This window comes from Vigna unguiculata, chromosome 4 (genome assembly GCF_004118075.2).
Source record: "Vigna unguiculata cultivar IT97K-499-35 chromosome 4, ASM411807v1, whole genome shotgun sequence".
NCBI classification, from domain to species: domain Eukaryota; kingdom Viridiplantae; phylum Streptophyta; class Magnoliopsida; order Fabales; family Fabaceae; genus Vigna; species Vigna unguiculata.
Window position 1 is genome coordinate 7,630,486 of NC_040282.1, and position 72,089 is coordinate 7,702,574.

Here is a 72,089-nt window from a genome sequence, read left to right on the forward strand (position 1 = left end):
TTTTTTATGTTCATAGGTAACGAACAAAATTAAAAAAATAAAAAAACTTATGAAGGTAATGCTATATTGTTGTACTTAACAAAATACTTTTATTCAATATCCCAATGCTCATTAACGAGACAAAGTTAGATTCTAACAAATTTTAAGCATTAATGTATAGTTTAAGATAACTCATCATAGTTTAAGATTTTATAAAAAATAATTAATACAGGCAAACTTTCAATTCGATTTAAATAAAGGACCGAATATAACTTTTAATTCAGTTATTATAAAATGAAGAAAAGAATAATAATTTAGAGTTTATTTATAGTTTTTTAAATTACTAAAATATAAGTAAATGCATAACATATGCTAGAAATTTAAGTAAGAGTTGGAAGCTCTACATTAACATTAAGTAAAATTTAACAATTTACATTCACATCGGGGGGAATTAGACAAGATGAATGAGAAATAACACACACTCATTGTTTTATTGAAGGTTGGGTTTTGGTCTCATAGATGGATTTACTCATTGATCTCAAATCTCCAAAAAGCAACCAAGAAGTAATAATAGAATAGTTGGTTCACTTTTGTGTTTTATTATGACAAATACGATATGGAGTTAATGATGAATCTCAATTTTGTGTGTTCTTTATTGAAAGTATTTGATTTGAAAGTCCTCACATTGTTGGAAGTCCCACATTGAATATAGATAAAGCAATCTCATATATACATGAGTGCAAATCTCATCTTACTAGTTGATTTTGTGAGATTGAGTTAAGTTTGAAGTCTAATTCTTAACATAATATTAGAGTCATAAGGGTTTAAAGTAATTTTGTGGAGTTAACTTAAATTTAAAGTTCACTTCTTAACATTTTAGAGTGACGAATGAGACTATGTGAAATACTAATTCATAGAACATGACAAATCAACAAGTTCTTTTGATTAAAAAAGGCTTCCATGTGTAATATTTATCAATGTTTTCTAAGATTTTATAAAGAAAGTGTCTATTGAAAACAAAAAAATAATTATACAAAGGAGATAGGTATTACCTTGGGAGGGTGTGGTAGAATTCAATAAGAGTTATTTTGAAATCTTTAATTTCGTCATGATCCCATTTAGTTGAGAATTAGGGCAATATGAGGAGCATGTGGGTTGTGGAGAATAACCATGAGAGAATAAGCAAGAAAAGACGAAAACATGAAACATAGGTAACTTTTTAGAAGCCAAAACAAACACAGCACATGATTCATTTAGCATATTTATGGCATACTTTTGGTGTGGATAGTAGTATTAGAAGAATAAGGTTGTGTTGTTTTCTTTTGTGATTACTATTGAAGTTGTTGTCATTACCACAACCAAATAAATAGAGGTTGATTTGTACCAAGTACCTAACCCTACTAACCAAAAGTGAGTGAATATATTGCTGATCAAACATTTGGCTTCTATTTAATCCATACACTTACAATTGTTTTTGGAGGCCCCATAATAAGTGCTTCTTGAGTCATCAAAATATTGTTAATTCCTTTATTCTTTGTTCATCCTTGTTTACCAATTTGGCAAGTCCTCAATTTAAAAATGGGGTTTTCTTTATGGAAGTTAATTTAAATTTGGGTGGCCATTTGAATTAAAGAAATCTCTAGAAGTAGTCACAAAAGTAAAATATGACGATTGGTTTAGTATTTAATGACATAAAGATCTTTATTTTAAAGAAAAATCATGTTTTTAAAATAAATGTGTATGCCTATAATCCTCTTAAATAAAATAATTTCCTTAATTTTTTTATGTTTAAAACTTATGATATGAAAGTCTATAAAATTTGTTGAATTTATTATATGTATACTTATAAATCTATACTTAATTACAATTATATGTATCTATGTTTTCTTTATAGTGATGATCAAACAGTGGATTGATGAAAGACCTTTTTCCCTTATCATGTCAAGTTTTAGGTTTAACCATGGCTAAAACAAGCATGCTTTTAGGTTGAGGTGTTTGATTTGTTTGTTAATTAGTCCATGGAAGTCACCTTCAACAATTGTCTTTCCCAGCCTCGTTTTTCCACACCCTTTCTTACGTCATTTAATCAATTAGAGAATTATACGATTCATCATGGAACCAGTTTGGAATTAAATAATTAAGTTACTTTTTTAATTAAAAAAAAAAAAACTCCTGTTCTTGCTTTCTCCAAACAGTCCTCCAATAGAGTTATTTAATTATACTTCCCATGATATGAAATACCTCTGTCTCTCTTATGTAAGCATATTTTTTTCTACAAAATGATTATATCCACACACCCAAGTTGCATCACCCCTTTGGGCCACTCATGTGCATCATACCATTCATCCATCCATACCATGTCACAATCTCACATGTCATGTACATATACATGCATACATGAGTTCAATGTTTTATTGATAAAAGAAAAGAGAGCATGTACATATATGATTGCAACAAACATCATCTGCAGGGTTGAAGTTTAATGGTTTCTGGTATGAATTAAGGTTTTATTTTGTCAGAAGTTTATACTAAAAGCCAGCACAGGTTATCAAAATACAACATTTAAGTACTTATGCCTAATTGTTGCATTCAAATTCTTCTTTCCTAGCTTAATAGAACTTCATTGCTTAAAAGTCGAAATTTAAGAATATTTAAATATTCTGATTTTCTTTCATCTTTTGTGACGTATTTTAGGAATTGCTCTGATTCAAGTCTGTTTGATAGCATTGTTAGGAATAATTATCGTGTTCTCAAAGTATTGTCCATTTTAAAGTGTAGAGTTCTGTTACAATTTTGTTCTTAAAATACATCTCAAGAAGTGTAAAGAGCATTTAAACTGTACTTGACTTTGACTTCTGAACAATGTGAAACTTATTAGATATACCGAAACAAGAATAAATGCTCAACAATATAATACTATATATATATATATATTATATATATAGATTAATAGTAATTCTATCACCGGACTTATGTTATTATGTTATGATGATCTTGTTAAGATTGAACTAAAGACAATGCATGTTAATGTGAGAGGCATTGAAGGTTGAAGACTGTTACTGTACTGTGATGAAGTGGGGTCATTTCATCTTTTTGTGACCCTATATAATACCTACTCTTCCCACTCTTTCTTCCTCCTTCTCAAAACCAATTCAACTCTCTCTCCATCACTCACCACTCTACCTTCCTCCACCCTTTTGCAAAACCAAAACCATGCAAACCAGGGAAGTCTCAGCCCTCAATTATTTACTCCCTTCAAACCCTTCTCCCTACCCTCCCAACAACAACTTCACAACCCTCCAAAACAACATTCCCACATTTCAGTTCCAAAGATTCTCCACCCAATTATATGGCCACAACCACAACACCACCCCCTATGATTTCAGCCCTCAATCATCATGCATCAGCAGCAACTCCACCTCTGATGAGGCTGATGAACACCAACTCACTCTCATCAACGAGAGGAAGCACAGGAGAATGATATCAAACCGAGAATCCGCACGTAGGTCTCGGATGAGGAAGCAGAAACACCTTGATGAGCTTTGGTCTCAGGTCATGTGGCTCAGGAATGAGAACCACCAACTCATAGACAAACTCAACCATGTCTCAGAAAACCATGACCAAGTTCTCCAAGAAAATGCTCAGCTCAAAGAACAAGCCTCAGAACTTCGCCAAATGATCAGGGACATGCAGATACACAGTCCTTCCCCTTCCTTCACCCCTTTTCAAGATCATGATGTTCCTTGCAGCACCTCACCGTTTCTCAGATCAGATTCTTCAAACCAATCCAACTCATGTAACAACAACATGGATCTCCTCGGATGAATTTCCACACAAGAGGCTCCAAATTTTTATCATCTCTTTATCTAATCTTCTTTTGCTTTTTTCCCTCTTTCTTTCTATGTCTATGTGCAAGTCAAAAAAAAAAAAAAAACAAGTCTTTTCCTCCCTTTTTCGCTGTGTGAGAAGAAAAGATAAATGCCAATAACATATCTTGATGAGTATTTTCATTTCACTCTTTTTAGTCCATTAACTTTCCACTGTGTGCCTATTCTCTTTCTACAAAAAGGTGTGTTTAGTGTCTAGTTTTTATGAAGTTTTAAACTGGGTCATGCTCATAATTTCGTTGCGTTTGTGAATGATGCAGTACAAACAGTTAAAAAGGTTGTCGAAAAAAATCAGAGTCATAATAAACATTGGAGTTTGTCATGTTGTGGCATGAACATTGAAGAGGTTGAAGAGTTATCTATAAATGTGGTGGATTAAGTGATAGTTAAAACTTGTTGGACACTTAGTTACGAGAGTCAGAAACATGATGATGATGAATTCCATCCCAGAAAACAGTATAGAAGGAAAGGGTTAGTGACCTCACCATGTTCTAGTAATGTCCACAGAAGTGTGGACTAACGAAGGAGTGTGTGATGAAGAAAAATATGAAGGAAAAAAAAAAAAACATGATCCTTATATGATTTGAGTAAAATAATAATGGAGGTAATTATGTCAGGTGGAATTGGGATGAGGAGAGTATGACATGACACAGAAATAAAAGGGTGTCTGTAGTGGTCATTGGCTAATGATAGAAAAGTTGCCATAAAAAGGAGAACATTTGGACAGGGCACCCACTCAAATTGTTATCACTATTTTATCTCTTTTTTCAGACCTACCTTGACTGCATACTATTGGAAAATAACTTAAACTTTGCTTATTTACTTTCCCAAGTTTTGATAGAGATCCAACACAACTTGTGCACTACCCATTCATGCACCTTTTCCCAACAATAATATGCCTCTTCACCAAAACATAATCCTTTCAATCAATACAAGTATAGTATTTGATGTGCAAAAAATAATGTTTCACCTCTTTCTTGTATATTTTTTTCTTGTGGGCATCTCTATGACATTCCTATTTTTAGAAGATGAATTATTCAAAGTCTAATTTGTCCTCACAAAAATACTTTGAAGATGAGGATCGCTTTAGTTATGTAACGTAGATTGGTTTTATTTTTAATCAGTGTCAAATTCTTAATAAACCTTTTGTGTTGAGATATAGATATCTCGTACACGAAACTAAATATTTATGGATAATCCAATAAGGTCTAATAAGAAGTGACGTGATAAATCAAATAAATCTGATTATAATAGACTTTATAATCATATTAAATAAAGGAAAATAGATCTTTTAACGCTATAATTGACTTTTGACGTCCATTTGACATCGATGATTTGAAAGGAAAAAATAATATTTTATGTTGTTGTAGACTATGAGGAATAAAAAGGAGACATTAAAAACAAAAAATGTCAAATGGGAGTATTCAAATTTACTGTGTAAACATGTCTTAAATAGAATAAGTTTAAGTCTAATTAATTCTCGTAAAATTGACCAGACTTGTAAAGTAAGAATTGTTCTACTATAAATTAATATTATTTCTAATTAAGGTGAGATCTTCTAGGTTCATGTTATTGTCTTTCTATTATGTTTCTTTAATGTTGCATAGTTATGTAGCAACACAAGAATGAGATAAAATTACGTGTGGAAAATTTAGGGAGAAATTGTTGGTGGGTGTGGTTAGTTGTTCTTCTCAAAGCAAAGGCAAATGGGATGAGTTGGTTTAGTCGTAATTTGTTTTGGTGAATAAGTTTGGACACATCAGAGGCCAAATAATTCAAAAGTCAGAAAACAGAGTAGTGGAAGCTTAATTAGCACATGAATAGAACAAAACTAAAATATCAGTGTTAGATAAATAATCACCGACAAAAAAAAATGTTCTAGTCATCGTTCCCGCGTTTACACATATCTTTCTTTTGTCTTGTTAATGCACTTCAAAAGTCACAGAGGGTAATCTCTTATAAAATCTTAGCATGTTAAGTAAATTAGATAAATTGCTTATTGTATTTCTAATTATTTAATTTAATTTAATTTAATTAAAGTGTAAGATGAATTACTTATTGTTAAAGACTTAAGAGGGTTTTTTTTTTTTTTTTCTTATTAGAGAAGTGCAACAATGTATATTTGCTGAAATTGAAATTGAAATTGGAGAAGGTCATGTGTTGTTTGCAATTAGTTTAATCAAAGTGGAGATCAAGAGTTTCTATGAAAATAAAATTAGAAACTGTTTTGGGCTCCAAATGTGATGTTTAAAAGTCTAATGTTATGACTTGAACTACCATTTGAATTTTGGACTCATTTTATTTCATAATTTTGAATGGAGATAATTTTTTTTTTAATGAGGTGGGAGGTAAGAATTAATATTTTTATTAATGAAAACTATTTAAGAGATTCACATAATTTAAATAGAGGTAAATATAAGTCAGATTTGTTATTGTTCTAATTCGATCCAAAATTTTGATTGAATTATTTAATTTAAACCGTAATATGAAATAAATGAGATAAAACTTTATAAATCTGATTTTGTCATTGTAACATATCAGTTTAATATTCAATCATACAAAAAAGAAATAAATATAAAATTTTGAAGTAAGTTATATTTAATAAATAGACAGTACAAGAAAATGCTTCATTAGTAACTAATTTTAGTGACCAAAAGTTATTAGTTACTATAATTACTAATTTAGATACAAGTTTATAAAGTAAAAAAAATCATTGGTTACTAAAATAGTTACTATTATGAATAAAAAATTATAATTGGTCACTAAATTAGTTTTTAAAATTAGCTACCATAGTTTTGGCCACACAAAAAAACTGGTCACTAAAAATTAGCTACTTAAGTTTTGGCTACCAAAATAACTTAGTTACTAGATTGCTCTCTAATTAATCAGTGACAAATTTAGTGGCCAATTATATTTTTTTGTAAATTGGTATATAAATTGGCCACTATAGTGACTTAACAACTTTTAGTTACTAAAATTGGTTACTAATAAGACATTTTCTTGTAGTGAAATATTTCAAAGTTATCAAATTTATTTTAAATACAATGCCATATTATACATTAAATAACCAAGTTTAATGATTAACATAAAACGTTTTGAAATATATATATATATATATATATATATATATATATATATATATATATATATGTTAAGAAAACTATTAAGATAACCCCAAACATGTTTTGAACCTGCCCTAACATAATAAGGTCTATTTAAAAAAAATTAATTTTAAACAGAACTACAAATTATGTTGGACAATAAATAATTAGCACTATACACAAATAAAAACCAAATCCTAATCATATACTTAAAGGACAAATAGTTGGCCTTTTGAGTATTTTATTTGATAAAAAAGAAAGTGCATTTTATTCTTTTCCTATTTATTTTTTCAGTTTAAAAAGCATTTATGTTTACTATTGGAACTATACCTAACCAATACACAACTAATCCTTAATTAAGAAATTGGTGATATTATGGAGGGTTTTAAGTAAATTTGTTGATGAATAAACGATGTAAAAAAAACTTATTGGTAAAGTAAAACGTTATTACTTTTTAATTAATTGAACTAATTTTATTATATCTTAATTTAGTATTTTATCGCTTGAAGTACATCATTAGGATATGTGTAAAGTTGTGTTTTTTTAGTTAGACTTTTAATCAAAAGTTAATTGTATGAACTAAGCCATTTGGTTGGATTTTTTAGTCAAAACAAACATCATTGCTAATTTGAAAAAAAGAAAATCCATATATTGGAGTCAACCAAATTAAAGATATTAATTATACGAGAGAAATAAATTTATATTAATTAAATGAATAATAAATAGTTTAATTTTTCATAAAATTAAGTAAATAGCGAAAATTAAAAAAAATATATCTAAAAATAGGAAAAAAATAATTAAAAAGGAGAAAAAAATTGATGGTCAGTTTGAAGAGAAACCAAATTACTTTTCATAAAAAAAATTACACTTTTAGTTAAGTATATCTTTTAAATTAGTCATCATAAATTAATAAATATATTATATGATTATTTGTAATAATAATAATAATAATTATAATAATAATAATAATAGTATAAAATGAAAGACGTATTCATTTTTTTTTTATGATCGTTCTTAATCAATACTCAATGCATTACTATAGTAGATGAATAGTTATTTAAAGATATAAAAAAATATATATTAACAGATTACATAGTATTTTTTGTGAAATTCAAAAAATTAAATTTATTTATTAATACTTGTGACAGAATTCTTAAATATTATATAAAGGAAAGAAAGGGTTGTGACAATAATTAGCTTATTTTAGTCCAAAATTATTAGGGACATTTTAGTGTTAGAAACCTTATACATTAAGTCATACAAATAAAAACTAACACTGTTTCTAATTTAAGTCATATTATAATAATGCAAAATATATATATATATATATATATATATATATATATATATATATATATGATGTGCATATAATTTTTTGTATTTTTATTTAATCATTAATTGTTATATATAATAAATTGGATAAATATAATCAATTCTCATATTAAAATACATTTTTATTGATTCATCATATAAAACTTTGAGGGAACAATTATACATATCAATAATTTCATGTAATAAAAAACTATATAATAAATTTGACTTTTTTAAATCTACATTAAAAATCATATGAAAATTACTTAATGGGCCATTAAATTCTAAAACATTGTATAATGATTGAAATGAAGGTAGTAAACATAAGATTATAACAGTTGAAAACAATCCATGATTTGCACAGGAAGAGAAAAGAAGGTCAAAAAAAGAGGAAAATTTTCCATGAAAATGAAGAGAGGAAAAAGGAAAAATTGAGAGATGGAGCCCAGATTTCAGGCTGAGAACCATTACTAACTCACCTTTACTCATTCACACACAATCTCACAACTACACACTCTCTGCATTCATTGCATTATCTCTATCTCTCACTTTAACATCATCACAACAACACAACCTTCTTGTCCCATTCCTTCATCCTCCTATTAATTTTGTGCCCAAAACAACCATGCCAATTCCATTTTCCAATTTCCACCCTTAAATTCAAAATTAACAACAATCAAAGCACACACATAATCGACTTTTCACTCACGGATTCTTCCTATTCTTGGATCTGACTTCCTCGGTTCAAGATCCAATGGCGGTTGCTACCAGAGGAACCAGGGGTGGATCTACTTTTCGTGGTCTCTTCTCCTTCCGGATCTTCATCTCTGCCATGTTCTCTCTTCTCTTCATCGCCACCCTTTCGGTCTTATTCACCAACAACCCCTCCACATCCCACGATGTATCTGTAAGTTGCTCCTTTTTTCTTTCAGTACTTTTCCTTGCCCTTTAGTGTTTTCGTGCAAATTTTCGATTTTTATTGAAACCCGTGTTTAATTTGCGAAATTGGAGACGACCCATTGTAGTAGATTCAATTTAAAGCTTAACCCACATGAAAAGGTTTTAAATTGTTGTTACAGTCGAGATTGTGATTGATCTTTGATAATTAGGGAAATTGTAATGAGACTGGAAAGCTTGGTGTTCTGGCCAAAATCATGGTCATGGACCGTTTTTTAAAACCTTGCCACATGATGATTTGAAAAAATTGAACGGCCCCATGTAATGGTTTAGGTGTTTTTTTTGGTCACAGGATCTTCCCACCACTGGTAATGCATACGTGCATCGAACTTTTTTGGCATTGAAATCTGACCCTCTTAGGACCCGAGTGGATTTGATACATCAGCAAGCTAAAGATCACATAGCTCTAGTGAATGCTTATGGTGCTTATGCAAGGAAGCTCAAGCTTGACATTTCTAAGCAATTGAAGACTTTTGATGAGTTGGCGCGCAATTTTTCGGATATTGCAATGAAGCCGGTTTACCAAAAGTCATTGTTTGAGACAGATGGTCCGATTGATGAGGACGTGCTGAAGCAGTTTGAGAAGGAGGTTAAGGAGAGAGTGAAGATTGCACGTATGATCATTGTTGAGGCGAAAGAGAATTATGATAACCAGTTGAAGATCCAGAAGTTGAAGGATACAATATTTGCTGTTCATGAGTCACTTGCGAAGGCGAAGAAGAATGGTGCAATGGCGAGCTTGATTTCAGCCAGATCGATTCCCAAGAGCTTACACTGTTTGGCGATGAGACTAATGGGTGAGAAGATTTCAAATCCTGAGAAATATAGAGATGAAGGGCCGAGGCCAGAGTTTGAAGATCCCACTCTGTATCATTATGTGATATTCTCGGACAATGTAATAGCTGTGTCTGTGGTGGTGAGATCTGTTGTGAAGAATGCAGTGGAACCATGGAAGCATGTTTTTCATGTTGTTGCAAACAGGATGAATGTGGGGGCAATGAAGGTTTGGTTTAAGATGAGGCCTATAGAAGGGGGTGCGTTTTTGGAGGTGAAAGCAGTTGAAGAATTTACATTCTTAAATTCATCATATGTCCCTATCTTGAGGCAACTTGAGTCGGCGAAAATGAATCAGCCTGAAAATGGCACAAATGATTCAAACATGAAAAATGCCAAGTCCCTGTCCATGATGGATCACCTTCGATTTTACTTGCCAGAAATGTACCCTAAATTGTATAAGATCTTGCTTTTGGATGAAGATGTTGTAGTTCAGAAAGACTTGACAAGTTTGTGGAAAATTGATATGGAGGGAAAGGTGAACGGTGCTGTTGAGATCTGTTTTGGTTCTTTCCATCGATATGCCCATTACATGAATTTCTCTCATCCTTTGATCAAGGAGAAATTCAATCCAAAAGCTTGTGCTTGGGCCTATGGCATGAATATATTCAACCTTGATGCTTGGAGGCGGGAAAAGTGTACAGACACTTACCAGTATTGGCAGAACTTGGTAAATTTCTTCTTATAGTTACCTTTTCTGTGCTAATGATTAGGTTCTGATTTACTGTGATCATGTGTACAGATTCTTATTTAACTTCTCCTAAAGCTTATTTAACTTATACATAATTTACCTTAACTTTAGGAGAAACTTTGTTCATTTTGTCTTCTTAATTTCTTCTCATTAAGTATTTAATGTGAATCTTATCCAAATAGGATCTATGCAACTCTAATTTTGCCAGAAAAAAGTTTCTTGAATAATGCTGAATCTATTATTCTGTACTGTTGCTGAATGCGTTTTTCTGTTATCAGAATGAAGATCAAACATTGTGGAAAGCAGGGACTTTGCCACCAGGTTTGATCACCTTCTACTCCTCAACCAAATCATTGGACAAATCCTGGCACGTGCTTGGCCTGGGTTACAATCCCAGCATTAGCATGGATGAGATCAACAAAGCTGCAGTCATTCATTACAATGGAAACATGAAACCCTGGCTTGATATTGCATTGAATCAATACAAAAATCTGTGGACCAAATACGTGGACAATGATATGGAGTTTGTGCAGATGTGCAATTTTGGCCTATAGTTGAGATCAACTCACATCTGTGATCATGATTAAAGTTTGAGATAACATGTCAAATGTTGTTTTACCATATTCTTTAGAATCTAAGTCCATGTTAAATGTAGCCTGTCAGAGAAGTTCTGTGTTGTCACCAAGTAAAATATGCTAGGCAATAATTTTGATAGACTGTATTTGGAAATTTACACGAAGTAGTTTTTGCTTTTTCTTCTTCTGTATTCTGGAGCATATTTATCATGTATTGCTGATGATGGTAGTGTCATAATTCAAATTAACGAGAGGTCACTACTTTTCATCTTTAAACATACCTGCTACATGTTATTTTTTGTAGGTTTCGTGACATGCCTCCTTGTATGTTCAATATTTATATATATTATAGGCAAAAGCCATGTGGTAAATAGATTTTTCAAGAATTTGGTTCACTTAGTGCATTTTGAACCAGCGATGCTTAAATTTTACAGAATTTTTTAGTTTTTTAGGCATATTTTTCTGCTAAGTACTTTATTTGTGAAATAACTCATCTGTGGATATCTTTACAGAGATTGGATAGTTCATTTTATAGGAATTTCTTAGACTGATGTGTGGAGGGATTGAGGGGGGTCTTCAAATTTGATGCTTATTCTGTTTTCTTCAGTTAAGCTACTTGATTTGCTGTATTAGTTGGAACTTCATTAAATTCATAATATATTCTTCTTTTTTCATATGAGAGGATTTATCCCCTTTTTTGACCAAAATTTGTTAAAATCGTAATTTTGTTATGGTTTCACTTATTATCTAACTAGATTCTCTCCTGATTTAAAAGTGACACCTACCAAAGTTATAACTTCCTATAATTTCAGTTAATAGTAGAGAGGGTACCAAAACGAACACATTAAAGAAAATATTGTTATACTATATTTAAAAAAAAAAAAAAACAAGTACTTATCTTCTTACCCTACCAAATAATTAATAGTTTATTTGGGTGAGAATTGGTAAACTTAATTTTGGGTGAGAATTGGTAATTTTGGGTTATAAATACTTTGTAAAATAGAGATTGATTAGTATTATTGGACACATTGCTTCCGGTTTGGATTTCTAGGATTAACTAGGTTATCCATATGCATTTATTCCCTCCTCTATCACAAATCTCTTAAAAAAGATAACTTCTTATGGTAAGAGGAAGCCTCCATATCCCTTCAAGCATTGAAAAGTACTCTTATAAATGTATCCGTCTTAGCAATTCCTTAATTTGACCATGTTTTTATGATCCAAACTATGATATATCCAATGCTAGCATGGGAGTAGATCAATCTGATAGTTGATGACTCAAACTATTCTAACACTAGATTAACAAATCCATTTATCCAAGCTCTTGAGTTTTTATTTTGAAATATAGTATAAGCTTAGGAAGCCCAATAATGTAAAAATGTCTTGTCTCGCTTAACATCAAAGGACACTTTTCTCATCCTCGTAGTAACTTTTCTTGATGGTCTCAACTACGGTCCTAATTTCACCTTAATGATAAGGTGCTTCTCAAACAAGGGGGAGATGATTATAAAACTTCAATAGTGTGCAAAAACAAGGCAAAACAACAAAGATAACAAGTTCATGTTATTAAGCACCAAAAGCAGATTGAGGAACAACTATATGGTACTTCATATCACTCTACAAGTAGCACTAGAGAAGCTTAGGTCACAAAAAACGAGTGTACCAATCATTTGACTCATGATGCAATTTTTTCAAGGAAATTGATCAGTCTTACTTCTCCAAGTCACTATTAGCAATAAAGAAAATGTTTATGTTAAAGGAAAGGGAGCGGTTGTTGTTGAAACTTCTTTAGGTACTAAATATATTTCAAATGTTTTATTTATGCTTGATTTAAGTAAAAGTTTTTTAGTGTGTGGCAAATGATTGAAAAAAATTATGGTTTACATTTTGAAAACATGAGATGTACCATATTTGATCCCTATTGATGTGGGATATTGTCTATTAAAATGATAGAGAAAATTGTTCTGCAAGCTTTTCCAAACAAAGTAGATGATTCTTTCTTGCGACATAAAAGGCTTCGACATTTTAGTTTCTCAACTTTAAGGCAAATGAAGTTTAATAATTTGGTGCAAAATATGTCTTCTATTAAGAAACATGACAATGTATAAAACATGACAATGTATGTGATGTATGTCAATATGGAAAGAAAAGAAAATTTTCATTTTTTGTTGAAGCAAGTTGAGGAGCTACTGAAAAATTACAACTTATACACACGGGTTTATCTGGCCCAATGAACACAACATCCTTATATTACATTAGATACTTTTTATTGTTTGTAGATGATTTTACATATATGAGTTTGGTGTTTTTCCTCCAACAAAAGTTATAGGTGTTTGATGTTTTCCAAAAGTTCAAGCTTGTGGTTGAAAATGAAGCTGAATGCAAAATTAAAGAGCTCAAATTTGATAATAGAAATGCGTAGACATAAAATTTTGTGAATAGGTTGGAATTCATTCTTAATTAATTATTCCTTACACTCTTCAACAAAATAGGGTGAATGAAAGGAAAAACATGACAATTATGGAGATTGCAAAGTATTTGCTCTTTTGAAAAATATCTTCTAAAATCCTTTTGAGTAAAAGTTGTTAATACCTATGCATACTTAATGAATATGTTGCCCACTAAAGTCTTGAAAGAAAAACACCTTTTGAAGCATGACATGGAAGGAAGCCTTCGGTAGAGCATCTAAAAATATTTGGTTGTGTGTTATACTCTTGTTCCAGATCTAAAACTTGACAAGCTGGACCACAAGTCTGACATTGACATTTTTCTTTTGGATATTATAATAACTCCAAATGTTATAGGACATACAATCCTTTCACTAATAAGATTCTAATTAGTAGAAATAAGAAGTTTGATGAGTTTTCTAGATGGAATTTAGAAAGTTGCAAAGTAGAAGCCTCAAGAAAAAATCAATTTAGAGTAGAAAATCTCCAAGAATAATATTTTAAAATTCAAGAAGATTTAGATAATGGTGATAATTTTCCTGTTAGAGGTACTAAAAATCTTGCTGAAATTTTTAAAAGGTGCTACATTGTTGTAGTTGAACCTAAACAATGTGATGAAGTTGCTTAAATAAATGATTGGAGATGTGCTATGTAGGAGAGATGAATACGATTGAGAAAAATAGAACATGGCAACTTGTAGACAAGCCAACTAATCAAAAGGTTATCGGTCTTAAGCAGGTTTATAGAACCAAATTTAGTCTTGATGGTTTTGTAAACAAACTAAAGGTAGATTGGTTGTTAAAGCTATCATCAACAACATGGAATTGATTTTTCCAGATACTTTTTTTCTTGTGGCAAGACATGATACAATCAGGTTGCCAGTTGCATTGGCAACAAAAAAGGGTTGAAAAATTTATCATTTTAATGTGAAATTAGCTTCTTTAAATGCTTTGTTCGAAGAAGACATCTATGTTGAACAACCTAAAGGCTTTGTTATTCCAGACAGTGAAAACAAACTCTGCAAACTTCAAAATCTCTTTATAGATTAAATCAGGGTCTAAGGGCTTGATATAGTAGAATTCACAATTATCTACTACATAAAGGGTTTCAACAAAGTGAAAGTGAAGCTACTTTGTATGTAAAAATATTAAGAAATGGAGTGCAACTCATTGTATTCTTGTATTTTCATGATTTGTTGGTCATTGGCAATAATTCAAATTCCTTGAGAAAATTTAAGCATGACATGGAAACTCAGCTTGAAACGACTGATTTGGGAGAAATGAATTATTTTCTTGGAATAGATATACACCAATGTGATGCAATCTTCATTACACAAAAAAAGTGTTCACGTAAATCATGAAACTGTAAACTAGTGAACACACCTCTTGTGGTAAATGAGAAGTGTTCACTTAATGATGCTACTGGCAAAGTATAAGCTTATGCTTATAGAAGCTTAATTGGAAGTTTGTTGTATACTATCATTAGACCAAATATAATATTTGTTGCAAGTTTGTTGTCCATATTTATGCATTGTCCTAGTGATGAATGTTGTGTTTCCCACACTTCTATCACCTAGTCAAGCTCATTATTATGCAGAAAAATGAGTTTTAATATACATAAGCACAATTGACTATGATCTATGTTTTTAAAGGATGAAAGTGAAGATCTTCAAGGATATGCAAATAGCGATTGGGCAAGAAGTTTAAATAATGTTAATAGTATCTCAAGTTATGTTTTCTCATTCGGTAGTGGTGTTTTTTTCTTGGAATACAAAGAAACAAGATACAATGGCTCAATCCACAATTGAAGCTTAGTATATATCAGCTACAACATCTATAAATAAATCCATTTGGTTGAGAGATTTTGTATGATGTGGGGCAACAAATAGAAAAACCTACTGTCATATGGGATGATAATAAGTCAGTCGTTGTAATTGTAAAGAATCTTGTCCAATATGGTAGAACAAAGCACATCAAGGTCATGTATCTTGTAATTACAGAAATAGATAAATCAAAATAAATTTGTTTATAGCATTGTAATTTAAAAAATCAGATTGGAGACATTATGACCAAAGCACTCTTCAATATCAAGTTTGAATTGTTGTGATCAAAGCTTGGAGTACCCAAAGAAAACCTCGAGTAATGTTAGAAAATGAGACTTTTCTGGATACTCTAAGATCTTAATTTTTTCTCGTTTGTTTGTTGACATTAATTTGGGGAAAAGTTAGTTGTATCATTAGCGATTAGGTGATAAGTGGTAACATTTAATTTTATGTAGATTTGCATCTTTTTTATTAATTTGAGAAAAACCTTTTTTAATATATAAGCTATACTACATCCAAAATATTGATGTAAACTCTTTGTCTTTGTTAATCCATAGTGTATCATCAAAAGAAAAAACCCTTCTTTAATTTTACAACCTGTGCAGTTTTTCTGATTTTATAACAACTAAATGTTATACACTATCACACACACATAAAAAACGTCCAATAGTGACTTCATCCATGTCAGCCTGACAATGACTAGGTTTATGTGTTTTTAGTAACTCTTGGGTTAAATTATAAATTGAAGGGAAAGTAAAATCAAGATGAATAATTTCTATTCGGTACAAAAATATTTAGATTACAATGCATGAAAATTAAACTCCATAACATTTGAATACCTAGAACGTAAATTTCGCTCTGTTAAGTGCTTCGATTTCAATAAAGCATAGCTGAACAAGAACAAAAAAAGGGGTCAAAGGAAAAATAATTTTTAGCTTATAGCGTTACGTTTCAACAAAAAAGTACACTAAAGCCAACCTGAACTTGTGTTTATAAGAAAAGAAAATAAAGCCAAAAGTAAGCCAGGGATGATTGAACCTAGAGACTATGAATTTAAGGTTTTGGAGACATTTTAGGAGTGTTATTATATATTAGTTCACTTCTTTAATATACCTTTTCTGTTTGATTGATATTTAAAAAATAGTTAAATATGTTATTTTTTTTTTCTCACACAATTATAAAACGTTTTGATATATTTATTTCTAAATAAAATTGTAAATTATTTTTGTTTTTAAATTTTGAAAGTCATATAAAGCATTTTTCTCTAGCATATAAAGATTATATTATAATTCATTGTAGAACTCTATTTATTATATGAAAAATACATCACATCGTTTGTTGCAAATGGATTTTACATAATTTTCATAGAGTTGAGAGATGGAATAATTTATAACTTAATTTAAAAACAAAACACATTTTTATATAATAGTTTGGAGAGAAAAAATTAATCTTTTAAAAAATATAGAATAAAAATGAGATTAACTTACAAAATTTTGTAAGTTTTAAATTCATTTTAACCAATTTAATTAATTTCACAAAATCCGAAATTTGAAGACCTTAAGCACGGATTAATTTCAGCATGGATCACTTTGTTCGCAGAAGAATCTGTTTTATATCCCCCATCTGATTATTATTTAACCCTAAATAGAAACCTAAATCATATAAAAATAATAAATAAATAAAATATATTTTTTGTCCCTAAAAATTTCACAAAAACTTGATTTTGAATTTGTATCTTAGCCCTTTTTTTATGGTGACCCCTCAACCTTGTACACTTCCATATAATATTTCTTTCCAAGTGTTCTCACTTTTCAGGTCATGATTTTTTGTTTTAAAGTTGAACTACTTTTTGGCCTCAACATTCTAGTAACACATTCTTATTATGTAGTACAAAGTGTAATGCAAAATCACATATATATGAGTTGTATTTTCTTGTCTTGATAACAAAGTAGAATGTTGCTTGGGACACCCTCATAAAAGAAGCATTATAAGATGATTTTGGATCATTGTTTTTTTCTCCCTCTTATTCCCTACACAGCTGTAGATAGATATGATGATTTTGAAACATTTGAGTATACATGAGGAGAGGTTTCAGCTACACTTTTTCCTCAGAAGATTGTGGAAGTTCAATGAGAAGACATAAATAATATTAACCATATTGCCCCTGCAATATGCAGGAATTGATAAAGACTCCCCCATGACAGATATAATATTTTAGGTTTTCATGAAATATTTTCTGCAAACTAATTGGCTTGTCTCAAAGGTAATTAGGTAATGGAAAGGGAATCTGTGTAGGGGAAATGTACTTTGAAAGCCAGGGAGAAAAGGATGGATCATGGAATGTAACCATATTTTATCCACATAGTTCAAAAAAATCTTGTCACATGGATCTTCCTAATTATTATGGTTTTTAGCTTAAGCTTTAGGTTTGAATTTCCATTTGCCAAAAACAGTGTCATTTTTATGAAACCTGTACCAGATTTACTTTCTTAGAAGAGAGGTTCTACCATGTTGTACATGCACAACGGCTTCAAGTTTTGTACTCTTCTATTGTGTATATAATGGTTAGATTACTATAAAGATTTTTAGACTATTAACGTTATTTTATTTTTAATAAGTAGATTTAAAGTCTAACTCAACTTCATAAAACTAACTTGTAAAGTAAAATTTGCATCCACTTAATAATATAAATTAATTTTATCTATAGTTTATGTGTGATCTCCAACACACTTCCTCGTATCGAGACATGCATACATTGAACATGAGACTAAATATTAATGAATAGTCCATAACAATCTAATAACGGATGATATAATAGGTTTAACAATTAATAAACCTCGTTATAATAGGTTTCAGATAATCTGATATCATCTTAAAAAGTGAATTTGGAAGTCTAATTTAAACTTATAAACCAGTTTTGAAAGTTGAATTAAACGAGCTTGCTTCATAAGATTTGGTAAAAAAAATTCAACAAAAGATGAAGTGAGGTAGTTACTATGGATAAGAAATACACGTATAGAGTTCTTGAAGGGCAAGTAGAAGTCCTTGTCAAAGATGGAGCAACATGATGTAAAACAACCTAAATTTATCCATACAGTTAAGTAATCTTAACAAGATGAAATAAAACAACCTAAATTTATCCACAAGTGTTCTTCAAATTTCATCGGTTATTAATCTTCACTATCTTTAAAGAAGCAACCAACTTTTAACAAATAGCACTCATTAATAACAGTCTTCAAAGTACTGCAAATTCATTGCAACCATCATCATTGAGCAGTAACTTCTGCAGGTTAAAAGTTAACAACACTAAAGAAGATTAGAAGGTAATAAAAGCTTTTGTACTTAACAGCTCAAAGTCATAAAACCATATCTATAAGTGTTGTTTTTATTAATTATCACATCTTTATAAATTTAAAATTTGATGATTGTGAACCACTAATTTGTGTAAAATAAAATAAAGTAATATATTATTCCTTTGCTTAATTGAGGTTAGTTTGTAGTTGTAGGAAGATAATTGGTGGTAAGGAAAATGATAAATTTATGGTATGAAAAGGGCATTGCTTTGAACGGAGGTGTACATTGTTTGCTTCAGAAGTATGCCAATGAGTGGTTAGCCCCCCTAATGAAACTCATGCAAAGAATGTAAGTTACACACAACTACAAAACAATTTCAAAAAATTATCAAACACTTTTCTCAAGCATGCCACACTTTTCCCATTATATTAAAAACTCTCTTCTCTCTCACTGGTATATATATCAACACACGTGAATTTGAAGTTTAAAAGCTTTAGTGATGAAAGAGAAAGAGAGTATATTATGTGAAGTGGAAGCAAAATAGTTTGTGTTCCATAGCATAAAAGAGTATGATTACCTTGTGAGTGAAGTAAAATGAAAAAAGACAAGAATTGAGTCAAAGACAAGAAGACCAACAATCTTAATTTTCTGTTGATCACACTCTCTTGGTTAAGGAGGTCCCCCTCCAATCCGTTTTCCACTCTACCTATCAACCAACAAACAAACACAATCTCATTTCTGATATTCATATTTTAAGCAAACCCCACAAAAACCATCATCATCATCATCATCATCATTATTCACCATTCCCACCCCATGAAGCCTTCTCTCTGTCCCTCACAACCATCATTCACCTATATAGCTTTCTCATAGATCTCCATCACAACCCACTTCATAAGGGCCTCACCTCAACCCTTTCACACATCGATCCCTCACAACCCTTTCTGCCAAATGAGGAAACCTGACATCATGGGAAAAGACATTAAACTCAACACCACCACCATTAACACCACCACCAACACCACCACCAACAACAACAACAACATTAATAAGAGCAAGCTAAGAAAAGGGTTGTGGTCGCCTGAGGAAGATGAGAAACTGATAAGGTACATGATCACTAAGGGACAAGGATGTTGGAGTGACATTGCGAGAAATGCTGGGCTTCAAAGGTGCGGCAAAAGTTGTCGTCTTCGTTGGATCAACTACCTCAGACCTGATCTCAAACGTGGTGCATTCTCACCCCAAGAGGAAGAACTCATCATTCACTTGCACTCCATTCTTGGAAACAGGTATGCATACTTTCTTACATCATTGCATTAATGCCAACTTTCTTAATTAATTACCTCAAAGCTCTTACCTTTTCGCATTCCATGATTTCGGGTGTAGATCGGTTGTATACTTGGAAAAAATTAAATGAGTTTTTTTTGTTTTTGTAAATTATAAAATTAAATTATACACAACTTAAAATATGAAAACAATGAGAGATTTTTTTATTGGTTTATACATTAAATAATTTTTATTTATGAAAAAAAACTTATTTCATTTGTGTTTAAGTTTTTACTTATATTGTTCTTACTGAAAAAAAAAATCCAATCAAACCTGGTTATTAGGTCGAAGCTTCCTTCCTATATAATTTCATATAATCAAAAAGACCTAATTAATTACCAAATAAGAGAATCTTTATTTTTATATACTTAAAGGAGTGCTTAACACATTTTTGGTGGCTTTTATAATTAAATGGCACCTACATTTACTAAATTTACAGAGTTTTTTTTTTTTCATCTGTACAACTTTTAAACTTAAAATGACAACTTTTATGTGAGAAAAATTACTTACATAACCTACAACTCTTGGAGATTCTTAAGAATGGTAAAACAGTTAGAAGATTTCATTTAATTGGAGAAAACGTTTTTTAGTTTTTGAATTTCATGTCACATTATAAATATAGTCCATTAAAAATCGAAGCAATTCTATCATGGTTCTACCATTGCAGGTGCTTTAAACAGATTAAACTTTTTTTATTAAAATGGAGATTTAATGGATAAACAAAAAATGACTTTAATAAAGAAGTCAACAATTGTCCATCAAGATTAATTTAACTTGTAAACGGTATCTAATTAATTTATATATATATATATATATTCTTTGTTGATTAAAAAAAACCTTGTAAGATCTTTTGTATTAAGACATTGACTGAATATAGGTTTTTATATATAAGATGTGAACATGTATAACTACATATATAAAATGACGTAGACTATAAGCATTTCAGGAGTTTTGCCTTAACTATCATGGTTTAGCTTTCTGCTTAAGGATGACCTGACCCATAATACATTTGACTATTCACTAGAAATCTTTGAAAATCTTTTCTAAACCATCAATATTATTAAATATTAAACACATGTCAACAATACTTTTTCAACACAACTTTTATTTGCTATAATTATTGAAGCTCACGAGATGACGTATACTTCACTCTTTATTTAATAAATCTTATGACTCCTTCAACAATTAACAGTATTTAGGTACTTATATATTGATATAAGACACTGATATCACACCAGTATCTGTGTATCTATCAGACACGTCGATACAATATACTAACATAACATATTTGAGAGTTATAAAATTAGTTTCAAAGATTTAAAAATAATTAAAAATTAAGGTTAAATATATTTTTATCTTTCAAATTTCAGTGAATTTTAAAATTAGTCTCTCTTCGAAACTTTATACCAATTTAGTTCTTCATCTTTAAAAATGCATGAATTTAATCCTTTTTACTAAATTTTTGATAAGTTTATTTGACATTTTAAACGCATTTTATGATAATATTTGAGTTTATATTAAAGCGAAAATGTAAACGGTATAAACAAAATACTATCATGAAATACGCTTGAAATGTCAGATAAACTTAACAAAATTTGGTTGAAATGACTAAAGTCATGTATTAAATTGGTCAAAAATGTTTTCAAATTTCACTGAAACTTGAGGGACCAAAAACTTATTTAACCCTAAAAACTATGATTAAAAAAATTAACAAAACTATGTTGAAAACCGTGATTTTTGATTTTCTTTTAGAAAAATGATTTTTTGACTACTAAATTTTGACAACTTTCTCTTACAACCTTAGGTGTATTTTTCTAATTGGTTTCCATTTTTTTATTTTCTTTTTCTCAATATTCCAAAATCACTTAAGAAATGACATTTCATGTTGTAAAAAAAAATTTGTCAAAATTTAATAGTCACAATATCATTGTTCTTTGTTTTAACCATTTTGAAGTTGTGAATATCAGATGGTCTCAGATTGCTGCACGTCTTCCTGGTCGCACTGACAATGAAATCAAGAATTTCTGGAACTCCACACTGAAGAAAAGGTTGAAAATGAACAACAACAACAACAACACTTCATCACCAAACAACAGTGACACATCAGACCCTGGAGATGTCATGGGGGGGATAATGGCGATGAATGATCAGCATGACCTCATGACCATGTGCATGGACTCCTCCTCATCAACATCATCATCATCCATGCAATCCATGCAAGCCAATAACATGCCACTAACCGACCAATTTGACCCCTTTCCCTTGTTGTCCAACCGCTATGACATGACCACCGGCGCAGCCGGTTTCCTTCACAACATGGCTGCATGCTTAACACAAGTTGGTATGGTAGATCATGATGATGGGGTTGTTCATGGTGGTTATGGGGCATTGGAACCTAATAAAATGGGGTTAGAAAGCGACTTTTCCCTTCCTCCACTAGAGAGTAGAAGCATTGAGGAGAATTCTAGTACCCCAATTGATGAGAAAAGCCATAACAACAACCACTTCAAGAACAGTTGCTTCAGTAACACTGATAATCACCATCATCATCATCATCATCATCGTAATTTTCAAACCTCCAACAACGTAGTTGTAGAGGATTTATTTGGTTTTGGAAATCATGGGCAAGGGGAAAACTTTAGAATGGGAGAATGGGACTTTGAGGGTTTGATGCAAGACATGTCCTATTTCCCTTCCCTTGATTTCCAAGTTTAAGAAACTCATTAGATCCACCTCACAACACATAAAACTCAGCTTAAGTAGCTTTCCAAACACACATTAAATCTTAATCCCTTTTTCGAGCTTCCTTATTTCTTCCTTCCAATTGTGTAAACAAGTCTCTATTAAGGATGCTGGTTAAAGAAAACCACCAAATAAATCTCTTTTTTTCTTTTAAAATTATGATCACTAGAAACTACTATAATAAAGTGAATCAATAGCATTTTTTAAAAAAAAAAAAAACTTTAACGAGTACCTTAAACATACTTGTTTGCACTCTCTTTCTACAAGCCCTTTTTCTTGTTTTTTCTTCATATTAACTCTCATTGTTTCTTCCTTCTTTTCTTGCTTTTATTAAAAAAAATTGTCAATTGTTCTAGCTAGATTTATTTAGTTGTACAACAAAAAAAATTGCAGTGTACACGTATATAGGGTGGGCCTGAGATCTATATACATATTTCTTGCTTTGTTTGTGCCCTAGCTGTTTCCCTGTTATGTGTTTCATGTCATTTTCAAGGAATAGCTTGGTTGGTGCAATAATGTAAAAGAGAAATGTGAATAGTGATACTTTAGAATGTCAAGAGAAAAATAAAGCTAAGTTGAAATTGTATGTAGTATTGTGTATAACACAAGGAATAATGTGGAGTTGAAAGTGGTTATTTAGTGCTAGATAATAATATAGATCTTTCATACCATATGTAAACACACCAATAAGTATCAACTTTGAAATCCATTCACCTCTCTCTCTCTATTCGATCTTTTTCTATGTGATTTGTTATTCTTGCACTTGCTAGACGAAGGATGTGAGTAAATCAAATACACTACAAAAATTCTTAGTAACAACAAAGATATTTAAAGACCTGTATTGAGACAAATTTAGGGTTTTGATAGTTAAAATTTTGGTAACTAATGTTAGTGATCAATTTAAAGATTAATTCACAATAAAAATTATTTAATTACAAATTTAGAGATTAATTATAATTTTTTAAAATTATTTTAATTATTAATAATTTTTAGTTTATAAATTGGTATCTAAATTAGTCAGTTATTAATTATTGTGGTTACTAAAATTAATTATTATTCAATAATTTTTTATAATATGATAAAAAAATGTTATACTTTTTTATATTAACGGGTTTTATTACTTGTTTCGTTCTGAATTTTTTTAAAATATTTAAAATATTAGTTACTTTTAGAAAGTTTTGTTTTTACGTTAAATGTCATCAGGAAATTTCTTTACCGCCAACAGTGAACTGTAAAGAATTTTTTTCACATTAGGTTAATATTTAATTCTATATTAGAAAATTGTTCTTAACATTTTGTTGTAAATATTGCCAGAATTGTAAATCAGTTGATTGGAAAGTGTACGGGATTTACAGATTTGAAAAATATATAATATTCGATATTTAATATTTTTAGAGAAATTTTAATTTTATTAAGAAAACTTTCATACACATTCGTAAAACATTTATGAAAATCTCGCATTTGAAATTTTATTGGTTATCACGTCAAGTTTTAACTTGAACTTAGTTAAATACTTCCTTTCTATCCTTTATTCCCAAAATTGATTTTATTCCTATGTATCCAAATAGTCCAAATAATAACAATTCATATACATTTTCAAAGTGTATTATTACCTTTCTTACTTATTCCAGGTAAACAAAACAAAACTGAAGGAAGTGGTTCTTTGTCTAAAGATGTTATGCCTACCCAATTATCACACATTTTCCATATCTTCTAAGCAATCGAGCAACTAAAGAATAAATGATTCATTGAGTATTCACACTTTCCACACATTACAAACACATTGTTACTCACACTTAATCCTCTAAGGATGAGGTTATCGCATATTACGAGTTCATGATTACTTTCATGCAAAGTGTAGAGCAGTTGGTAACGCTTTAATATTCTAAAGTTGTCCAAAAGGTCATCATGTATATTAACCATTCTTTTTTGTGATTTTGTTATAAGTTGATTTCATTGTATATATATCAATGTGATTATCCTTCCAAACTCATTCATCTTCCTTGCCCATATCTAAAACACAATAAGATAACTTGTGCAAAAAAATAGTAAGATGAGGTTTTTCCCATTCGAACCATTCCCTTTGCCATTGAAATTTCCACTCCCATACCTCACTATTCCACTTTCCTATCTCTCTCACTTTAGGCTTTATAAGAGAATTAGCTTACATCCTTGAAAATCTTTTTATGAGAGGACTCACCTAACCAATTATCATCCCATAACTAAATATTATTTCCCTTCCTCTAATCCAAGAGATATTATTATCAAACAAATTCTATTTTTGTCCTTTACCACAAGCTTTCCTAAGGCCCCTCAGCCACCAAGACTCATTTATTTTCGGTTATGTTATTTATTGTCCTCCAAGATGCAAACTTTGATTCCATAATTTCTTTCCATAAGCCACCTTTATCCATTCCCATTCTCCAGTTCCATTTTTCGAGTAAGGCCAACTTAAAAGCTTCTAGATCAATAACTCTTTAGTCACCCTCTTCTTTAGATTTCATTTGGCACTTTTAATGGCATTCGAAACATGGAAAAAAAGAATAGAGGTCATGTTGTAATGACTGATTTTATGAGCACAATTCAGCCAGAAAACGACAAAACTTTCCCCCTCCACTTAGTTAGTTTATGCCTGGTCTTTTGTACCATAGCTTTCCAAAGATCACTCTTTTTGTGATTAACCCTACAGGCATGCCTAAGTAGGTGAAAGGAACACCCATTTTTCTGTAGTTCAGTAATATTGAGAATCAGTTAATTGTATATTTATCTATTCCAGCTCCCCCACTTTGAATTTGTGAAAGTTAACCTTCAACTATGATGCCAATTCAAAAACTCGTAGGATACGCTTAATAGTCAATATATTTTGGATTTTTGCCTAACAAAAGAATAGTGTATCATCAGCGAATTGGAGCATGTTTACGTCTATTTCCTTTTTTACCCACCTTTATACCCTTTAACAAGTTTTTGTCCACCGCTTGCCTAACTAGTCCCGATAAACCTTCTGCCACTATCAAGAATAGAAATAGGGCCAAGAGATCTCCTTGTTTTAATCCTTTAGTTGGCTTAAATTCCTCCGTTGGGCTTTGGTGACCGTTTCACAACAACCATTTCCTAACAAGTGTATTGGTACATAATAATATCAACAAGTGTTGTATCCATATGAATTTAACAAGTATATTGGTAGTTTGATTTTTGGGTTTTATGTTTGTAATAGAGAGTGCAAGTAAAAATAGATAATAGTTATTAGATATATTGAGTGGAGTAGGGGTTATGAATTGATTTCATCTCATCTTGTTTACTTACTTTGTAAATCATTTAATGTCCTATGAATACTCTTTCTATGTAGATCTAGGTTCATCCTTGATACACTAGAACCTAAGGACTTCAAACCCAGTATTATTCCTTAACTCCTAGTAGAATGAATCCTTACTTTAATGTGAAAGACCCTCTCCTCCAACATCCCCTATGGCTACTAATTCAGCACTAGTACAGGCATGATGATTGATTGGACCTTAGTTTGAGATCACTCTTTCAACTCAATCCCAACCAGTGAAATAGGATGAGTCGTCAATTCATCCACACAAGTTGAGACAAATCTTCCAACTCAAATCAAACCCGTGAAATAAGATGAGTGATCAAGTCATCATTAAGCATAAATCAAACCACAAACAATTGAATGAAAGCAAACAAGAAGTAGAGGTGAATATAATCAGAATTGATTACATCAAACTTGGACACAAAGGAGTTCAGCTACTCATAGAACATTACAATGCAATTCCAGCAACATCTACACATAAGATTTACACTAAGAGCACCTCCTATGTGCCTCACATACCCTATTCTATCTGATTGCTACATTGTGGAGCCTCCACTCAATGCCTAGAATGAGGACCCAAGGTATTTATTTATAGGAATTTTTAGGTGGTGCTCAGTCCAACTTTCGGTGCTCAGCCACAGAGGTTACTTCACAAGTGGATTTCCTTCTCAGCTCAGGCCCTTATCCTTGTGCTTAGAACGTGACCTTTTCTTCTTGGAAGGGTTTTCCTGGCTACTCAGCCTCGTGGATTTGGGCTCCAAGTTTTCTTGCAAAGAGGGTTTCCTCACGAGGCTCGGCTCCATTGTTTGTGCTCAGCCAGACAATTCAAATATGTTGTTTTGGTTTTTCTACTTCCATGGCTCAGCTCTAGTGGCTCAGTTGCATACTTGCTATTTTCTTTTATCTTTACTGCAAAACAACAAAATATCATTATAATTCATAAAACTCTATTTCTCAATATTTCATTATGTATCTTAAGCTAAGAAGGTTTGCTTTGTACACAAATGGCATAATTTGATACATGATAATTGTTAAATTTCAAATGAAAAATTTACTTATTCTTGACACTTATCAGGCTTCCATTAACTAAGACCGAAATAGATGTAGATTCTAAACAACCTTTTATCCATTGTATCCATTTTGAACAAAATCATAATCTTTCCAACATACAGAACAAAAATTCCCAATTTATTGAATCATATGCCTTTTCAAAGTCTACTTTTACCACCACCCCACTTTGCTTTTTCTTTTTAATTTCATCAACCACTTCATTATCAACTACTACAGAATCTAGTAACCTTCTACCTTTAATAAAAGCATATTGTTTTTGGTTTATCACCTTATGTAACACTTTCTTAAGTCTATTTGATAGTATTTTAGATAATATCTTGATATAACACCCACTAGTGATATAAGTCTATATTCATTTAAATGTTGTGGATTATCCACCTTTGGTATTAGTGAGATAAATGACGCATTAGTTCCTTTTGGCCATTTTCCTAAGCATGAAAATCCTTAACTGCACTTCCCACATCCTCCTTGATAGTATACCAAGAATATTTTATGAAACTAAAATTGAAGCCATCAAGTCCTAGGCTTTTAGAGCTCTTATAGTTCCATGTTGCTTTCTATTTCCACTTCAGAAAAACTTTTGGTTAGCATGCAATTGTCTTGTTTAGTGATAGATTGAAATACTATATTTCCCAGCCGTATTCTCACCTCTGAACTTTTTAAAAGTCTAGTTTGAAAGAACTCTTTAACTTGTTTCTTTACTATTTGGGGATCCTCACACCACTCATTTTGAATGTTTATTCCTTTAATCATGTTTTGCATTGATCTCCATCTAGTTGTCAAATGGAAGAGCCTTGTGTTCATATCCCCTACACCTAACGATCTTGATCTGGACTTTTGATTTTGTATTGTTTCAATTATAGAATTTACTATTTCCAGATTTACAAATAGTTATTTTCTCTTTAACTTACTTTGATCATCCAGTCCATTCTTCTCATCTCTTATGTTTAACTCACTTATTTTATATATGATCTTTTTCTTATTCATATTGTACATCCCCAAAAACCTTTTTATTCCATTCTTTCAGAACCTATTTTAACCTTTTTAATTTCTCTTTAAGAATGTATATACAACTTCCATTCACCTTATACATTTCCCAAGACTTTTAATGATTTCCCTAAAACTTGTGCTTGACTACCACACATCTAAGGCTTTAAATGGTTTTAGGCCCCAATCAAGTAGTGAAGTTTTTACCACTATTGTGCAATGATCTGATATTGTTCTATCTAGAATATACTGCTTGCAATTATGCCAGATTTTCAGTCATTCTAGAGACACTAGCACTCTATGTTATTGCAATTATATCTCGACAATTCCCTTCTTATTGCTTCTCCAACCACTTTGTTCGTCCATCCCATTGGTTTTGGTAAAATTGTATTTTTTTGGTACTTTGGCCTATTTACATGGATCTTGGTATTGCTTATCCAAATATTATCTAATTTCTTTTCCAGGCCCATCGGATTAGACACTCCAACAAATCTCACAACACCAAATCTTTAAAAACCTCCTAAACCTTTCCCCACCTCTGAAAAATCCTCCACATCTCGTATTCACCATAATTAGGTCGAAAATGAGAGAAGAAGAAGGATGCTGGTGGCATTGTGCATTTTAGTTCCCTTTTTTCATTTCAACTACAATGACAAGGATTTTGAAATTATAAAGTATTTAGTTTCTATATTGTATGAAAGTCATGCAAAATATCATCTCCAACAAATAGTATGTGCAATGTTTTTATGTGACAAATAAAATTCTATAATAGATTATATTATAAACCTCCACGTATTGTTTGTTGGGAAGAATGTTTTACATGACTTTTATAAAGTATATGAATGAAATACTTTATAATTTAGTTTAAAGACGAAATAAATTTTGTTATAATAGTTTTTGTACGAAAAATATATTGAACTCATGTTTTTCTGTTATGACCTTGTTATAATCTTCCAATGCATGCTTCCAAGACCAATTATATGTTACAATGACACTTAATAAATTGGTTCAAGACTTTCTCTGAAAGGTTTGCAACAAAATTTATTATTAATTGACTAATGATGACTAATTTTATGACTTTTTGAAGAACGGGAAATGATGTGGACATTATCGATTAATATTAGAGCTCTTAACAATTATTAAGTTCATAAATGAAAGCCAAAGACCGAATACAAGATTAAGAGGGTCCATGGCAATAGTAAGAGCTAAATTGGCCCAAGAAACATAGCAAAAGATGGTGGTTAGTCTAATGGGGTTATAGTTAAATAATGAGACGCAACATGAGCATGCCTACGTCATGGAGGATTTACTAAGATATATTATTTGTTTGGAATGAGAACATAATGCCAAATTGTTAGACTCTGAACGAGAAACCTTACAACTTATTTATGTTTTTTTTTTTTCTATAAAAAGAGGCATAAATAATTTTGGGAATGAAGAGAATAAACATAACTTACATATATAAATTCTTTCTTATTTCAAATATTTGTCTTATCAAATAATATTTATTTAACCGAGATTAATATTCTCGGTACTTTTTTTATTCCTTATAATCTCTACATCCGAATTAATTCAATTAACTCTCCTTCATTAAATTAATTTTTAATTTTTGACATATTAAATTAATAGTGAATAATCAAATTAATTGTGATAAAAGATGTTTTAATAGTAATTGAATCAATTATCAAACAATGTTACCTCATGACTAATTTGATTGCTATAAATAGAGTTATTTCATTAATAATTAATTTAATTATTGTTATAAAATGGAAACTTCTTCTGTAATTTATTCCGATTCAACTAAAATAAAGTAATACAGATCTTCCTAATTTAAATACAATTTAAAAAGGTAAATTGTATTGTAAGTAATTTAATGTTTAAATATTTTTTGTTCTTTAAATTTAAGTCTTTATTTTGTCTTCTAAAATTGAAATATAGTTTTTGGTTCCAATAGATATCACAATCTACTTTTTTGTTTAGATCTTTTTCATGAGTGTTGTTAACGCAATGACGAAGGACATTATCGCATGCGTTACAATAAAAAAGTTACGAATTTGACATTTATAACTGTACAGAATAAAGTCTAGAATTTTTTTTGTGAAAAGGTATATCAATAATTAATTGATTTTTTACGTTATATCATCACCTTATTATTAGACATTTGTATGGGTATAAACTTAGTAAATCCGTTTCAAGCATTCAGTTATATTATATGAATGAACTTAACTGGCTCATTTTAATAAATTATAATTTTTTTAATTAAATTCAACTTAGGCGGAATGACTCCTTTAAACATATTTTATTTTTTTAACTTATTTTATATATTTATTATTTTAAGAATAATAAATAAAAATTCGGTGTGAATTTATATAATTGGTAAATATATAAGTTAAAATTAAAATCATTTAAAATTATTAAATAACATTCTAATATTTAAAAAATCAATTTATTAACCTTCATAAAAAGTAATAAATAATTATAATAAAAAATAATATTTAAAAAATGTTATATTATTTGTGAAATCAATTTTGGCTTTTGTAAGATCTTAGAAAGGTGTCTTAAAAGTGATAATAGTTTAAAATTAGCGAGACTCGATTATTTTAATATCAAAAGGTTTTAAGCATATATAAAATTATTATAAATGAGTTTCATTATTTTAAAAAATAGATTATCTTTTTAGAAATAACTTTTCTAGAGTTCTTTGACTTCTTTCTAGGAGTTTTGTCTCTCTCATCGTCTCTCTCAGTGGCAGATCTTGACCAACATTGTTGGGGGAGCCCAAATAATACATCCAAAATTTATACATTTCATTATTGTCACTAACACAATAAAAATGAATACATAACTCAGTATAACGATAACTAAAAAAAAATCACAAATATCTAAAAGATTGCCCTTTGTTCCTTCAGATCCCTGAACTCATCAATAATTGAATAAGAACTAAAATTTTCAGCTATTTCTTTTTCAATGTAAATAATCATATTGTCGGCAAGAAATTCATCTTCCATTTTATTCCGCAATCTTGTTTTGATAATCTTCATTGCAGAAAATGATCTTTCTGTTGTAATTGTAGAGACAAGAAGAGTTAAAATAAGACGAATTAAACGATCAATCAAGTAGAATGTCCTTGACTTTCCTGTTCTTGCCAAAGATTGACATAATTCAAGCATGGTTGATAAATTCTTCAAATCTGGATGGTTAGGAGCATCAATAATAAAATGTTGAAGTTGAAATTTTAAACTAATCTTCTCTTGCTCACTAAAATCTAAAGGATAATATTTGTTCACAAGAGTGCATATATCCTCAATGTTAAAAGCTTTATAAGCATCCTTAGGAACTAAAGCATTGCTTAGAGTTAAAAGTTCCATTATTTGCTCACTAAACCTGTCATTTAATTCTTGCAACTGCTTGTCCACTGTAACAAGAAATATATTCACCCTAAAATGATGTTCCATAGTGACATGATCTTTTTTATGTCAAGAACGACCATGACGTGCAACACAAGTAGAATTAAAATCAGGAATATCAATGTCATGTTGTTCACAAAAGAATACCACACCTTTTAATAGATTTTTCCAACCATCCTCCCTCAACTTTTGAATCAAAATTTTAGTAGAACAAACCAATTGCATAGCATTCAATATATCTTGAGATTGTTTCTGCAAAGCTTGGCAAATACCGTCACTAATTCCCATAATCTCTTTCATCATGTGTAAAATTAATGTGAACTCAAATGAAGACAACATATTCAATGCAGCATCAACATCACCCCTTTGAGAATAAGTTTATCCATCAACAATAATTTTTTGAAGAACCAGACAAGATGCATTATATAGCTTCATCATACTACAAATGGAATAAAAATGCGAGCTCCAACGAGTATCACCAACTCGTTTTAAAGTGCCAATTTGATTTTTTCCTTTACCAGTTTCAAGTTCACCCATTTCTAACAATTGAGTTATTCCATCTAATTCAATAGCTTGTAACTCATCATGAAGTTTACTAGAGGAACACACAACATTTACAATAAAAGCCAAATTTGAAAAAAAATGATGAACTGGAATGACCTCTCTTGAAGCATCCACCAAAGCAAGTTGTAGTCTATGAGCAAAACAATGCACATAATAATCATAAGGATTATCATTGAGAAATAATGCTTGCAACCCATTCCATTCTCCCCTCATATTACTAGCACCATCATTGCCTAGAGAGAACGATACTCAATTCTTTTTTTAGAGTGGCGGCTGTTGTATCCTTAACATGCACAATATCAAAAAATTGTTCTTTTATATTACCATCCTTATCTACGAATCTCAAAACAATAGCCATTTGTTTTTTTTTTAGATTCATCACGTGCTTCATCAACAATTATGCAAAATTTAGAATCTCCAATTTCTTCTCGAATGTGACTTCTTACTTTTCTAGAGAAAATGTGCAAGATTTCTTTCTGAATATGATGAGAAGTATACTTAGCATTATACGGAGCATTTTCTAACACAACTTGTGCCACTTTATCATTATATGATGCTAGAAGTTTAATCATTTCAAGAAAGTTACCTCTATTACTTGACTTTGGTGTTTCCTCGTGGCCTCTAAATGCACAAGCTTGAAATGCTAGTCAACGAATTGTGTCAATAGAGGTTTTGAGCCGTAAATGATTCTTGCAGACTTGTTCTGAACTTTGAATATTTATAATGTTATTAATGTGCATAGATTGATTCAACAAGTCTTCACAAGCTTTCATTGCATTGTTATGCGGTGAGCAAGGATTATCTCCAATGTGGTTGAGAAATGCACATATTTTTCCTGCATTAACCTTTCTCCATGATCTAAAACCTTGTTTAGTAAACACATATAATCCAAAATGACCATCTGGCTTTAAACTAAATAGATAACATGCCAAACAATAAGCTCTATCATTAGCTGGGGAATACTCTAGCCAAGAAGGAAACATTTTAAACTAACTAGATTGAAATATCCTTGGATGTTTTTTCCTTATAATAAGGATAGTTTTCAAGTTGCATTTGATATGGACCCCATTTTAAATAAGTTCTTCGAATCTCATCTCTTTGACTCATTGGATATTCCCATATTTGAAGACGTTTTCCTGGATCACGTTCCAAGGAATTAATATGAAACTCCTCACCTATAATTTTTTGAACCTTAAAAGGGGGCTTCTCTGATTGAACAATTAGAACATTAGTATCATGCTTCAGAATATCTGGAAGAGTTGAATTTGTCCTGTTTCCATCTTCACGGGTAGCTTCCCTTTTATCACTTTTAAAAAATGAATCTATTCTTTTATTCTTCATCAATATACCTATTTAAAAAAATAATACTAAAAAATGATTTATCATAATCTAATAAAAATTGAGAGACATAAATACCAAAAGAAAATTCGATGATAATCAAACCACACTTAAAATTCAATTATAAAACACACACAGTACAATCATTTTTTTCTTCTATGTTGATAAAATAAAAAATTATATAAAAGAGGCTCATTAAATAAATTATTAAACTAATATTTCACTATCAAGTGAGACAAAAGAGAATTACCTTCTTCTTTATTTCTTCGAGGATGGAAGAGAACAGTTGAGAGATGAAAGCAAAAATAATTGATCTTTTTCTCTTCAGAAACAAAAGAAAATAGGTAAGAATGGAAGATGAGAACAATTTGTAAGAAATTCAAGGCATCGACATATAAAAGAGGCTCATTAAATAAATTATTGAATTAATATTTTACTATCAAGTGAGACGAAAGAATTACCTTCTTTTTTTCTTCCTCGAGGATGGAAGAGAATAAAGGAGAAATAAGAGAAAAAATAATAGATCTTTTTCTTTTCAGAAACAAAAGAAAACATATGAGAATGAAATATGAGAACAATTTATGAAAAACACAATCTATAATGAAAACAAATAATAAAAAATATCTTGATAAATCTTTTTAATCTTTATTCTTTATTATATTTGATTTTATATTTTATTATTTATTAGTATTAATTATTATGTTTATAAAAGAAATAAAATATTTGATTTAATACTTATAACAAAATAAAATCAAAATACATAATATCTATAATAAAATAAAAATAAAAATATCTATCGTAAAAAAAAATTCAAAATTTTTGGGGTGGCCAAGGCCCTCCTGCACCCATAATACTCCGCCGCTGGTCTCTCTTGAGTTTCCACTCTCTTTTCGGTCTTTTTCTGTTTTTTGTTGCATGTGAGCTCTCTTCCGCTTGAATGAGACGTTTTATTCTTCAGTATAAGTCTCTGTTGATCAATGATCATAACGGTATGTCATGATCGTTCTTGTGATGTTTCTATTTGTAGATAGAGTATCCTGTGGAGTTAGAGGTGTTTGGCATTCATAAAATTGTTTAAGCAGGATATAGGTAAGGGAAACTAATAGCATTATTTTAAAGCTACAAGCATGTTGAAATTGTAATTGTATGTTTGTAGTGTGACTTGTGATTGGTTGTTTTACTTGAACTGTTGAATGATTTGTGATATGTGAAAGCTATGAAATCTAAGTATTTAAATTTTGTTCAAATAAAATTGTTGATGTTTAGTATTTCAATTGAGGTTAATTGGTATTGATGTTTGTATTATACTGATTTTGATATGTGATTGCATCTGAGAAGGGTCTTAGGTTGTCTAGACAGGCTTGAGTATGCATAATTATGCAGAAATTAGATTTTGTAGAATTATGCAGACTCATTAAGCGAGCATTACTCGCTAGGTGAATGGGCTAATCTATAGAATTGTGCAGAATGCTGATCTGCAGAATTATGAAGATTCGCAAACTCGTTGAGCAAGTTTTCAAGTCAAGAGCTCCCTGACTTGGGAAGTCACTAGGTGAGGCGTCTCGCTAGGCGAGTTTCAAAGTTAAAGACTTCTTCATTTGGAAGTCGTTGGGCGAGTGATTCTTGTTGGGCGAGCAATGATACATTCGTTGGGTGAGCAGTTGGTCATTGGTCGAAAAGGCACTTTTCACCTTGTGAGAAGATGTGTTCGTTGAGCAAATTGATCAAAACCATAGTAATTGTTGATTGGTTTGTTTTAGAAGCTTTATATCTTTTATGAATGATTGATTTAGAAAAGATAAATATATGAAATGTAATATGAGATTGTGTATATGAGGTTGAGTTGAGAATGGTTGATGTTGATCCAATGAGGATTAGTACTTGGTTTTGTTAGTGTATGCATTGACATAAGGTAGGCAGTAAGGAGGTATCCTAATACTCTAATAAACATTAATACTAAAATAGAGTAGAATGTGTTATGTGGTGAGCGTGGCAGGAAGTCCTAGTCTATGGGTTTTACCTTGGCCAAAGATGTTAACGGACTTACCTTGAGAGTAGTAAGTTGATAGCCCTTTTGTTATGGCCTCTGTAGGGCGTAAATACTACTTCAAGTGCATGTCTCCAGTGATCTCCTATGTCAAATGCATGTATCTGGATGTTGAGTCTTGTTTGGGTCATTGTATATGGTATACTTATATTTATGAATGATTTGTATGATTAATCAAGTATGTGATATAAATTTTATTTCTATTATATGAAAATTCTTTTGCACATTAGTTTACCTTTCTTTTGTGTTTTTGTCTTGTGTTGTTTGTCTTGTTTTTGGGATGATCACATATTCGATGGGAGCAATGTGGTTTGCAGTTTCAAAGGCGCTTATAGTGGATGAGGAACCGTTTATTAGGTTGGGGGAGTTTGCCATGGAGTTGTTGTAAGTTAATAGTTTGTGTATAAATTTCTTTTTTATTTTTAGTTGGTTTGTATAAAGGCAGTGGCAGAGCTTTATTCTTTATATTATGTGTATATATTAATTATTTTGATTTTTTTTTTAATTTTCAAATTATATGTAATATATAGTAAATTTTGATAGAAGTTTAATTTAGTATTTTTTCATTTATTTTAAGTATAACATTTAATGTTAATAAATAATAAAACACAAAATTAAATGTAAAAAAGGATAAAAATATTTATTAAGATATTTTTTGATTGTATTTTTAAGTTTTTCACAACTTATTATGATCTCACATTCTCACATCTTTTGTTTTTGTTTTGAAAAAAAAAAGTTAAATACAAATTTATTATTTTTGCTTTCATTTCTCATTTTTTTTTTCATTTATGAAGGAAAAAAAAGTAAATTTTTTATATCACTTGATAATGAAATATTTGTTTAATAGTTAACATTATTTTTTACTATGAGTCTTATATTCATTTTTTTTATGATTATGAGAGAAAAAAATGATTGTTCTATATGTTTTTTCATAACTATCTTTTATTTGGAACTTGATTGTCATTGATTTTTTTTCTTTTAATGACTCTTAATTTTTTATTTTTTAATTAAATTATGATAAATTATTTTTTAATCTTAAACTTAAAAAAAGAAATAGATATATTGATGAAGAATAAAAGAATGAATTTATTTTTTAAAATTTATAAAAAGAAAGTTATATGTGGCGATGAAAACAATTCAAATTCAATATCTTATCTTAAGGTATCCTGAATTATGATACAAATGATCATATTGTTTAATTAGAGGAACATGTTTTATATTAATTATTTGGAACATGTTAATATTTACATTGAAAAATAATAGTTGAAAATTTTAGTTTTAATTCAATTATTGATGAGTTCAAAAATCTGAAAGAATGGAGGACAATCCTTTGTATATGTGTGATTTCTTTTGTAGGTACAATCATACTAAATTATTTATTCATTTTTATTTTTATTGTATTAGTGACAATAATTAAATATATAAATTTTGAATTTTGAATATATTATTTTGACTCTCCAAAATTATTAATCAAGATCCGCCACTGTATAAAGGTAATATCTTTATAGTCATATTTTTTTATAAGACTATTAATATACACTATCATTTGTTTTTTGAGTAAAATATCCTATTTTATTAGTTATTTTAAACTATTAAAATTGAGATGTTACATTGACTCATATTTAACAAAGAAATTGTATTTTTTTTTTTGCCCAATCAAACTAAAACTTATGAGATATGGAATTAACACAAAAATTTGTATCCATTTTGATACCTATATAATGAAATACTCTAACACCGAAAAATATAATACTTTCCCGTTTTAAATTTGTAGTTACTTTAATTTAGTACACAATCATGAAGAAAACATTATCCACTACTAGTGAAAACATATAGTCAATTTCAAGTATTGTCACGTATGTGAATTCCTATTTTAAATTTTTTAAAAGATAATACAACTTATAATTAAATATTACAATTAAAAAAGATTAATTTTTTTTTAAATTGTCTTCTCCTTTTTTTAGTTTAAGAGATATTAAAAATAAATATTAAATAAAAGGATTGCAAAAAACAATTATGCGAAGGAAGTTAATATATTTAATATTAATTTTGAAAAATACTGTTATTACACTCAGAAAATAATAAAATTTTTATTATATTAAAGTGATGCAGTTTTGAGAAAATATACCTAAAATTGTTAGATCTGTTTTAGAAAATATATCTGGTATTATTTTTAACTAGAAAAGTTATTTAGATAATTTTGAGTAGAAATTGTGTTGTTACGTATTATATTAAGTAAGCAATTATTTTTATTTATTAAAGAACATACTTATTTTATTAAAAAATAATAATAATAATTGTTACAAAAATTATATTGTATAAATAATTTTAAAATATTAAAGAACGGATCTTCTTCGAGGTCGAAAGATGCCGTGATCTTCCCAAATTTTAAAATTTATATTTCTTTTTTAGTTTTGTGTCACATTTGTTTTCCAATTAAATAAATGATTTTTTTCAATCAAAATAATTATTTTATTAATTTTATCTTTTAACTAATTGTTTCTTTAAATTTAATTCTTTTTTTTATTTGACATTTTTCTAAATTTAACACCTTTTAATTATAAAATTATTTAGAAAATAAATAGAAATTATAAACATTAAAATTACAAAAAATATTTTATAAGGGTTAAATATATTTTTTGATACCTTAACTTTCAACTTTGATTGAAAATTAAAATTAGTCCATTTTCAATTCAAGTTAACAAGATTTGACATTTGAAACTTCAAATAAAATTAACAAAATTTAATTAAAAAGATTAGATTAATTGTATTTAAAAATTGAAAAATAAATTAGATCAAAGTTATAAAGAGGGACTAATTTCAATTTTTATTCAAAATTAAAGAATAAAAAATATGTTTAACCTATATTATAATTATAATAATAATAATTACAATTTTATTATTTTTTATTTTTGCAAAAGAATGTGAAGGCAAGCGTGTACATAATGCATGTATGTTCACTAATATTTATAATGAAAATTTATTAAAATTAAATCACATACATTTTTTACTTTTTTTTAAAAAAACCACGTAATTTAATGTTAAAAAATTAGTAAAACATAAAATTAAATATATCAAAAAATTAAAAACTCATGAAGAATTCTTTTATCCATTGTACATTTTGATTATTATCTTTCACTCTCTTTCATATTCTCTTTCATGTAAAAAAAATTAAACATAAATCGTTAGTTTTATTCCCATTTTCCACATGTTTTGTTCATTTTAAAAAAATAAAAATATAACTTTTTTGTCTAGTAATCTTTCATGAACATAAAAGAAAAAATTAACTATTATGTATTATTTTCATATCATGATTGTGTCTTTATTAGTAATAATTATTTTCATATTTAATATTTAATTATTCTTTTATTAGTAATTATTAGTAATAATTATGGTCTTGATTTTTTTAATAGGTTCTTATTTAAAAATAATAAATTGGAGATTACATAAAACAATAAAAATTGTATTTGAGTTATTTATACTATTTGACACATTTTTGCTTTAATGTTAGGTCAAATACCATTATAAAATATGTTTGAAATGTCAAATAAACTTAACAAAATTTGATTAAAAGGACTAAATGCACATATTTCGATAGATTGAAGGACTAAATAAGTCCAAAGTTTCGAAATAGACTAATTTCAAAATTCACTGAAAGTTTAGAGACCAAAAACATATTTAACCCTACAATTATTTATCTTTATTTTATTAATAACAATAATATATATATATATATATATATATATATATATAGCATATTATTTTGATTTGTTGAAAATTATTAGTCAAGATTTACCAATAGTTTAGATATTTATAAATGATTTTTTTATGTAATGTAATAGTTTTTGTAGTATTTAAAATATAAAAAGTATACCTGAAAAACCATTGTTGTCTTACATTTTCAAACTAATTATAATTTTAATATATAACTAAATTGCTAAAACGGCTATACTTTGGAACAAAGAGAAAAACAAAATTTGTAAAAGATAACTTCATAAGTGAAATTTACGAAATGGTAAAAAAGAAACAGTAAATTTGTTTATTTATTTCTTTATAATAGTCTATTATTTAAAACGAGTTACTTGTTATACTTCTTTAGTTTCATTTGATGGTTCTCATTATATTTAAGGGTTTGGAAGGAAGGTATGTGTTCAGTAATTATGCAGAATTGGATAATACAAAAGTAATGATAGTACCTTATGTGTATAAGAATATTATACAAAATTGTTCTACCTTTATGTTCTACATTATTAAGCAGATAACTCTATAGAATATATCATAAATAGTTCATGTTTCTTAAAAGTATATATATATATATATATATATATATATATATATATATATATATATATATTTATTTATTTTTGTTTTTCTCTTTCGTCGACTTTTGAAGAAAATTAGTTGGATCCTACATATTTTAGTATTTTTATTATATTATACTTTTCTTTATTGAGAAAATAAATTAAAAGTTTTTACACTTTTATAATATTAAAATAATATAACTTCGATAAAATATCTATATTTTTATAAGAATGATTAAAAAATATGTGATGGTTTTAACTGGTGAAGTTGTGTATTATTGTATTTCATTAAATAGGCAAATTATTTTTATTCATCAAAAATAAAATTCTGTAATTAAAAGGGCTGTATTTCCTTTATATAATAATACATATAACTATTTTTATTTCATTTCATATTAATTAAGTTAAGGTTATAATTAAAAAATGTTATCTTAAAATTTTAAAAATAACAAATAGAAGTGATCAATCTTCTTCTAAAGAAATTAAACATTAAATAATAAATATAATAAATATATAATAATAAAATTATTAAATATTAAAACATTTAAATTATTAAACATATAAAAGTAATAACATTAATAAAAGAAAATTGATCCTATTTAAAAAATTGAGGCTTTGAATAAAAAATATAAATATTTTATATGGACTTAATTTAATACCAAAAGAATTATATTTGACGCCAAAATTAACATGAAACGCTAACATTCATACATACCGAAAAAAAAACTTTAAAAAGAAAAAAAATATATTAGTCACTTGTACAAATATAATGAAATGATTTAATTAAATCTTTTTAACAAAATTAAAACTTAATTAAAAAAATTAAAAAGAAGTATTAGTCCTGCAAACACAATAAAAATGACCTCATTGAATTCTTTAACAAAAGTTAGAAATTAATAGAAAAAAATAGGATTAAATATATTTTGATTATTAACTTTTAGTGAAAATTGAAATTAGTTCATCTTCTAAATTTTGATCTAATTTAGTTCACTAAGTGTTATGTATGATAAATTTAATCATTTTAATCAATTTTTGTTAATTTTATTTGAAATTTCAAACGAATTTCATAATATTATTTAACTTAAAATTAAAGCAAAAATGTGTTAAATAATGAAACAATTCAAATATTATCATAAAATGAGTTTAAAACGTAAAAAAAAAATAACTTATTGTAATTTGGTTAAAAAAATTAAATTCATATATTTTAAAATAAAGAAACTAAATTGATTTAAAATTTTGAGAAAGAACTAATTTCAATTTTTCTTAATTTTAATTTTTTTAAAAAGTTAATGAAAAAAACATGTTTAACCTAAAAAAAATAAATAAGAGATCACTTTGAATAATTTGAACAAATAACTAAGATCATATTTTAACCTTTTTCTTTCTATCATTGTCTTCTTATTATATGACATGATCAATAAACCTTTCATTTTTATTTCCTCTTTAAGTATATATATTAAATGTTAATGCATTTTTTAGAGTCCAATGAATCATTTTCCTATTGATAAATTCTGCAGCCCGTAGACGATTAAGGAAAAAAAAGGAAGAGGTGCAACATCACACGTGAGCTTTGACAGTGGAATCAATGGCATTGATTCCTTGGAGCCTCTTCACCTACTGAACTTGTTAGTTGGATAAATTTCTCACTATTACATCATAATAAAGTGTTTGCTTTCCTTTCTCAGAAAAAGTTGGTGGTTCTTGAACATATGCTTGCAATTTCAACTTACTCTATAATGTACTTGTGTATATAACTAACATTGTTTGTACGTCCTCATTTTATGCACAGAATACTCTCTGGGATACCCAGATCTCAGTTTTCTTCAGCTCTTCCATTCAAAAACCAGGTTTGCCTTCATACTAGCCTCTGCTTTTGCCTTTTGTTTATGCAGTGCTACATTAGTGTTGTTGATTGGTGGTGTGTGTGATCATTGAACTTGTTCTGTTTGCTCAGAAATTGTATTTATACGAGGCCAGATTCTCTATTAATTTTTTTGTGTTGTTTTCTGTTATGTTTTAAAAATATATTGAAATTGGTACTTTAAATTTTTTTTTAATATATTTTAAAATGGAAATCGGTGCCTATCAATATATTTTAAAATGGAAATCAGTGCCAATAAAATTGAAGGATTAAAATGGAAATCGGTGCCAATAAAATTGAAGGCACAGCAGAGGAACAACTTAAGAAAATCCAGTAGAGAATCCAAATTCTTTTGTTATGGGTTTGCGGGAAAGCAACATGATGGTGATGATGATTCTGGTTAAGTTAATGGCTTTGATGATGAGATCGGTTTGTTGGGCAATGGAATCTGTGGTCTAATTTCTTAGTTTCAATGATTGTTAGATTTTATTGTGTAGAGTAATATGAAAGTAAAAAAGGAAACAAATGAATGGAAATGTTGGTGAGAAGATGACTCTGATTGCAATCTGCATATTGGATGGTTTTATTTTAACATTGTGTGCTTTCTTTCAAGCCATGGCTCATGCTTGATCTGTGCAATTCTTGAAAACTGTATACTTCTTTGGCACTTGTGCTTAATATATCTTCCTTTGGATAATTGAATGCTGAAATGGAACTCTGAATCTTATTCATGAAGTTGGGGTACTCTTGTGTTTTGGGAATCTCAATTTCTATGGGAAAAGTATCTGAGTTTTTAATCCTTTTTACCCTAGTGTACACTTTAGGGGTTATAGATGCCTCGAATCAAGTATTGTCCTCTTTGATTGTAATCTACACCTTCTGTTTTTCTTAACAAATTAGAAGTTCATGTTTTGTGCTTATTATTTACCTTTCTGGTGTGAAATTTCCAACCTTGAACAGGAAATTAGTTATGGCTCAACCTACAAACCTCACGAGAATAGGCCTAGCTGGTCTGGCTGTGATGGGCCAAAACCTTGCACTGAACATAGCTGAGAAGGGCTTTCCCATTTCTGTTTACAACAGGACCACATCCAAGGTTGATGAAACAGTGGAAAGAGCACAACAAGAAGGAAAACTTCCGGTGTATGGTTACCATGACCCTAAGTCCTTTGTCCAATCCATTCAAAAACCAAGGGTCATAATCATGCTTGTTAAGGCAGGGGTACCAGTGGACCAAACCATCAAGACCCTCTCAGCATACTTGGAAAAGGGTGATTGTATCATTGATGGTGGCAATGAGTGGTATGAGAACACTGAGAGAAGAGAGAAAGCCATGTCTGAATTGGGTCTACTCTACCTTGGAATGGGAGTTTCAGGTGGTGAGGAGGGTGCAAGACATGGTCCCTCTTTGATGCCCGGTGGTTCATTTGAGGCTTATAAAAACATAGAAGACATTCTGCTCAAGGTGGCTGCTCAGGTCCCTGATAGTGGTCCTTGTGTGACTTACATTGGCCAAGGTGGATCAGGCAATTTTGTGAAAATGGTCCACAATGGAATTGAGTATGGTGACATGCAACTCATTGCTGAGGCTTATGATGTGCTGAAGTCAGTTGGGAAGCTGACAAATGAGGAGCTACAAAGTGTGTTCTCAGAGTGGAACAAAGGGGAACTCCTGAGTTTCCTGATTGAGATCACAGCAGACATATTTGGAATCAAGGATGACAAAGGAGAAGGGTATTTGGTTGACAAGGTTCTGGACAAAACTGGCATGAAGGGTACTGGCAAATGGACTGTGCAACAAGCTGCTGAGTTATCCATTGCTGCTCCCACAATAGAGGCTTCTTTGGATGCAAGGTTCCTCAGTGGATTGAAAGAGGAGAGAGTTGAAGCTGCAAAAGTGTTCAAGTCAAGTGGCTTAGATAGCATCCTGAATGAGCAACACCAACATGAACCTGTTGACAAGAAAAAGCTTGTTGATGATGTTAGGAAGGCTCTCTATGCTGCAAAAATCTGTAGTTATGCACAGGGAATGAATCTGATCAGGGCAAAGAGCATTGAGAAGGGTTGGGACTTGAAGTTGGGGGAACTTGCAAGGATTTGGAAAGGGGGTTGCATCATAAGAGCCATATTTTTGGACAGAATCAAGAAAGCTTATGATAGAAATCCTAACCTTGCAAACCTTCTTGTGGATCCAGAATTTGCCAAGGAAATAGTTGATAGACAATCTGCATGGAGAAGAGTGGTGTGTCTATCTATCAACTATGGCATTAGCACCCCAGGCATGGCTGCTAGTCTTGCTTATTTTGACACATATAGAAGGGAAAGTGTGCCAGCAAATTTGGTTCAGGCTCAGAGAGACTACTTTGGTGCTCATACATATGAGAGGATTGACATGGAGGGATCTTTCCACACTGAGTGGTTCAAGATTGCCAAACAGTCAAGGATTTAGATTAATGCCTTTCAAAAATTCATCAATCAATAAATGAGATGTTTTCTGCTCAGCACTGTGTGCTAAACAAAAACTTAGATATTTCAATGTAGTGAACTTCAATTTCATTGTTTTGTCCACATTCATTGCTACACTTTTGTTTTTGTCAACTGTCTTCTTTGTTTCTTTGCCGATTCTGCAGAGTTTCTTTGCCTGCATATGCTCAATTTCTTTGCCTGTTCATGGTGACTTTTTAGTTCATAGCATTTGAGAATAATTATTTGTCCTTTTACTCCCCTATAATATGTGCATGATTTTTTTTATTCTCCATCAAATATTTCTTTTATAGAAACTAATTTAATATAAAAAAAATATTATAGGAACTAAAAAAAAAGGTACTACAAAGGTCTAAAAACGGAATTTTGCAGAAATAAATTTAAAAAGATAATAATAAAATATGACTATTTTATAGAAAAGGAAACGTGTTTAAGTACCTAATTAAGAATAAAGCACCATACTGTATGCAAAGAAAACGAGATGAGGAAGTTATATAAATCATGTGACAACTTTTATCTAAATCATATGAGTATTTTAGTAATTTTCCATCACTATTAAATTTGTTTTCAACATTAGTCATTTTATCTAACACCATTGATTTATAACTTGTTGATTTATCTATGCAACACTATTACTAATAATTTCAATTGATTTCATTAATTTTCTTCCTTTTCCATGAAAATTTTGCGAATAGAACAAAACTGACGTTGACAGAATGTGTACATAATGTTGGAGGAGTGTGTCTGCATGCTAATGATCAAAATGACAAAGACAGTCCAAGAATTATGTGCATAGAGGTTACATCACTTTTCTTTCATATTAACAAAGCAATTCTCTCTGTCATATTGAATCATTCAAATATGTAATTACAATATGTATGATAAAGAATCTAAAGAATGTGTAATACAATGTCTGCAAAATAAAAAGAAAAAGGAGTTATACAAATAGAATGATCACACAAGACACCACCCGATATATATGGCTATGTCTTCATTTCTTCAGTCTCAAAAAGTTGAGAAATGGTTTCTCTGGGACAGGTATCAACTTCACAACCCAACCTATTGGCCAGGAAACTGCAGCTAAACCAATGCAGATAGCCCATTGCCCCCAGTTTAGCCTCTCTGTGTCTGCAAATTTCTTCAGAAACTCAACCATAACAACTTGAAGGATTATTGTTATGCCAATGATGCCTAAAAACAACTTGCTCCTGTGTATGCCTTTGAACACATTCCTCTTCTCCATCTTCCTTGCATTGAACTCATTGAACACTTGGCAGAGAACAAATGTGTTGAAAATCAATGTGTCATTCACCCCTGATGTCACACCAAAGATAGACTCACCTTTGAATTGAAGAGTCAGCAAAACTGCTATCTGGTACAAAGCTTGAGCCAATAGATTCCTCCACATCACATTGGTGATGAGAGGTTTTGTTCTACCAACTGGTGGTTTGTCCATCAATTCATTGGTGGGTTTTTCTGTTGCAAGTGCCAAAGCACCTAATGTGTCCATGATCAAGTTCACCCATAACAATTGTACTGCTGTGAGTGGCACTTCCCCTGCTGACACTGCTGCCACAAAGTTGATAGCAAGTGCTGCAACATTCACTGTCAACTGAAACTGAATGAACTTCTGGATGTTGTTGTAAACACACCTTCCCCACCTTAAGACAGTGACCACAGATGCAAAATTGTCATCCAAAATAACAATGTCTGAGCTCTCTTTTGCCACTTCAGTGCCTTGAATTCCCATAGAGAGTCCAATGTCAGCTTCTTTCAGTGCTGGTGCGTCATTTGTGCCATCCCCGGTAACAGCAACTACATGGCCTTTCTGCTTCAGACATTGAACCATTAGAAGTTTGTCAAAAGGAGAAGATCTAGCCATCACACAGATTTTTTCCACCTTCTCCAACCTCTCTTCAGGTGTGTAGTTGCGAAATTCCTCTCCTTCAATCACTGCTCCTGCCGTGTCTTGATCTGGCCTCAGTATGCCACATTCGCTTGCTATAGCCCTTGCAGTGAAAACATTGTCACCTGTGATCATTTTGACATTCACACCAGCATTTTGGCAAGCTTCCACAGCATTCTTCACCCCTGGACGACATGGATCCTTAATCCCAACCACTCCTAACAATGTCAAACCGCTGTCTTTCACTTTCCCCGTTGTGTTTTCATCTCCAAGCTCTTCCTCTGGTACTTCTACATGTGCAAAAGCAATGCAACGAAGACTACTAGCTGCCATACCTTGAATGATGTGTTCAAACTTCAACATTGCATCAATGTCAAGATCTCTCACAGTACCAGAAACATCATAGTATCTTGAGCACATCTTTAGTACCATCTCAGCTGCTCCTTTCCAGTGAGCACTAACTGTGTTGTCTGCCTTCCTTCTCAACAAAACTCCACTCTTTTTCTTCTTTGAGTTGAAGGTCTCAACCTGAATGATGGAACAGCCTTTTGTCAAGTGCTCCATCTCCATGTTCAATTCCAGAACTGCCCAAGATAGGATTGCTTTTTCTGTGGGACTACCTGAAAACTCAAATTCAGAACCTGGTTTATTGGACTTGTGCACACTACCGGTTGTGTTTAGAGCCACCCCTTCTTTGATAAGTTGAAGAACAAACGGAGCAACCTTTGAGTTGGCATTTTCAGTTTCCGCCACGGGTTCTTGGCCAATCCAGAACTTGGTCACTTTCATCTCATTGAGTGTGAGAGTCCCAGTCTTATCAGTACAAATTGTGGTGGCAGAACCCATTGTCTCACACGCTGAGAGCTTTCTCACCATTGCTTGGTCAGCCATCATTTTCTTCATTGAATAAGCCAGAGTGAGAGTCACAGCCAATGGAAGACCCTCGGGGATTGCAACAACAACAATGGTAACTGCATCAGCAACAATTCCCACAACAGCATTCATTATATCATCAAACGTGGTCTTGCTTCCATTGTACTCTCTCACCCCATTGTCATCCTTCGTGTTCCCTGTGAAGTACCTAACCAACAAAACAACAAGAACAAGAAAAGCCACAGCCAAACCAACCTTTCCAATGGACGATGTTAGCTTGTTTAGCCTCTCTTGCAAAGGAGTTTGCTCATCATTATCTCGGCTTATCGAACTCATCATTTGACCCCATGTTGTGTTCATACCAACCGAGGTAACGAGCATCTTCGCATACCCATCAGCGACCTTGGTGCCCGAGAACAAAAATGGGTGCTGTCTACTAATCTCAACATGATCACTCTCTCCTGTCATGCTTGATTCATCTGCTCTCAGTGAATGCCCTTCTATGAACAACCCATCTGCTGGCACTTGATCACCAATCTTCAAGCAAATGACATCACCAACCACTATTTCAAAGATTGACACGTGTTGACGCCTCCCACTTCTCACCACATCGATTTGTATGTCATTGCTCACCTGAGACAGCTTGTCAAACTGTCTGTTCTGTCTGAAGTTGCTCACTGCCGACAAGGAAACCACAATGAACACTGCAACGAAGATGCTTCCACCGTCGTACCAACCTTCTTTGATTCCATGTTCCTTGATGCCAAAGCCAAGGGAAAGAGCAGCACAAGCCAAAAGGATGAGAATAGTGACATCCTTAAAGGCTTCCACCACAAAGTGGAAGAAACCTTTGGAAGGTGGTTTGTGGTAAGTGTTGGAACCAAACACTTGTGTTCTACGTGTGATGTCTTCACCATCATCACCTTTGATACCATACTCAAGGTGGGTTTCAAGGGCTGTTGCCACCCCTTCAACTCCACCAAAGTTATCAAGGTTCCGATGGTCTTTTTCTTTGACAATATCCGTGAGGACTGTTTGGTCAATACCAAAGGAATGGTGAGGGCTCAAATCAACCATGACGAAATATGGCGGTGGCGTCGGTGGCGGTGAGACTTTTGCTTTGATTTTGTTTCGAGTGGAGAGTGACATGATAGCTCGGGAGCAATAGATGGCCATGAATGCAGAGTGCCATCTTTTACTGGATGCACTAACAGAGTTCGATGTATTCAGAAGCATCTCAATACTGTTAAACTTCGTAAGAAAGGGCATTGTCATTTTCAAGAACAAGGTGACGACAAGCTTATTGAATAGAATAAATCAACTTCGCCGAAACAAAAATGAATACTAAGAAGAGAAGAAGAAACACAGTAATATATGTTGAAGGCAATGAATAGAAAGAATGAAGATATTTGTAACTCAGTATGTGTAGGATCAACAAAAGAGAGCACAGCTACAATCTCTACCTCGTACGTGAAACTGTTGTATGCAAATAATTGTTGGAGTTCAGATATGTTGGAACAACTAAACTTTTATAGGTACCATGAGAGATGGTTACATATCTATCTATCTATCTATATATAAAAGGATTAACAAGGATAATGTGTTACGCGTTTAGTGTGTCAGAGATTTCTTATTATTCAAGCAATGAAAGGTATGTTTCCCATGATGTTCCAGCTCTTTCATATCAATTTGGTTTTTATAAGTACGATGATGCTACCAGGAAGGTGCAACTTAATACTTTAGTTTAATAAAATGACAATATACATTAATAATTTAATTTTAAAACAGTAATTAAAATATTAAAGTAACTACTTGTTTCGTTTCTTTATTATAGTCTGTTAAAGCGTATTTTCTTACTTTTAACGTAATTAATGTTCGAAACAAACGGAACAATTAATGTTCTTTCTTTTGTCGACTTCTGCGTTCTTTCTCACGGAAGTCAATATCTTTTTCAGTTTTTTCCGTGTATGTTTGAAAAGCAACGTATGTTCTCATTCAAAAGTTGTTCACCAAAAAAAGCAAATTCTGTGACTCATCATCGTCCATAAATAGTTATATTTCAAAAAAAAGATATATATATATATATATATATATATATATATAAGTAATAATTCCCTTATTAATCTCCTGTTCTAACAATTTCATGATTTTTTTTTATTTGTTTGACTGTTTAATTAGTTCTAAATTGAAATTCAATATTACAATTTCGAGAATTAAAATTCCATAATTATCTGATAAGGAAATTCATTTGATGATGGAGGTTTTTATTTATTATATACATGACAAAATTTTAATGCATAAGTGAATATAAATCAATACTTTTATTTTTGTGAAAAGGACTTTTTATTGTTTCTAACAAGCTTTTTGACCTTGGAATGGATATGGATGAATCTATATAATCTCCATATTCAGGTGATCATTTTGTTCAAGTTAACTTGTAACAATAGAAAAGGAAAACAGAAAAGATATTTACAATAATAACTATTCCTTTCTCAATTTCTTACTTGAACATTTTTATTTATAAATTATCTATTATTAATATTAACAATTTCATATTTATATATTAGAATATCCAATTTCAATATTGTTCTTTTCAATCTTTTAAGCACAGTTCGAATATTCTTTAGTTTTCCTCTAAATTTACATTCTTAAGCAGAAAAAATTCCTTTTAATATCTTCCTATTAATTCAATTTTAATGTATTATAAAATCATTTATAATTAAAAGTAAGTTTAAATCATAATTTACTATAAATTTAAATATTTATTTACTGCAAATTTTAATTGTAATATAGCTTGAGCATTATTAATCTTACTATAAAAAAAATAAAAATCTTGTCCAGTAAATAAGCTTAATTTCCTCGATCTCAACCTTGTCCCAACCACCAATTAATTTGTCAAAAATGAGTGTGGACAGAATTTTTTTAAGAAAAAAAAAATGACTCGACGAAAAGATGAAAAGTAAAAGTCATTTTTTTTTTAAATAAGAGTTGGTACCGCAATATTTCATTGAAAGAATGTTGTGAATCTTAAATGTGAACTGAGAAAAATAGAAAAGTATCTATGAATTGAATTTACACACAATGATGTAGAAGGATCAAAGTTGTGGAAATTTCACACCATTTTACTGTCATAATTCTTAACCACTTTTACCCAACTTTAACCATTGCACTATTGTAATAATTTATTTATTTTTCTATAAAATGTTAGATTTTTTCTTTAATAACCTTTTATTTATATAACGAAAAATAAATTTTTGTTCTGGAAATTTAACTCTGTGAAGTGAGGAATTATATCTTCTCTAATCTTAAATCATCATGTTGGTTAGTTATAACCAATATAGATAATAACATAATTTAGGAGATTTTAAATTTTAAAAATTATTCCACATTTAAGAGTTTTAAATGTTAAAAATATACCAAGAATCATAAAGATATACTACAATTGTCCCTGTGTCCATAAAATAGTATAGATCACATAGTCTCTTGTCAATATTTTTTCAGTTTCTTAAATAAATTATATTACATGTTTTTCAAGGAATAACGTGTCAAATTATCAAAATCAATGTAATGATCTAGGTTAATAAAAAAAATCAGAAATCAAATAAAATAAAAATTGCAAAACAAAAAAAAAACTAAAATATACGTTGTTATCTGAAATAATCTATTATATTAAAATTTAATAAATTATGTTGGTCAAAATCATATTACTTACTTCTACATTAAAATTTATAAATAATAGTTAAAATGTAAATTTTTTTTATTTAAAAGTGTAAAAGTTAAATGTTACAAGTTTAATTTTTTAGTGAGTAATTATTTAAGAAGATGGAAGATTGTTGCGAATTTTACAATTATCTTGTGGTGTGGACTATATATATATGGGCTAAATCTTAATTGAAGAGTTTAATTACTCGTGGAATAATTGTTGAAGAAAAAATAAATCTTGTGCTGTATTATCTCCTAAACAAAGTTAGGACCAAATCCTAATCAAATTATGATGTTTCAGCTGTTACCATTTTTAATAAAGATATTTGCATCAGTTGTAACTTTTCATCCAATGATAAATTTGAATTCAACAAAAATGATCAAAAGACTAAAACACTCTAATAATATTTCAAAATGAAAACATATATTAAATATCATAAATACCATGTTTGCGTGTTATTGTAAATGTTGATTTATTTTGCAGAAGCAATTTGGTGGAACATGTTTAATCTTTTCTTTTTCTTCTTTTATATATGACAAGTTGTGGATAAGGTTTAATAAAAAACAAATTTTAATTAATGTTGAGAAACTCATATATATATATATATATATATATATATATATATATATATATATATATATATATATATATATATATTAAGTCAATTACTTTGATTATGTTATTAAAAAATTAGATGATGTGTTTTGATGGTGACTAACTGAAGTATGTTTACACAAAACTATTATTTTTCTATGATATTTTCTAACTTTGTGGATATTATTAAGGAACTTCTAAAATATCTTGAAGGCACAAGTTTAAAACAATTGCTTTCAAGAAAGTGGTATTTTACCAAAACGCAACGTTTCCCCTTATCTTTCCGAAAATGCTGAAATTTGTTTAAAGTCATTGTTATTGCTTCTACTTGCCTCGTGTTATGAGTTGATTAAGGTAGAAAAAAACAGAGTTATCACACTTAATGTTGAAGTGTTTGACTTATTCAACGCTAAACGACAAATATAATGAATAAATTATACACGTGGCAAGGCATATAGAGTGTTATTTGAATTTAGTGAAAATAAAGTTAACTAATAAATTAATTATAAAGTGGCCACGTCATTTACGCGTTGCTTACACTGAAAATTTAATTCAAATGTTTTCGATATGATTAAGGAATTCACTTGAACGTTACACGTAAGATACTTGGAGTGCATTCTTAAATGGCATGTCGGAGGAGTAAAAGCATTCTTAATAATAAAGTATGTTTAGTTTGAGATTTTTAAAGTAAAAATTGTTTTGATATTAAAATTGTGAAGAAATATCAAACCTAATAATGAACAACTTTTATTTCTTTTCATTAAATAAGTTTTGTGCGTTATTAATATGGCGGTGCAAATTTTTATAATAGAAATATGCTTGCACTTGCAACTTTATTTTATTTATTTTTTCAGAGCAAATTATATAACTTTCCTCCGCGTGGAGAAATGAACACTATCAAATAATGAAGACAGACATATGGCTGACAACGAATAACTATATTTTATAAAGGTATGGTTATGCGTGTAATATATATATATATATATATATATATATATATATATATATATATATATGTATATATATATATATATATATATGTATATATATATATATACATATATATATATATATATATATACATATATATATATATGTGTATATATATATATATATATATATATATATATGAGTTGACATAGGAGGATTAGAAGCTTTTATATAGATCCAATACTTTTGCTAAATACCTTTTTTATCTTTCTTTCGAAAATTTAATTAAATCTTTGATTTTTATTTGATTTAACTAAGTACTCTAATTTTTAAAAGTAATCTAGTTTGACTTTTCGTTAGATTAGTGTTCACATATTGTCCGTATGTATTACGTGTTAATAATATTTTTTTTTTAATTATTTTATATAAAAAAATTGGCACATGACAATTTATTACAGTATCATGTGGTAGTATTAGTATTACGTAACAAACTCATATGTCACTTGTTTATAGTGACCTGTTAGTGTTGTTGGTATCACACAACAATATCTTGTTTAATTTAGAGAACTTAATGGGATATTTTTAAGAAGTTAGATAACATAATTAAACTAAAAAAAATAGGATCTAAATGAATCTAAAATTCTTTATAAATTGGTATCATATATACGTAAAGTATCTTGATATAGCTCAAAGGATAAGTGAACTAGTTAAAGAAATACTAAAAAATATGCAAATAAAAAAATTATACATAACTTTTTCTATCCAAATTTGGTAGATTAAGTTTATTTACTTAAATTTTTCTCCTTTATATAATTTTTTTAGTTTAAATTATGAAAAAAGTTATATTTTAAAAACATTTTATAATATAATGAAAAATATAAAAGATAAAAGATAACTTTAAATCAATACTTACACTCACTATTTAAATATAAAGAATTAGTTTTTTTATTTAGTTATGATATAAATATAAATATTATCACTATTGTAAATTGAATGTTCCTTTCAAAATATCACAAATGTTTTATACCATCAATTATCTATTTAACAAATTATCTTACAAATATTTCAATTTATGTCAAAAGAAATAAGGGTGACAATGTGGACTTGGTCCGTCGACTGATCCTTAGGTCCACAAAAAAAAAAAACCACGGGACGGGCCAAGATATGAGTCTGTTGGCCTGCAAAAGCTCGGCCCGCAAAAGCCTACGACCCACATAAAAAAAAGAAAAAACTTTATACTTGTGTATATCAGTTACTTTTCTTCTGGACTTCTGTATGAACGTTCCAAATTCTTGTATGACGAGAAAAAACAAGTATTATATATTTTTGAATGTTCTAAAATTTGAAGAATACATCGTGTATGTCAAAGTACGATGGATATGATGAAAATGTTGAATTCATCGTGTTTGCATAGTGTTGAGAGTACTCCACCCTATTGCATTTGAGAGTCTCCTTTGCTAGAGGATTGAATCATCTCCTCTAGCCACCTTCCCCTAGCTTTCTCTTAAGCTAAACCTTCAAACACCTTAGTTTGAACCAATGCTTAGCAAGAGCCTTAAACACTTGCTTCCATTTCCTTCTATGGATCATGTCTACTTCATGGAGCTTTCATCCATTCCGCACCAAGAGCTCCACCAGCTAGACTGTTCAACTCGCGTTGAAAATGTAAAACGAGCCAATTTGACTTGTATTTTGCAAGCCAAGTCCGGATCAGACCTAAATGGGCTGGTTCGACCTGCATTGCCACCCTTAAAAAGAAGCCCACAAATCCAACATTTGAGTGAAAGAAGAAGGTTACTTTTTCTTGCACCTCCTTTTTTATTAATGTACCTCCAAAAAACTTAATATACCCCTTTTGCTCCTAATTAAAATTATATTAAAAAGGCTAAATGATATATTAAAAATTTGGGAGTGTGGTGGTTCTTGGGTGGGAAACAGCTGAAATGCGGGTTTTTTTCATGGAGTCATTATTAATAATAAAATACATATTTTTAATTCACTACTTAAATATAAATAATTAGTTTGTTTATTTAGTTATAATATAAATATTATTATTATAAATAAAGTGTTTCAGGATAAATTCTTATACTATGAATTTATAATGAATTGAATACGGTGTAAATTCTCTTTATATAATATAAATTTATTTGATAATATATTGTAGACACTAAATAGGCTCACAAACAAGATAGTTAAAATCGAATTAAGATAATAAATAGGATTGTAAAGGGTTCACATAAGTGAAATTGTAACAGATTTCAATTTTTTATAATATATATATATATATATATATTTATATTTATATTTATATAATTATTCAATTTTATAAGGAATAAACTTAATTTATCTTTTGAAATTTTAAATAACATGTATAAAAATAATTAAAACATAGAAATATGAAAAGAATTAAAATAAAATAACAAATGGAAAATAAGTCAAAAGAAACGATTTGTTATCGGTCTTTATAAATAGTATTAATATAAATTTCTTTATATAAGAAATAATAAATACTAATGTTATAATTAATAAATACGAGAAGTAATAAATACAAATGTTATAATTAATAAATATTAAATGTTATCATGTTTTAGGTTTATACAAAATTGAGAAATTATAATTGTATTAAATTTTAATTGAAGAGTGGTGCAGTTATATTTTAATTGTATTAATTTTTTATTGATAAATAAATTTTAATTGTATTAATATTTAATTTAATTAAGTGAGAGGTGGTTGTGTGACTGAGAACACATATACCAATGTAAAATTTTAATTATTTGCCAAATGATATCCATAGGTAGTGCAACAGAATTCAAACACAAAAACGACGATTTACACGATTTTACAATTTTTGTCGACAATCCTACCAATCCTACTGTATCACGATTATGAGTGAGATCTGACTCGTAAATACTATATAAAGCATATAAACTTACGATGTTACGATTTAAATCTCAATTTTGACTACCTTGCTCACAAAAATATGACTTTTACAAATTTACAATCTATTTAAAAAATTATTTACAAATATTCAAACTTATATAAAAAGGAGACCACAAATCCATTATAGGAAGAAAAAACCAAGATAAAAGAGTCCATCTTAAATTGGGCTAAGCCCATTAGGATTGAACATGTACACAAAATGATTTAAAACCCTAATTCACACAATATTTGGATGCGGCCATCTTCAAGTGTGTCAACAAGAAGTAATCTAATACTATAAATACACAAGAAATGATGAACACTAAGAGAGTACAAGAAGAATCTTACATACCTATAAAGGTTTTTAGATAGTGGTATACTAGTTGTCCATTTGATGTCGGTGGAGAACTTGTAACCCACAAATATAGTACGTGATGATTAGGTTAAATTGTAACTGTGATTGGTGTATCACCAATCATGTCAGTTTTATTTATTTTCTTTAACTTTGACTCTAGTTTTAATACAATTTTATTTACTTTTTATTATTTTCAAACACATTCATTTTTGAAGAACAAAATTTTCGTATGTAAGATTTTTTTAGTAATTGTTGACGATGGTTGAAAATTTTGTAAGTGGTTGGTAGGAGTAGGGTGGTGGAGAAAGAACTAATAAAAGTGTGTATTTTATTTATCATCATAATTTTTTTTTCTTATTTTGACCATTCTTATGTAATTAAGTATGTTTCTTGTGTAGGTACTCAATGTTATGAGCTCACCTCTTCTCCGACAATATTTTTTTAAAATAAAATCAAATGTAAGTTGATTGATGGATGATAGGTGATTGTTGAGATAACTCAAATATATGCATATACCTACTTACTATATTTTTTGTAATGAGTTAAAATGGATAAATGTTTTATTTAGAAGAACACATTCTTTCTTCGCACAATATTATTTATTGATATATTTAATATACCATTTGCTTGATATTTAATGTAGAAGAACACACCCTTCTTTTATTCATATTTAGCCCATATTTATCACCAATTAAATTGTTATTTTTGTTCTCATATTAAAGTATCAAATATGAAATAGGAATTAAAAACATATTAATTTTTTTTTAATTTTATGTAATGTACAAAAGATCTCAATAGTGCAGAAATAATGATAATTAACACTAACATTAAGTTTTTTTTTAATTTATATTACATATTTCAAATAGTAAGATTTGTGAAGTTACATAGTAAATATATATATATATATATATATATATATATATATATATAGTATGTATGCATGTATGTATGTAGACTTTGCATATAATACTTTTTAAGTGAAATATATGTTATGGGCATAATGGTGAACAACACCTCCTCAACCATTGTCATAACTTCATGTTGTCGTTATCATCCTCATCACATGAATCTTCAATATCAAAATCTACATGAAGGAGAAATAAATATTATTTACCAAATTATGGTCGTGAATATGAATATGACCATGTGAATTATGTCTTTGAAGATTCATGAGATGAGGATGATTACGAAAATATCAAGTGCAAAAATAGTTAAGGATTCAAATGTAAACCATTAATGCCTATAACATTGTTTTAGATATATCGATAAATGTCATGGCTATGAATGAAGTGAAAAGAAGAAAAAAAGTTATACTTATATGTAAGTTGGGTGGGTTTTGCCAATTAGGAACTTATACTCATTTAAGTAGAATATTTTGAGAATCCTTTCGATTGAGAAAAAGAGATTCTAGTAAAACATCTTAGTTTGAAAGACATTCATAAGGACTATATTACTGACATGGTAAAGTTGATTCATGTCTAGTATACATTTTTGTAAGTATTTTACTTGTAAAATTTTATGTAATGTAATATGTATGACATTTTTTTTTTGTTAATAGCCCTCATGATCAAGTAAACTTTTCTTTTTCTTGAATTGATTGAATAAACAAAAACATGTATTGGTATATAACTTGTGTACGAAGTGAAGACAATGTAAATATGAATTGAAATAAAAAATATATGTGTTGGTAAGACCAAGAAAAACACAATTGTGCACATCCTTAATTCTAAGGATGTTGCATATCAATATCTTGATTTAATACATTATTGGTGTTCTCAGAAGAAAAAGATATATAATGCAAAACATATATACTCACATTGCACAATAATTAAGAATCTTCCAAAACATATTAATGAGATAATGTGTCTCTTTTAGTGTTATCTCTTATCACATTTGTTTTATTCATTTTCTTATTCAATCTATTTACAAATAAGATGGTTATTCAATCTAATTCTCAAACACAAATTTATGTTGGCACTCAAACTTAAAAAGATGAATATCGTTGCTGTGATTAATGGAGTTTTATTTTCAATTTGTATGTTTTAAAATAAAAAGACACATGGTTTCATTGCCATAACTTTTTCAAAATGGCTTAACATTATAAAAAGAAGTCATACATAACCAATAAGTCATGACAATATCCTCAAATCATATAATGTGAATTCCTTTGTTTAAAGTAGATATCCGTGCTTGCTATTTTAAAGGAATCATGGATAAAGTTAAACTAAAACTTGATTCCTAAAAAGGAAAACTATTATCTTCAATGGGAAAAGAGTCCAACTTGTAAATATTATCATAGTAGATATGTTGTTATATGGGTTCTAGATTTATGCTTAGCCTATGTCATTCTTTATTTGAGTATAATTTTCTTAAAATTATGTTTTCTTTATTAAAGTATAAGTTTCTCATATAAGTTTGTTTGTGATTTTTGATGTTTGTATCTTTTTCTTTTAATAAAACTTTAATATGTTGCACATGCATTTTATATTTTTTATTTAAAATGTATGTTTTAATGCTTTATCCTAGGCGTGACAAAATGGGACTAGCTTAGCCCGTTTTAACTCAGTTCGTCATTGGATTGCCAAAAAAGGGCTAGACTGGGATGGTCTGCCAAATGAAAACAGGCTAAAACGCATAACCCTACCCATAATGAGGTGGGTTGGATCGCTAGTTTTGATTTACTTTTTTACTAATTTGATTATTGAGGCCCAATTTGAGATTTTTTTTTTCTTGTAAATGCAAGCCTAGTTCAAGTGTCTTGCGTTTCAATAAATATTTTTGTTTTATCTTCATGTGTACTAAGCAAGTATTATCATCATGTTTCGTAAAGCTACCAAGTAGGACAAAGATTCTTATGAATTAAAGCCAATAGTAGAAATTAGGTTGTGCAATAGCAGATATTACTAGAATTTAACAGAACAGAAAATTCATCAACATGAATTAAGATTACAACTAAGTGTGCAAACTCTTCTTGTTGTTCCCATTCTTTTCCACTTCCATCACACTTTTAGTGTGCAATCATCTTCACAATCACGCTCTTCTCTGCTACCACCTCATTCGTAGGTACTATACATTTTCTCTTCTCATTCTCCTTGCAATTGGGTCTCTATCATTTTTCAAACTTTTTTTTCTCATTCCTGTTTACCCTTATCTCATGCAGACAAGTATAATAAAAAAATGATGAAAAATATGGCAAAATCAAAAAAGGCTCAACACATGTTCGTGAAAATAAGGGAAAATTGAAATAGTGCAAAATGCGAAATGTGCCTAAATGTGAAATAGGGAAAAATGTGAAACTTACTCCTCGAGTCATGGTGGTCATTGCCTTGGAACTGATGTTCTCCGTCGAGGCGTTGGCTCACATCTGTGACGATGCTGTGTTGTTGACCCAAGACACACTTGTCCCACACTTCTGGTGGTGGCTGCTTCGTGGATGTCGTGGTGGCTAAGTTAATGAGTGTGCTTGAGTGTGAAAGTGAGATGAGATGAGAGTGTAAGTTCGAGATTTGAATGTTTGAGTAATAGAGCCTGCAGGTAAGTAAGTATAAAAAAAACACTACAACACACTTAAAAAAAAACAAAAGGGTTGCAAGCTGGCCTAATTAGACCCGTAGGCTGGCCCGTCAAGTTGACGAGTTGAGCGGAGCTAGTTAAAACGAGCTAGCATATTGAAATCTCTGTCCTGACTCATCTATTTTTGGCGAATTGACCTACCGAACTTGACCCATTTTGTCATTTATACTTTATCCTATACTTTTATATTGTAAAAGAATTGTAGTTTTTATCTACACATATTACAAAATAGAGACACAACTTCCAACTAAAATTAAAAGTATAAGTAATAGTTGTTAGTAATTTTGGGTCATGCATATATATGATACATAATTAAATGTGTTAGGGCCATTATTTATTAAGCCAAATAATAAAGTGATCTGACTAAATTAAAGATTTGGCTACAAGCATATGTCATGAAAATAAATATTGTGTAGAGACCATATAGTAATTTCTAATTTGATGAGGGGCAAAATTAGAAATACTAAAACTTAAGTAATTAACAGTTTATAAGTGGTCATGGTCCAGAGAGCACCAGAGTCATAACATACTTTTCAAGTTCCTGTTCCTTTCTCTCTATCCCTATTAAGACCATTAAGAGAGAAAACCAAAGAGAAATAAAGGTGCTCTCCAAGAGGAAGATCACTGGGATCAGTAGTACTCTAAAGAAGGAAATATCATCGTTATGGCCAATTCAGGTACGCTTCCGTTTATTGTTTATAGCATGATTATCAGTATGAGATATTGTTTATGATTGTTTGTTAGAATCAATATTAGGATCATATTCTGGTTTTTTATGCTTACAATAGTTTGTTTGAAAAAAAAGATCATTGATAAACTATTAACCATCAATTATGAGGGTAATAAGTATTTATAATTTGAATAACATATTCATTTATTCATATTTTTTAATTGCTACTGTGAGTCTTTTTTAACATAACACATTTTTTTCTTATTACGTAAATTAAAGGTGTAGAATGAATATATACTTTATAAACGAAAAAAATAAAATATAAAAAAAAACAATTAGCTTGTTTTCAAAATTAATATTATTTTTATAATACATACAACAAGAAGACAATTTTAAAATCAAAACAATTCATTATAATATTAACTAAATTAAATACTATTTTATAAATTAAAAGTTATTATTATCTAACATAGTGTTTCATATAAATTAAAATTGTAATTATTACGTCATGTTAAATTAAAAACTACTCTAGAAGGGACATTTCCATCTCCAAATTCAATTTCTAACACTCTTTTGACTTGAGTTGATTTAGAAGTTAAGAAATTTTTATGACTAAAATTCATCTTTAATATAGTTATTAGTAAATATATCGTATTATTTACCAACATTTTCTATTTTTAGACCTTCCTCTCTAATTTAAGTTAATATTAATTATATTATACATTGTTTACTTACAATATTTAGTTTTTCGTTTTTTGATTTTAGAATTTCTAAGTTATTGGTGTGATTAAATTTAGTCTTGAAAACCTTTTAAGAATATATCTATTTGATGTTATCATTATTTTCACTAAACTTCAATATTTTCAAACTGATATATACCTCATACATCTCCACGAGAATAGATAATAAATAGAGGTGTATACTCAAATCAATTTATAGTAACACTTTCTTCTTTTTATTTTTTTATGTTTGTTTTTCAAATTTACCTTTTAAATAAAATTTATTTAAATTAAAATAATTAATTTTTTAATTTATTTAAAATTAACCATGTTTTTAAATTTAACCATATTTTATTTAAATTAAAATAATTAATTTTTTAATTTATTTAAAATTAACCATGTTTTTAAATTTAACCATATTTTTTTAAATTTAACCATTTTTTAATTATAACACTACCTATAAAATAAATGAAAACTATTTCAATAAAATTATATACATTATTTATATTTAATTTTATAATAATAATAATATATTAATTTTTATTATCGTAAAAAAAGAGAGTAAATATACACATGCATAATGCATACATTTTTACTAGTTTTATTTCTAAGATTTTTGTTTAGAAGAAGACATTAAAATTAAAAATCATTATACCTTACGTTATTTTAAATGTTATAATTTCTTTTAAAAAATAAGTTTTAAATTAAAAGGATGTGAAATTCCACTAAATAATTTTCCACCTAAAAAGAAATTTTTGTTTTTAAAATAAGGCATTGAACTTGAATCATAATTATTTATTTAAATATTTTATATAAAATTATTATTAATAAAATGCCAATTCTTTTGTATTTTTGTTTACACTCACTATTTAAATATAAAGAATTAGTTTTCTTATTTAGTTATGATATAAATAATATTATCATCTTATCATTATTGTAAATTGAATGTTCAGTTCAAAGTAGCACAAATGTTTATACCATCAAACAATACAAATGAATTTGATATAAGTTTCCTCTAACAATACACATTTATTTGTTAATATCTAAAAGCAATTAAGTCAACTAAGTGAGTATATTATCTATTTAACAAATTTTCTACAAATATTTCAATTTATGTCAAAAGAAGCACACAAATCCAACATTTGAGTGAAAGAAAAGAAGTTCATTAAAATTATTTTAAAAATCCTAAATTATATATTCTTCGCCCTTGTTTCTTCCTTCTCAGTGCCGCATTGTGAATATTAAAAATATTTTCTGAAAATATATTTAGAAATGTGTTTTTCAATGTATTTTAGATTATTTATTTTGTAATATTTTTTATCCAGAAATATATTTTGGGATGGATATTCCAAAATATATTAAAAAACACATTTCGGATTACTATTTTAAAAAATATTTTGGATGTATTATGAATTATTTAATCTAAAAGATATTTTCAAATTTAGAAATATCTTATTACATAATCTGAAATAGAATTTTCAAAAGTATTTCTGATATCCGATTCAAAATATATTAAAAAATAGAGATGGAAAATAATTTTTACTTTTTTATTATAAATTTTAATGATGAACAATTTAAAGTTTACGGGTTTTTATGGGATGAGGAAGAAAAAAAAGAAGGTTTGAGAAGAAACCCAGGAAAGAAAATAGGCTAAAAGAATGGGTCTTGAACTGGGTCAGGCCCATCAAAATTTAAAATCTTGATTCAGACAACCGTTGAATGAAGCCGTTTTCTGTTGCAACAACAACAACAATTACCTATCTAAGGCTATAAAATAAGATCCCAAAAAATAAAGATAACCACGACTTTATTTGTTTTAAAAATAATGGATATCATGGAAACATAATTAAAAGTAACTTTGTTTTGATTAAAAGAAAAAAGAAAAAATATTATGAAAATTTATAATTTGATAAATACAAAAATTTTTAAAAATTATAAAATGATTAGATTATTTTTATTATTATAAACTAATTATAATAAATTGTTAAATTATAATTTTATTATTAATATTAATCATATTATTGTTACTTTTTGTTATTACTTTTAATATTTTTAATATAATATATTAGTTATATATAATTGATAATTAATTATTATGTTAGTATATATATATATATATATATATATATTGAGAGAGAGAAATTGTCAATAAGTTCAAAAATTCATTTTTTTAACACTACAACAAAAATAACTTTAGACAACATTAATGTGGTCTAAACATTGTAAATGCAATATTTGTTTAGATGTGGCTTAAAAACTATCTTAAGCAATATTTATATAAATGTCGCTTTTAAAAAGTGTGGGCTAATCTATAAAAATGTGGTTTAAAATACACTAAAAATTAAAGCTTTTAGATTAGAAATATTTCCTCTCTTCTCTTTTGACTGAAAATACAAAACTTAGTTCCAAAAATGCAAAAATTTGAATTTCTTCCCTCCCTTTGACTTTAGACTAAAATGCCAATAACTCACAGTGTTGAAAATGTGAAGGTTTCCAAACACATACATCAAAATTGTTGCCTTTTATGAGGATTTTAAGCAACAATTTTAAGATTGTTGTCGTACTGAAAACCGTGATCTATTACCTACAGCTACAATCACCTAGACTATACCTAAAAAATTGTTGTCTAAACTTTGGCCCATGATTTTTGTGATTTAACTCACAATTTTGTATTGTTGCCTAAAGCGATTTTTTTGTTGTAATGTAATTTATAACCCTTATTATTTTAAAGAAGATAGGATATTAATCACATTAGTATAATTGGTATATTTAAAAAAATGGTTTGTTATCAACACATGTACCATGTCCTTTTCTCATTCTATTTACTTTAATGATTTTTTTTTTATATTGTAGCATTGTATACTTGAAAAGGTAGATAAGAAGATTTAGATGATAATAGAATTTGTATGGTATAACCAAATGCCTTTAAAAACTCAGACGGAAAAACTATGGTATGTATAGATATGCTATTGGCAATTGTATTCTTACCGAAAAAGAATGAGAATTAAGTTTCTTTTTTTATTATAGGGTATTTATAGTTGTCGGTATCATGGAGGAAAGAATGTACCAACAACCAAAGATATAAAAATATGCAATAGAAATAATTTTTTCAAATTTAAAAGAATCTATAAGGAACAACAACAATCATCATAAAAGAGAACATCAATATTTTATTATAGGAAAATCATATCTCAATATGAGAAGTAAAAATCTACGGACACTAGCCCATCAATCAAATTCTACTAAGATCAAATATGGGTACAAGCAAGTTAAGTTAAAAGCACAAACAATGGCCTACAACCAACCAATACATCTAAGTAATAATGCTCTTAAGTATGAAGAACAAATAAAGAAAAAACTAGAACAAAGCAATAGTACAAGACTGATTTTAAACACATATATCTTTTTAATTCACGATCCCAACGATAAAAATAACAATAATTTATAAGTTATTGGTGTGATTAAATTTCATTTTGTTGAAAGCCCTCTGACAATATATTTATGTGGTGATATTTTAAGTTATTCTTATTTTATTAAATTTTAATATTTTTAAAATGTTGTAGCTCACAAATCCAAACAAAAATAGACAGAGATGTATATCTAAATTAATCAATACTTCCTTGTTAGCATCATTATTATTATATTAATATTTAAAAATTTTAAGACTTTAATAGTTATTGTATCATGCATTATTAAATTTTATAATCTTGAAAGTAATTGCATGAAATCATTTTTTATCTAAAAATCTCATCAATAATTTTAATTAAGGCATGAAACTTGTTTATTTTTAAAAAATTATGATAAGTATCATTATTAGCTTTGACATGTGATCATATAAATCAATCCATTATAAAAAAGAAGAGAAAACTGATCTAGAATGTATGATTTATGCATATGAAATCTATGGTTCTACTTCCTAAAATTAATTTTAATGAATAGAAACTATCTATGGATTCATGATATGTGTAAACAAACCTATTTGAACATATTCTAAACTTTAAAAATACTCAAAACACTATAGGACAACAATTGCAAAAATTGTTTGATAAAATGCTTAAGAGAAAACCTAATATGAACAAGTATTTAATGGAATGTCACAATGAAATAAGAACCTAATTTATGCATGTTTGAATGATGAAACAACTTTACATACCTAAATTTTACCAAAATATGAATGTGAAACTCACTAGAAACTTTAAAAATCACAAAAGCACATTGGAAACTACCAATTGACAAACATGGCAGCAAAGTCAATTTTAACTTCTTTTCACATATTATGAAAATTTTTATTTAAATGCAAACTCAAAGCTATGTGCATCGTAAATGCATGAGACACATTTGAATCACTAAAATAATGCATATGAAATGTGTGAAAACGGAAAACAAAGCTAAAAACCCATGATCAATGCCTAAATTGAAAATGACAACACCTATAACTAATGCTAATGTAACAAAAACTTTAAATCCTATTTTATGATGCAACATCGGTTAAATTGAGTATTAAAGATGAAAACATGTTTATTTTGATCCTAATTGACTAATGGAACAAAGAATTCAATAAGAAAATAACTAGAATTAAAAATCCTAATTCTAACCTAAACAAGAAAACTAAAATAACTAAAACAACTGCCTCACCTATAAAAAAAATTCAACATTCGAGCACATTTGTAATCATGAAAACAAGTAAGGAAACATGAATTAAAGTTCAAATAATTAGGAAATCGAAAATTTGCATGTTAGAGCAACATCAGTGTGAGTTGTCAAAATATGATATGCTTCTAAATCAAAAAATAAAAGTTCAAATTCTAATTTAAGTAATTCTTAATTCCACTTGCTAAGGTTCATGTTCGAGTTCCTTAGAATATAGATAATCACTTTGGATTCACTATAACTCAATATGATTCCATAATTGAGTATAGTAAGGTAGCAAAATCAAGAATCACTTGAACAAGAAAAGAAAATCCAAAATCTGATTTAGGAGAAGAAGGACATAAACGTAACATTGTGATAAAAGCATAATTGAATGAAACATGACACTTAAAATAAAAAAAAAACAATAAAATTGAATTGGTAGAGTTAAGTGAAAAAGGTACAAGAACATAAAATCAACTTGCAAATTCAATTAAAATGAAAGAAAGTGCACAATACTAAAACGCTTGGAGTGATAACTCACTATGGAGTTAAGAACACCTGAAACTTCAACAAAATAAATTACACTTAAAACAAAAAAATAACAATGAAATTGAATCAGTAGAATTAAGTTAAAAAGGTAAAAGAACGGAAAATCAACTTGCAAATTCAATTGAAATAAAAAAGTACATAATACCAAAACTCTTGGAGTGTTAACTCATTTTAGAGTCAAGAAAACCTCAAGCATTAGCAAAAGAAAACCTATAAACTTTAAAAGTGTAGAGAATTATGTGTAATATAATTTCTAAAGTGTTGAATTGTGTAATTATGTCTCTTCCATGTCCAGATTTTCATTTTATACTCTAACTAACTAAGCAATTGAAAAACCTGTAAAAACCAATCAAAGAAACTTCTAAAAACTAGTCAACTACCCTTACAGTTGATTTAACTACATTAACTAACATAACCTAGGTAGTAGGTATCCAGGTGACGTCCTTCCAAACACAATTGACTAGTGCAGGTTGCCCAAGTGCAGTCGTCTTGATTGTTGGAGCACTCAACTTGCTACTCCAAGTCACATTAACTGTTGTTTTTATGTTCCAAGTCATCTTATGCACAATTGACAGCTTCCTCTTCCTCTCTCCCAACATGGCAACAACTTCTCATGCAAGTTTACTTCAATGCAAAGCTGTCACACGTAACATCAAACACTTGTTTTAGTTCCCATTTCAACAAGCCTTTCTCGAGCAATCCAAATCTCTCATTCACAACAAACTAAAGTAAACTAAATCCTCACAATCCATTACAAAAACACATGGGAGATTACATAATAAAACATACAAAACTTGTTTTTGTTTTTAAGGAATTACATAATAAAAAATTAAAAGGATTTGAAACCCATTATGAACAAACTTTAAACTAACAACAAAAAGGAATTTCTACCTAATAATCTCATTATTAATTTTAATTAAGGCATAAAAATTTGTTAATAATTTATATTTTATAAAAGTCATTATTAATAATAAAATACCAATTATTTTTGTTTGTATTCGCTACTTAAATATAAATAATTATTTTTTATTTAGTTATTATAAATATTATTACTATAAATATAGTGTTTCATTTATTATAGGAAGCACGACAAATTCTTATAGCATGAATTCATGATGAATTGAATTTGGTGTAAATTTTATTTATAGAATATACATTTATTTGATAATATCTTGTAGTCACTAAGTAGGCTCACACAAATATGTCTTTTATAAATTTAGAATCTATTCAAAAAATTACTTACAAATGTTCCAATGTATATAAAAGGAACACCACAAATCCATCATAGAAAGAACAAACTAAGATAAAAAAAAAGCCCATCTTGAATTGGGCTAAGCCCATTAGGATTGAGCATGTACACAAAAAATGGTTCAAAACCCTAATTCACATAATTGTTCATGCGGCCGTCTTCTAGTGCATCAACAACTAGTAATCCAATGCTATAAATACACAAGAAATGGAGAACACTAACACAGTACAAGAAGAATCTCCCATACCTATACAGGTTTTTAGAGAGTGGTTTAGTAGGGTTCTCTTTTGATGTTAGTGGAGAACTTGTAGCCCACAAATAGAGTGTAAGAAAAGAAAAAAAATATTAGAGGAGGAGGTTGTTATCTCCATAGATTGTCCACAGGGATGATTAGTGTCAAATCATAATAGGTGATTGGTGTTTCACCAATCGTATCAATTTTCTTTATTTTCTTTAACTTTGACTCTGGTTTTGATACACTTTCATATACTTTTTACGATTTTCAAACCTATTCATTTTTTTACAAAATTTTCATATGTGGGATTTTTTAGTAATTATTTTGTTAAACATTTTGTAAGTGACTAGTAGAAGTATGGTAGTGGGGAAAGAAGCAATAAAAGTATGTATTTTATTTATTATCATAATTTTTTTTTGTATTATTTTAATCATTCTTATGTAATTAAGTATATTTTTTAGGTACTCATAGTTATGATTTCACCTCTTCTCTGATAATTTTTTTTTTATAAAATCAAATGTAAGTTGATTTATGGGGTTATAGGTGATTATTGAGATGACTCAAATCAATGCATATACCTACTTACTATATTTTCGATGAAGATTTAAAATTGATATTGATTTTAGTTACAAGAACACATTATTTTTTTGCTGAATTTTTTTTTATATATTTAATATGCAAAGTTGTATCCCCTTTACCTTCTACTTTTGGTACTCTTTATAAATTTGAAAACCATAAAAGACACCATTCCCCTTTATCTTACATATAATCTCATTCTTGAGGTAATATGTGACATCTGCTCACTATTTATTACCTTTTATTTTATTCACATTTAACCCATATTTATCATCAATTAAATTATTATTTTTTTTCTCATATTAAAATATCGAATATTAAATATGAAATAAAGATATATTCATTTTTTTTAAGAAAATTATCTAATGGATAGTAGATTTCAATAGTGAAGAAATGATGATAATTAACACTATTATTACCTTGTGTTTGTATGAAGCATTTCAACAACGCTACGAAATTGAAATGCATTGTATATGAATTGCTAGCAATTAAATTCCCTTCATTTTTTAAATAACTTGTTTGGATAAAGAAATTAAAATATCTTACATTTCAATTTCATATTTGGAGTCTATATGATAAATTTGGAAACTTTCAATTGAGTCTCTAATAAATTTTTGTGCTCTATTGAGTTTTTAACATTTTAAAACTTTTCAATTGAGACCCCATAGTTAAGTGTGTTAACTTTGTAATGTGACACTTACACCGTTACGCTCCATAAATGTTTCCACATAATATTGTTTTTACACGAGACCTTGATGATGAGATTTTTTCTAAATAGTTGCTGCATTTAACGAAAATAATTTTTAAATTTTATTTAAATTATAAATTAAAAAATTAAAAATTAAAAAATATAAAATTACAACAATTAACAAATTATAAAATTATTAGATTGTAAAAATGTATAATTTCATAATTATGAAATTATAAAATATATAATATAATTTTTTATTTTATAATTTGGTAATTATGAAATTATATATTTTTTAATTTTATATTTTTATATTTTTAATTTTTTATATTTTGTTTTTATAGGTTTTTCAGTTACATGTTTTATATATTTTTTAATTATTTACTTATTTTCTTTTTAATATTTTAATTTGTTAATTTGTCAATTTTTTAATTTTAATTAATTTTAAAAACTATTTTTGTTAAATACAGTAACTATTTAGAAAAAATCTCATCATCACCGTCTTTTCTAACAAATATTATGTGGCGATATTTATAGAAAGTCACAATACAAGATAACTACCACATTACAAAGTTAACAGCGACACTTAAGTGTAGGAACTAAAAAGTTTTAAAATTTCAAGGAGCAACCACAAAAATTTTTTAGGGACTCAATTGAAAGTTCCAAATTTATCAAGGACTTAAAATATAATTAAGCCTTTATTTTAATGTATAAAATTTTTAAATTAAATTTTAAAAATATTAGTCAAGTTAAAATATTTAAATAATTTATAATATTAAAGGTCCATAAAGTTCAGAGTGTAAGTTGTGAGTGAGAAAAAAATTTAAATTCCACTTATTTTGAAGGTATTTGAATTTTTACTAATTTAACTAATTGAAATACTAAAAAGAAATGCTTGCATTTTAAATTCTTTTTAATTTCTCTATCCAAACAAGGTATTTCATTACAAAGAAATCTAAATTCTTCAAAAAAATTAATTGTTTAGATAAAATACTCTATCAAAACACACCATTAAGGTTTTTTTATATTATTTTAATTTATATTACCTATTTCAAATAGTAAGATTTGTGATTTGTTATCTGATTTTAATTATATATATATATATATATATATATATATATGTTAAATATTCGCTTAAGTTCACATTCATTTAAGTCCGCTTCCTAGCTAAATCTGCATTTGAAAATAGAAAATTATGGGATCAATAATTTTGTGACTTTATTTTTAGAAAAAAAATAATGTAAAGCCATTTGATTTTATATTCTGTTACAATTTGTTCTATATATATATATATATATATATATATATATATATATATATATATATATATATATATATAAAGAGAAAAAAAATGAATAGAATAAAATAACAAATTCCTCCTATAACATATCTCTTATATCATATATCACAATCCTTAAAAATTGTGAACACTCATACTATTTCATGTTGTAATTATATGATTCCTAATATTCCATATTGTAATATGCCTCTTAAAATTTCATATGTTCGCATCTTAATTAAGTCCATATCAAACTCTTGAGATCAAAATACGGACTTTAAGCAAATGTTTAATATATATATATATATATATATATATATATATATATATATATATATATATATATATATATATAAAGAGAAAAAAAATGAATAGAATAAAATAACAAGTTCCTCCTATAACATATCTCTTATATCATATATCACAATCCTTACAAATTCTCAACACTCATACTATTTCATGTTGTAATTATATGACTCCTAATATTTCATATTGTAATATGCTTCTTAAAATTTCATATGTCCGCATCTTAATTAAGTCCATATCAAACTCTTGAGATCAAAATACGGACTTTAAGCAAATGTTTATATATATATATATATATATATATATATATATATATATATATATATATATATATATATATATATATATATATTTTGTAAGATCCCATTTTACGAGTATAAAACTAATAAAATAAGACATTTCATAATAATATTCAAAGACAGATTAACAAAATAAAAAGTATATTAATACAATCCTTTAAGAGTTCAAACTATAAAAATATACCATTTATACAAATCAACTAAAACCAACCAAGCTTTATACAGAGGTTAACCACTTACTACAACTCCCAAAAACCTTTCACTAATCTAACCGATGGTTCCTCATTCTCTTAAAACCATCACACTTCCTTAGGACACAATTCACAACCATATACATCCTTAATCATATTTTCATATTCATATATTTTACAAAAACATACCAAGTCAAGTCTAAAAATACTAATATTATTCATGCATAGCTTCATACATCGTATTTTTAAAATTAATTCAGTCAATCACATGTTAAAAGTAATAAATTTAAATTCTGCAGCATTCTTGCTTAAGCTATATTTCTCTCGCTTGAGTTAGAAGGCTCTCGCTTAAGCTAGATATCTCGCTTGAGCTAGAAGGCTCTCGTTTAAGCTAGAAATTTTCGCTTGAGCGACAACTTGAACAAAGAGCATTGTGATGCTATTCTCGCTTAAGCTAGATTTTTCTCATTTGGGCGAGACTGATCTCGCTTAAGCTAGAATAGCAAATTTTCATTGATTTTAGCTTGCAAAACCAAACCAAAAACAACACAACCACTCCAATTCAGTATACTTATCAATCCAACACATCAAGATGCAATCAAATACCAAGACAATGAAAAAACCCCAAGATGGTTTTCAAACTATAAAACCCCAATTCAATGTGGAGGAAGGAAACGTTCGGATGGATTTTAAGAGGACTCCGCAGTGATCCCAGTGATCCCAATTATGGGATCTGTTTCAAGAAAGGATGAAAATCATAAGGGAAAAGGGAAAAATCAAGGTTGAGCTGAAATGGAGAAAGGAGCAAATGTTGAGAGAGAGTGCATGAGAGGAAGACAAGGTTTTGTTTCTTTTTACGCTTGAAAGGCTAGCTTGGTTTCTTTTAATGAAGCAAATTTTCTACAGGAAAAGAAAGGATTTACATATGTTAAAATATAAATACTTTGTTTATAACATTTTTTAAGTTCAACATATGTAATAGGCATAATGGCGAACAACACATCTTCAACCATTTTCACAACTTCATGTTGTCGTTATTATCCTCATCAGATGAATCTTCAATATTTCAATCCACATGAAGGTGAAATAACTATCACTTACCAAATTATGGTCATGAAAGGAAACTACTATCTTCAATGGAAAGAGAGTTCAACTTGTAAATACTATCATATTTACGTTGTTATATGGGTTCTAAATTCATGTTTAGCCTGTGTTGTTCTTTATTTAAGTATACTTTTTTTAAGATTATGTTTTCTTTATTTAAGCATAAGTTTCTCATATAAGTTTGTTTATGGCATTTGTAGCTTTTCCTTTTAATAAAATTTTAATACGTTTCACGTGATTCATAAATTACAAAGTACAACCAAGTTGATATCATAGTTCATAACACTACACTACATGCATGTTAAATATTTTTATTTAAAATGTTTGTTTTAATCCTTTATCTTTTGTTTTTATATTGTAAAAGAATTATAGTTATTTACACATATTACAAAATGTA

The 72,089-nt window shown here is 28.8% G+C and overlaps 5 protein-coding genes across 6 annotated transcripts; 4 read left to right on the forward strand and 1 right to left on the reverse strand.

The window, feature by feature from the left end:
• Window positions 1–3,119: 3,119 nt before the first annotated feature.
• On the forward strand, window positions 3,120–3,994 carry LOC114181483 (basic leucine zipper 43-like). Its single transcript, XM_028067951.1, has one exon. It carries the CDS (start codon window positions 3,193–3,195, stop codon window positions 3,802–3,804), a length of 612 nt encoding a protein of 203 aa, XP_027923752.1. The 5' UTR covers window positions 3,120–3,192; the 3' UTR covers window positions 3,805–3,994.
• A 4,646-nt stretch (window positions 3,995–8,640) lies between these two features.
• Window positions 8,641–11,638, forward strand: LOC114181895 (probable galacturonosyltransferase 9). Its single transcript, XM_028068545.1, has 3 exons — window positions 8,641–9,185; window positions 9,528–10,739; window positions 11,039–11,638. The coding sequence occupies exons 1-3, from the start codon at window positions 9,033–9,035 to the stop codon at window positions 11,312–11,314; spliced, it is 1,641 nt and encodes a 546-aa protein (XP_027924346.1). The 5' UTR covers window positions 8,641–9,032; the 3' UTR covers window positions 11,315–11,638.
• Window positions 11,639–19,707: 8,069 nt separating this feature from the next.
• Window positions 19,708–23,648, forward strand: LOC114181649 (transcription factor MYB83-like). Its single transcript, XM_028068156.1, has 2 exons — window positions 19,708–20,187; window positions 22,192–23,648. The coding sequence occupies exons 1-2, from the start codon at window positions 19,850–19,852 to the stop codon at window positions 22,937–22,939; spliced, it is 1,086 nt and encodes a 361-aa protein (XP_027923957.1). The 5' UTR covers window positions 19,708–19,849; the 3' UTR covers window positions 22,940–23,648.
• A 17,840-nt stretch (window positions 23,649–41,488) lies between these two features.
• LOC114181215 (6-phosphogluconate dehydrogenase, decarboxylating 2-like) lies at window positions 41,489–44,472 on the forward strand. Of its 2 annotated transcripts, none has more exons than XM_028067605.1 (3): window positions 41,489–41,622; window positions 41,787–41,844; window positions 42,819–44,472. In XM_028067605.1, exon 3 carries the CDS (start codon window positions 42,829–42,831, stop codon window positions 44,305–44,307), a length of 1,479 nt encoding a protein of 492 aa, XP_027923406.1. In that variant the 5' UTR covers window positions 41,489–41,622; window positions 41,787–41,844; window positions 42,819–42,828; the 3' UTR covers window positions 44,308–44,472. The 2 variants fall into 2 exon arrangements, with proteins under 2 accessions (XP_027923406.1, XP_027923407.1); XM_028067606.1 differs by having other exon boundaries at window positions 41,520–41,687.
• Window positions 44,473–45,097: 625 nt separating this feature from the next.
• On the reverse strand, window positions 45,098–48,715 carry LOC114181940 (putative calcium-transporting ATPase 13, plasma membrane-type). The gene has a single exon (XM_028068625.1). The coding sequence runs from the start codon at window positions 48,394–48,396 to the stop codon at window positions 45,334–45,336; it is 3,063 nt and encodes a 1,020-aa protein (XP_027924426.1). The 5' UTR covers window positions 48,397–48,715; the 3' UTR covers window positions 45,098–45,333.
• Between the last annotated feature and the right edge of the window lie 23,374 nt (window positions 48,716–72,089).

Coding starts and splice junctions, on each gene's coding strand:
- LOC114181483 (XM_028067951.1), top strand. CDS start 3,193: ATGCAAACCAGGGAAGTCTCAGCCCTCAATTATTTACTCCCTTCAAAC.
- LOC114181895 (XM_028068545.1), top strand. CDS start 9,033: ATGGCGGTTGCTACCAGAGGAACCAGGGGTGGATCTACTTTTCGTGGT. Junction 9,186..9,527: donor CCACATCCCACGATGTATCT/GTAAGTTGCTCC, acceptor TTTTGGTCACAG/GATCTTCCCACCACTGGTAA. Junction 10,740..11,038: donor ACCAGTATTGGCAGAACTTG/GTAAATTTCTTC, acceptor TTCTGTTATCAG/AATGAAGATCAAACATTGTG.
- LOC114181649 (XM_028068156.1), top strand. CDS start 19,850: ATGAGGAAACCTGACATCATGGGAAAAGACATTAAACTCAACACCACC. Junction 20,188..22,191: donor CACTCCATTCTTGGAAACAG/GTATGCATACTT, acceptor TGTGAATATCAG/ATGGTCTCAGATTGCTGCAC.
- LOC114181215 (XM_028067605.1), top strand. CDS start 42,829: ATGGCTCAACCTACAAACCTCACGAGAATAGGCCTAGCTGGTCTGGCT.
- LOC114181940 (XM_028068625.1), bottom strand. CDS start 48,396: ATGACAATGCCCTTTCTTACGAAGTTTAACAGTATTGAGATGCTTCTG.